The 52,274-nt window shown below is 37.3% G+C and overlaps 1 pseudogene; it reads right to left on the bottom strand.

The window, feature by feature from the left end:
- Positions 1-19,903: 19,903 nt before the first annotated feature.
- LOC101622177 lies at positions 19,904-20,386 on the bottom strand (annotated as a pseudogene).
- Between the last annotated feature and the right edge of the window lie 31,888 nt (positions 20,387-52,274).

Raw genomic sequence — 52,274 nt, 5'->3', positions numbered from 1 at the left:
GATTTGGTGATGGGAAACCTGTGGGGATTACAATTGAGATGAAAAAAAAAAGTGCAAAATGATGTAAAAATAAACTTTTTAATAAAAAAAAAAGTATCATCCTCACCAATCTTAAAAAAAAAAAATGAGATGGCATTTAAATACCTTTAAAAAAAAAAAAAAGCATCATCCTGGGCCCTCCTTGGTGGCGCAGTGGGTTAAAGCACAGCACTAAGAAGCTAAAGCCACTTCCGGATGAGTTTGCCTGCCCCGGAGGCGACCACATGGCGTGGCAAACCTCTCCTGACCCACCCGCTGCTCCCCTCACAGTGTACTTCGTCGATCTGCCCGTTCTTCTCCCCACTCTCTCTGGTGAAGCCTCTCGCCACCCCTGAGCCTCTGGCCTGTACCCCAGTTTTGTATGCACAAATAAATAAATCTTTAAAAAAAAAAAAGTATCATCCTTCATTTCCCCACATAGAAGTATTGTGACCCTAGCTTTTAATTCAGATATTCTACCTCTAACACATGCCATTACTGCTAAGATGATGTGACACATTGATTCAGGATTTCCTTTATATAGGAAAATACATGATTTAACAAGGCATCTTTCTCAGGAGCTCCATTCCAGACCAGTTTTGCTGCCTGTTTGTCAAGTCTAATTTGATTGCACTATGTTAAAACAAACTCAATTGACTACCTGTCTTCATCTCCTTCAGGGCCCTCAAAAGGATATTGATTGTTTCTCCTTTAAAAGACACTATTGGTATCAAGAAAGTAATTCTCATAAATGTATTTATGACAATAAATACCCATCTGTTGCATGCTAAGCATTTTGCATTACTAAATATAAACTTGACAATTTCCCATGTTATAAACTGGAAATTGAGTTTCATAGATATGAGGTTAAAACAAAGACAGAGTCTCTGGCAATGCCTACTTTTGAATTCAAATTTGTCTGACTGCATTCCACTATGCCCACAATGGCCTGCTAATGAAAATTTATAATTTAAAAAAAAAAATTGTCTTTTCTCCAGAAAAAAAAATATTTGCACATCATACATTTGACAAAAGGTTCATATCCTGGGATCTCCCTGGTGGTGGAACAGGATTAAAGCACAGCACTATGAAGCTCTCTGAAGCCACTGTAGCATGAGTTCCATCCCCGCCCTGGAGCTGACCCACATGGTGTGGCAGACCTCTCCTGACCCACCCACTGCTCCCCTCAGCAGTGTATTTCAGTCAATCTGCCTGTTCTGCTCCCCACTCTGTCTCTGGTGAATCCTCTCACCCCCCACACCTCTGGCCTGTACCCCAGTTCTTTAAGCATAAACACATCTTTTAAAAAGTAAGGCTCATATCCAAGATTTACAAAAAATGTATACAGCTCAACAGTGAAACAGAACAGCTAAGCAGATACTTCTCAAAAGAAGATACATAGATGGCCAACAAACAGCACATGAAAAATGCTATATTATCAGAGAAATGCAAATCAAAATTACATAATTGGGCCCTCTGTGGTGGTGCAACAGGTTAAAGGGCAATACCGTGATGAAGTTGTCCAAAGGTACTGCATGAGTTTGATCCCTGGCCAGGGAAGTGACCCACATGGTGTGGCAGAACTCTCCTCTCTTGCCCACTGTCCCCTTCAGCAGTGCGTCTCAGTCAATCTGCCTATTCTGCCCACTCTGTCTCTGGTGAATCCTCTCACCTCCCACACCTCTGTCCTGTACCCCAGTTCTTGTGTGCATAAATAAATAAATCTTTTTAAGAAGAAATAAATAATTTACCGTAAGAATGACCCATTTGAAAAAAATATTTTAAAAAGCAGAAACAGGCCCTCCCTGCTGGCGCAGCGGGTTAAAGCACAGCACTAAGAAGCTAAAGCCACTTCCACATGAGTTCAATTCCCGCCTGCCCAGGAGGTGACCACATGGCGCAGCAGACCTCTCCTGACCCACCCACTGCTCCCCTCAGCAGTGTACTTCGTTGATCTGCCTGTTCTGCTCCCCACTCTGTCTCTGGTGAATCCTCTCACCCTCTGCATCTGTGGCCTGTACCCCAGTTCTGTATGCACAAATAAATAAATCTTAAAAAAAAAAAAAAAGCAGAAGCAACTAGTATTGGTGAGAAAAAGGAACCCTCAAACATTGTTGGTGAGACTGATCTTGCCCCTAGTGTGGTGGTTCCTCGAAATATTAAAAACAGATGGACATGATCTAGCAACCCATTCCTAGGTATCTATCTGAAGAATACAAGGACATTTATTCAAAAGGACTCAGGGCCTCTTTTGTTCACTACAGCTAGTTACAAGAGCCAAATTATGGTAAATTAGCCAAGTGTCCAAAAGGTGGATGAATTAAAAAGATATGGAATATATATATACACAATGTAATACTACTCAGAAATAAAAAAGCTGAAATCTTGCCATTTGCAACAATGGGTGTAGGGGAGGGGATTATGCAAAGTGAAATAAACAAAAGGAAAATGACATAATGGACGGTTTTATGCAAATATGGGATATAGAGAAACAAAGGAACAGACAAAACTAAACAATAACCCTAAAAATCTGACTGTATAATTAAGGCTGCAAGAAGGGAGGGTGGTGAGAGGTAGTAGCAAAGGGAGGTGCAGGCTCAACGATCTATAGTGATGCCTGTAGGTGCTCTGGTGGTGGGAATGGTGTGGTGGGTGACTTACATCTAAGGAGCTGTGAATTTATTACCTGAAATCACATAAATATTATAAACCAATTATTACTGTAATAAAAATTTATTGCAGTTTTTAAACATAAGACATTTGAAGCCGAAAGGTCTAGAACAATTATCTCTGTAGCACCCCTACCAATCTCATCTCCCACCCACTCCATCACTCAGCTTTCCTCTGCCACCTTCCTCTAGAGGAAGTGGGTTTGCCATTACCCAAACCCACCCGGCACCTTCAGCCATTTCAGAGGCGATTCCCTCTCCTTAAACCCAACTTTCCTCCCCATTGAAGACAGTCCAACCCATTCTAAGCCACACAGTGACTCTGAAGGTTTTGCTTCCTCACCTAAGTAGAATTAGCCGTCTCTCTATTCCAGCTTCTGTGGTATTATCTTCCCATCATAGCACATACGTTATCATTTAAGATTGGTGTCTGTCTGCATGAACCCCTGTAACCGCTACAAGATGAACGCGGGTCTGGGGGCTACATATAAAAGCACACCTCGTAATCTAAGACACCAAGCGCTTAAAGCGCTTAGTAGGACTTCAACAAAGCAAGTTAAGGAATTCATTTCACTTTAAATTACGGTCTATATTGCACATCTCCAAGACTGTGGATGAAGCAATGTCGGTTAACACTTTGAAGTGGCGCTTAAGGAAAACCACAAAGGGCTTCACTCACCCAAAGCAAGTTTTCCCAAACACCTCGCGCTGGTCTCACTCACTCAGCCCGGTCAAGATATGCCCCGCCTCTCTCCCTGTCAATCAGGAGCTCCTTGCGCCTGCGCAGGCAGCGCCCTTCCCCAGAGCCCCGCCCCAGTCACCGCCCCGAAGCTGTGGCGGGCGGTTAGCGGGAACCGGGGCCTTTCCTTCTCTGGCCCGCCAGCTATGACGATCACTTATAGCTGCATTGCTAACGGCCGAGTGGTCCTAGCGGAGCTGGCCTTGACCGGCGGCTCCTATCAGGTACGCCTGGGTGGACACGGCAGCCTGCGCAGGTTCCGCTTTTCGAAAGTGGCGCCCATCGGACCTACCCCTCACCGAGCGACGTTGAGGGGCAGCCCCGAGCGGGTTGTATTGGCGTGAGGCCCCGCCCCGCGGAAAGCCACGCCCACGCGCGCGGCCGAGGCTGCGGCACGGCGAATACCCGGCTGGAGCCCCTCGCGCGCTGGATGGTGGAGCCGCCAAGTGCGCCGCCCGGCGGTTAGTGTTGTGCTGCACGCGACCCACTTCGGATTATGTGCAGCCGCGGTTAATTCCCGAAACCCCTAAAGATTTTCTCCCCCACCGCGGAGATATGTTGTGCAGTTCAGTGCGCATTTATTACACAAGTGTGAACTGGAAAATCGCGGGAAACAGGGGTGGGGGTTGCAGCAGTAACAGACAACGGTGCGTGGAGTTTGCCCCTTGATGAACTTCTTGTCTTTTATGTCCAAGTTGTCCTATAGAATCGGTGCAGATGCACATGAGGGGCAGATCGTAAAGAAAAACTAAGCCTGGTGGCATATTTGAGATAAGGAACGGGATCAGAACTAGAATAAATACCAAATTTTGTTATTTTTCTTTTCCCCAACTTTATTGATATATAATTTTAACGTTTAAATTTAAGTTGTACAACGTGGTGATTTGTTGATTTTTTTTCTTTCTTAGATGGCATTTAACAAGATAGAAACAGTACCCAGAAGAGCAGAAATGTAGGTGAAGGAGTTAGAGGGAAAACAGGGGAGGAAATTGGATGCCTTTGTCTGTCGGAAATAACCAGTCTATTTGTATATTCCGGAGCTTACTCTTAAAACATCTAAGTCATAAAAATATCCAATAAAGGCCCTCCCTGGTGGCGCAGTGGGTTGGAGCACAGCACTGAGAAGCTAAAGCCACTTCCGCATGAGTTCGATTCCCGCCTGCCCCGGAGGTGACCACATGGTGTGGCAGACCTCTCCTGGCCCGCCCGCTGCTCCCCTCAGCAGTGTACTTCGTCGATCTGCCTGTTCTGCTCCTCTCTCTGTCTCTGGTGAATCCTCTCACCCTCTGCATCTCTGGCCTGTACCCCAGTTCCACATGAATAAATAAATAAATCTTAAAAAAATATATCCAATAAGTATGACTCAGAGAGGCAGGACTAACAGTAAAGACAGTAGCAGTGGGCAAGATTGTACAGAAAAGCATAGAAAATTAGAAAAGGAGGCGAGGGTACTGGAAGGGAACCACAAGGCAGAACACTGTTTAAGGATACAATAGAGAGGTAGTTTCCTGAAAGCCAAATGAAGTCAATTACAAGCATGTCTCATGTCCCAAAGAAATTGAACAAGATCTAAAAGTGCTTATTAAAATCAACAGTTAAGTGATAGATGAGTTTACTATTAGTAATTTGGAGCAAGTGGTAGAGACAAAACCCAGATTACTTTAGGCCAAGTGAAAGGGAGCTGGAGTTAGACTGCTCATTCAAGAATTTAGAAAGGGCATAATGATGAGGTGAAAGAAGAAACACGATCCATTTCTTAATAGAGGAAAAGCTTTCATATGTTTGTAGACTACAGGGAAGAATAAGTTAAGAAATGAGAGGAGAGGGCTATTAACAAAAAAACCTAAATGAGCACAAAGGCTTGAAATCCAGTGTGGCAGTAGAGAAGTTGAAGATATTAAGAGAGGAGGGGGTTATATGCACTTCTTATTCTAGAGAAAACAGGGAACAGATTTGTAAAGAGAGAAATAGCAAAATCGGATTCATTTCCTGGAAAGTGTGGATGCAGTAAGCCTTGCATAAGGGTTTGGTTTTTTGTTTGGTTGGTTTTTTTGGAAAAAAAGAAGGGTTTGGATATAGAGATACAGAATTTAGTCTCCTCTGGGATTTTCCACTTTGCCAGTCCTTTAAGTGTATGTTCCTCAGGATTCTAACTTCAATCAAGTTTAAAACTTGTCACATTTATTCGTATCCATGAACCCCTTTATTTTTGATCAATACCCAATCTACTTCAAAAATAATCTCTATATGTACTTACATTGTCTTAATAGAATTTAAATCTTATGTCCCAAAATGAATTAATTACCTTTCATGAAGGTCCCTCCTGGTGTATTTTTAATCTTGCTGAGTAGCTCTACTGAGCCATTCAAGCTGAAACTGGGAGTCACCTTCAAATTTTTTCTTTTTCACTTTCACATGTGTTCATTTGTCACCAAGTTCTATCAGTCAGTTCTATCTACTGATTATATCTTGGACCCTTCCCCTGTTTCTAAACATGTCTTCATGTAAGCCCTCAATTCTTCTCACCAGAGTTTGAATATGCTCTAGGTTTTAGCCTCGTCCCTCTCAAAACCAGCACCCATACTGCTGCTTAAATGATTATTCCTAGAGTCAAACCTGATTATGCCCCCATTTAAAAACACTTGGTATATGTGACTACATTCTGAATAAAACCCACCTTCCTTTGTCTGGCATTCAAGGCTTTCCCTGATAGGTTTTTCCATGTTTATCTCCTCTTCCCTGCATCCCCTCATGCAATAGCCATCAGGAACTTCATGCTGCTCTCCAGTCTCACTAAAGTCCCCTCTTTGAATCTCCTGTTCCTCTTTCCTGACACCTGCTTTCCTCCACCTTTTAGCAGTATAACCTCTTCTGAGCTTTGAGACTTTCTTAGTTCTTCTCAGAACTGTTCTCTATGCCCAGGCTAATTTACATTCCCTTTACCAAACTACTTACCACACTGAATTGGGTTCTTCTTTATGTCTCTGTCTCTGTCATCAGACTCCTTCAGAACAGGGACTGTCTTCATCTCTGTACATAGTAGGTTCTCAATAAACATTTTTTTCATTTATTGACAGGGAAGAAAGAAAATTGAAGGAGTTCATAAGCTCAATGGCCTCTCTTTATGAAGTATGCAGGAAGGTAAGAAAGTGGAAGGGGGTAGAGCAGTTTGCCACTGGAGGAGAGAATTAAAGGTTTAGAAAGACCGCCATACGGAAAGCTACCCAGGAAAAGAAAAAGGATGACAAGGGACTTGAAGAAACAGGGCTGTCATGTCTTTCCTCAATGTTAAATGTTAATATCACAAATATTTCATTTCCATTAGAAAAACATTAGTATCTACCAACCCAACTGCAGAGACAAATTAATTTTGAAGTAGATTTAGCAGTAATCAAAACAAAGGAGTCCATAGATGTGAATAAATGTGCCAAGTTAAACGAGGACCTAAGTTAGAAACCTCAGGAATATAGTATTTCAGGAATTGGCAAAAAGAAAAGTCCCAGAAGGAGACTGAGTTCTATAGTTCTATATCCACAAAGCTTATTCATGAGATCAAATCAGCTGTTCTTTTGTTGGACAGGATTCTACAGATCCCCTACCCTTTATTCTTCGTTTGAAGAAACAGACCCAGATAACTCATTTTTTTCTTTTTCTGCCACTATCATCCTTTATATTCACTTTAACCCTTTCTCCCACACCCTTCCTCTTAGCTTCAGAAATCTCACTTAGCTTATAGATGACCACTAGATTTTATAAGTGTTTTATTTTGTTGAATTGTCTGCTGTATAAATGTTCAGTATCTGTCTGTCATTTTTTGACTTGCTTTACTACTATATTCTCTTAATTCCTTCTGTTCTTCTGTTATTGACAACATTTCATCTTTATAGCTGGACACTATTCCATAGTATAGATATACCACAGCTTGATACAGTCTTTTTTCAGTGGGCATTTAGGTCACTTACATGTCTTCACAATTATAAATAGTACTACAATAAACATTGTAAAGTATATAATTGTTTGAGTTGATGGTTTCACAATCTTTGAATAGGTGTCAAGGAATGGGATTGCTGGATCATATGGTATTTCGGTTTTAGTTTTTTGTTTTTTTTTTTTTTAAAGATTTATTTATTTGTGCATACAGAACTGGGGTACAGGCCAGAGATGCAGGGGCGGTGAGAGGATTCACCAGAGACAGAGTGGGGAGCAGAACAGGCAGATCCTTGAAGTACACTGCTGAGGGGAGCAGCGGGCGGGTCAGGAGAGGTATGCCGCGCCATGTGGTCACCTCCGGGGCAGGCGGGGATCGAACTCATGCTGAAGCGGCTTTAGCTTCTTAGTGCTGTGCTTTAACCCGCTGCGCCACCAGGGAGGGCCATCGGTTTTAGTTTTTAAAGGTATATCCAGAGAGTTTTCCATAATGGTTATACTCCCACCAACAGTGTAATAACACTTGCTGTTGTTTGTTTTTAATGTACCATCTTCAAGTGTGTGAGATAATATCTCATTGTGGTTTTAACCAGCACCTCTCTTATTAAAAGCAATGATGCACTTTTTTTTATGTGTGTGTTGGCCTTCTGGATAGTTATCTGATAAAATGTGCCCACTTAGGGTCTCCTTGGTGGCGCAGGAGGTTAAGTCTCAGCACTATGCAGCTACCAGCAGACATTAAATCATGAGTTTGACCCCCAGCCAGGGAGCTAACCCATATGGTGAGGCAGACCTCCCCTGTTTGCTCAGTGTTCCCCTCAGCAGTGTATTTCAGTCAGTCTGCCTGTTCTGCTCTCCACTCTGTCTGGTGAATCCTCTCACCACCACATCTCTGACCTATGCCCCAGCTTTTGTATGAATAAATAAAGTGAGTCTTAAAAAAAATCTCTCCAGAGCCCTCCCTGGTGGCCCACCGGGTTAAAGCACAGCACTAAGAAGCTAAAGCCACTTCAGCATGAATTCGATCCTCACCCGCCCCCGAGGTGACCTACATGGCACGGCAGACCTCTCCTGACCTGCCCGCTGCTCCCCTCAGCCCGCTGCTCCCCTCAGTCAGCCTGTTCTGCTCCCCACTCTGTCTTTGGTGAATCCTCTCACTGCCCCTGCACCTCTAGACTGTACCCCAGTTTTGTATGCATAAATAAATAAATCTTAAAAAAAAAATCTCCATTCATTAATTGGGTTGTTCGGTATTTTTATTGTTGAATTGTATTAGATATATATATACTTAATATAGATATATAACATACACACACACACATACATACCTGCCTTGGAATTTTTTTTAATAAATAATATAATAGTTTATTTTTACATCATTTTGTATATTTTTCCATCTCAATTATAATCCCTGTAGGCTTCCCATCACCAGATCACCTGTGTGCCATCACCACAGTCCAGTGCATCTCCCTCCCCGCACTATTTTGATCCATTCCCCACTCCACCCCCACAAAAAGTCTCTGGTATATAGCTGTTCATTATTATTATTATTTTCTTGCCTGGTCCATTATACTCCTGCTATGAGTGAAACCATCCAGTATTTTTACTTTTCTTTCTGGCTTATTTCACTAAGCATGATCTTTTCCAGCTCCATCCATGTTGCTGCAAAAGGCATATTTCCTTTTTTTGGTTGCGGAGTAATAGTCCATTGTGTATATGTACCACATCTTTTTAATCCAGTCATCCACATTTGGGCTGTTTCCATGTCTTTCCAATTGTAAATAAAGCAGCAGTAAACATGGGGGTGGAGGTATCTTTTTGAATCAGTGTTTTTGTGTCTTTTGGATAGATGCCTTGGAGTGGGATTGAGGGGTCATATGGAAGCTCCATGTTTATGCCTTGAATATTTATCTCTTACAGGTTATATAATGTGCAAATATTTTTCTCCTGTTCATTAAATTTATTTTTAACTTAAAATTTCTTTTGTTTGTTTAACTTCTTACACTGCTGTTTAGACAGTGATTTATTTCTCTGCTCAGATATAGTCCCCATAGGTTACCCATTACCATAGCACCCATGAGCCATGACCAGAGCCCCTTGTGCGCTTCCCTATCCTGTTTTTTTGTTTTTTAACGATTTATTCATTTATGCATACAGAGTTGGGGTACAGGCCAGAGGGGCAGTGAGAGAATTCACCAGAGAGAGAGTGGAGAGCAAAACAGGCAGATTGATGAAGTACACTACTGAGGGGAGCAGTGGGCAAGACAGGAAAGGTCTGCTGCACCATGTGGGTCACCTTCGAGGTCAGGGATCAAACTTGTACTGAAGTAGCTGCAACTAGCTTGCAGTGCTGTGTTCTAACCCGTTGCACCACCAGAGAGGATCCTCCCCCTGTTTTGATACATCTCTGCCCGCCTGTGCTGCTGTATGCCTCAAATCTATGGTCAGCTTGCAAGTTTTGTCTTTTTCCTGATCCTTTGTTCAGTTCCTCTATATTTGATATTTAAGTGAAACCAGCAATATTTATCTTTTCCTTCTGACTTCTTTTCTTTTTTTTAAGATTTATTTATTTGTGCATACAGAACTGGGGTACAGGCCAGAGACTCAGGGGTGGCGAAAGACTTCACCAGAGACGGAGTGGGGAGCAGAACAGGCAGATCGACAAAGTACACTGCTGAGGGGAGCAGCGGGTGGGTCAGGAGAGGTCTGCCACACCATGTGGTCACCTCCAGGGTAGGCGGGAATCGAACTCATGCGGAAGTGGTTTCAGCTTCTTAGTGCAGTGCTTTAACCCACTGTGCCACCAGGGAAGGCCTCCTTCTGACTTCTTATTTCACTTGAATCTACTTGTATTTTCTTTCGGTGTGTAAAAACTTTTTAGTATGAGTTATTCCCAATTGTTTATTTTGCTTTTATTTTCCTTATCATAGAAGTTGAGTCTCCAAAAATATCTTTACCTTTTATGACATGTCACCAAAGTTTTCATCTATATGTTTTATTGCTGCAGCTCTTATATCTAAGTCTTTAACCCATTTGGAATTAATTTTTGTGAATGGAATTAAATAGTGATACTTTCATCATTTTATTTGTCACCTTCCAGTTCCCCTGGCAACATTTGAGAAAACTTTCCTTTGCCCATTGTATGATTATGGTTGCTTTTATCAGAAATTAAATATTGATATATAGGTGGATTTATTTCTGGACTTTCAATTCCATTAGGTCCAGAGGCCCATGTGACTATTTTACTCCAATACCGTATTGTTTTAATTACTATTGTTTTTTAGGATATTTTAAAGTCAAGTAATGTGATTTCTCTGCCTTTTTTTTTTTTTTTTTGTCAGCTTTGCTTTTGCTATTCAAGATCTTTTATGGTTCCATAAAAGATCTTTTTTGTTGTTCAGTTTCTTTTTTGTTGTTCAGTTTCTTTGAAGAATATTGTATTTTGACAGGTATTACATTAAATTTATATATCACTTTATGTAGAATAGTCACTTTAATTACATTGAGCCTCCCCATGCATGAACTTAGAAAGTCTTTTCATAATAATCTCAATCTTATAATAATATCTTATAGTTCTTGTTAGAACTATCATTTTCTTAAAATTCATTGCAAGACATTTGATTCATTTTGAGGTAAATGCGAATGGGATGATTTTCTTCTTGCTCATTTAAAAAGTTATAGACCTTTGATGTCAGTTGTATAATGTATTTTTTTTGTATTTATTTATTGTTTCTAATAGATTTTGGTGAAATATTTAGGATTTTCTATGTATAATAATACCTGCAAATAGTGAGTTTCATTTCTTTTCAAAGATGTATAACTTTTATTATGTGTTATCTGATCGCTCTAGTTAAACCCTCTAATGCTAAATTAAACATAAATAGTTAATAGTGGACATCCTTGTATTGTTCCCATTCCTAAGAGGAAAAGCTTCCCATTTTTCACCATCAAGCATTATATTAGCTGTTAGTTTGTGATATATATGACTTTTACTATATTGAAGTAGGTTCCTTCTTCCCGTTGTCTTTTTCCAATTTGTTCAGAGTTTTTATCATTAGTTATGTTGAATCTTATCAAATGCTTTATCTGCATCTATTGATATTTTAATATGATTTTTATCTTTACTTTGTGTAGTTACTTATATATAATGTATTACATTGATTGATTTCAATATATTAACCACCCTTAGAATAAATCCCATTTGATCATGAAGTGTAATCCTTATGATATACTGTTCAATTTGATTTGCTAGTATTTATTGAAGATTTTTGCATCAGTTTTCAAGGATATTGGTCTCTAACTTGTTTTTCTCATGTTGTCTTTATCTGGTTTCAGTATTAGAAAAAGTCAGTATTGTGTCATGCATTAAGGAACATTCCCTCTTCTTGTATTTTTAGAAATTACTTGCTAAGGGTTCACTAAAGGTTTGATAGAATTATTTCTGTAAAGCTGTATAACTGTTCAGCTTTTGTTTGGGGGAATTTTTTTATTGCCTCTTCAACTTCCATGTTTGTGAATAGTTTATTCAACTCTTTGGTTTCTTCTTGGCTTAGTCTTGGTAAACTGTAGTGATCTGGAAATTTGTCCATTTCTTCAATATTATTTAATTTGTTGGCATATAGTTGTTTGTAGTAGTTTCTTATGATTCTTTGTATTTCTGTGCCATCTGTGGTATTTTCTTCTCTGTCATTTCTGATTCTGTTTATTAATGTTGTCTCTGTTCTTCTTTGTTAACCTAATTAAAGATTTACCTATTTTGTTTATCTTCTTAGAGAACCAACTCTTAGTTTCATTGATCTTGTGTATAATCTTTTTAATCTCTACTTCATTTATTTCCTCTCATTTTTATTATTTCCTTCTTTCTACTAACTTTGGGTCTTGCTTGTTTCTCTTTTCCTTATTGCTTTAGGCGTCGTATTAAATTGTTTATTCAGGATTTTTCTTGCTTCTGAATGTGGGTTTTTATTGCAGTTATCTTTTTTAAAAAAAGATTTAATTTTATCTATGTAAATGAGAACTAGGGTGTAGGCCAGAGTTAGAGAAATTACTGGAGACAGAGTGGGAGCAGAACAGGCAGATCCACTGAAATCTGCTGCTGAGAGAAGCAGCAGAAAAGACAGGAGAGGTCTGCCTCGCCATATAGGTTAACTCCATGGCTGTGGAGCCATGTGGATTAACTCCCTCGCAAGGGATCAAACTCATGCTTCAGTGACTGCTGATAGCTTCATAGCACTGACTTTAGCCCTTGCACCTCCAGAGAAGCCCCATATTTCACTTATCTTTTTCTCAAAATTACTTTTGCTGCATCCCATAGATTCTGTTAGTTTGTATACTCATTATCACAAGTCTTGAAGTATTTTTTTAATTTCTGTTTTAATTCCTTCTTTTATCCAATGACTATTAAGTAGCATATTGCTTAGTCTCCATGTCTCTATGGTTTTCTTTTTTGTATAGTTGAATTCTACTTTTGTGGCATCATTGTGAGAGTACTAGATATGATTTCATTCTTCAAAGTTACTGACAATTGACTTGTGTTCCAACATACATTGAAAATGTTCCATGTGCAATTAAAAACCGTGTATGTAGCAGTTTTTGGCTGGAGTGTTCTGTAGCTATCTGTTAGCCTATTTGGTCTAGACACCCATTTAAGATTGTTTCCTTATTCTCTGTCATGAGGATTATTCCTTAGTTGTAATTGTAGACAAGTAGATCTAGTATGCCTGTTATCATTGTATCTCTTTAGTTATGTTAGTAATTGTCTACATATCATTTGCTGATAAATATATGTGTTATTTCTTATTATGTCAAGTCTTTAGTAATAATCTATGCCCATTTCTCTCTTGCCTTTTTTTTAAAGATTTATTTATTTATGCATACAGAATTGGGGTACAGGCCAGAGGTGGGGAGGGGTTGAGAGGATTCACCAGAGACAGAGTGGGGAGCAGAACAGGCAGTGTACTAAAATACACTGCTGAGGGGAGCAACGGGTGAGTCAGGGAGGCCTGCCATGCCATGTGGGTCACCTCCCTGGTCTAGGATCAAACTCATGCTGCAGTGGCTGCAGAGAGCTTCAAAGAGCTGCGCTTTAACCCGATGTGCCACCACGCAGGGTCCCCTCTTGCCCTTTTTAATTGGAAGTCTTTTATCTGATGTAAGAGTAGCTGTCCCTGACTTTTTTATAAATTCTTTTTGCTTATACAGGTATCTTCCTGACTCTTAAGTCTATGTGTTTCTTTGTTGATAAGATGGGTGTTGGTTTTGACAAATTCCTTTAGTTCCTGCTTTTCTGTGAAGTTTCTAACCTTCCTTCTGTCTTAAATGTTGATCTTACAAGATAAAGGATCTAGGTTGTAAATCTTTATGAGTACTTTAAATATCTCTTGTTATCCCCCTCTTGCCTGTAAAAGGAGGAAAGTTCATGAATAGTCTAATTAATTCTCTCTTAATAGGTTTTTCTTTCTTCTCTTGCTATTTTTAATATTATGTCCTTGTCATTGGATTTCAACTGTTTCATTATAATGTTTTTTGAGTGTATTGGTCTGTTTTTTTGTTTGGAACTCCTTGGTCTCTCATTTTTCATTTGTTTTTTGTTTGTTCATTGTTTTTTAATTTCTTTATATAAGTGCCATCGGTTTACATTGTTGTTGGTATTTTGGAAGTATAGGATCTCCCCATACAAATGTAGTCACCATACTATACCCCACAAACACAAACCAAAGCACCTATGGTCCTCCACCATAGTCCATTGTGCTCTCTTCCTACCCTCTTCATGGCCCTTCCCTCCTGTTATAGTCAGCTTGCAAGAGCTGGTTCAAAAGTTTGTGTCTGTCTAACCCTTTGTTTGGTTTCTCTGCATAAATGACACCATCTGGCATTATCTTTCTCCTTCTGGCTCCCTTCACTTACCATAATCCTTTCCAGTTCCATCCATGTTGATACAGACGGCTTCAGTTTTTTGATGGTTGAGTAGTAGTCTGTTGTGTATATATACCGCATCTCCTTAATCTAGTCATCCATTTTGGGTCACTTAGGTTGTTTTCATAGCTTGGCTATTGTAAATAATTCTACAGTAAACATAGGAGTTCAAGTTTACTTGTGAATTGCTGTTCTTGTATTCTTTGGATAATCGAGTTGCTGGATCATATGGTAAATCCATTTTTAATTTTTTGAGAAATCTCCAACTGCTTTCTGTATCTGGTTCATTTCCTAGGTGGAAATGGTTCTGAGCAATTACTTCTTTAAGTAAATTTTCTATGCCTTTTTCTCATTTCAAATTTTGCTATAATTTTGTTTATGTACTTTAAAAAGAGATGCTTAGAGAACACTAAAAAAATATGTTCAATGATGGTAATAGAGTATCTGAAAGGTTATGTATTTGTTTTTTTTTTTTCCCATAGGAAACACTTTTCTTAGAATACCATCTGGATTTTTGAGGCAATACCAATAATTTCAAGTTTGATATATACCACTTTACCCCTCCAAAAAGTTTTTGTTCCAAGGGTCATTTTGTGAAAATAGAAAAGTTAATTAGGGATGTGACTATTCAATAATTCAGATTACTTTCACACTTCTAAGGTAAATTAGTGGGATTTCATATAATTAACTATGTTTAAGGCATTCTGGATAATTGTAATGTTTGCCAATTTTCACCCAAAGAATGAGCCTTATAAGAAATAGGTATAAGAAAGCATAGCAACTATGTCTTTATTGAAAAAGATCTGTGAATGGCTATAAATTTTAAAATAACTTAATCAAATAAAGGTAAAATACTAGGTAGAATATTCAGAGAATAAGAACTGCATACTTTCAATCCATTAAAGTTTTATGTATAATTTCAGTGACCAGAGGTTATTGAAAAGATATTTGACTAGATAGTACATCCTCAATCTTAAAGTCATATAGAAAATGTGACTGTAAAGACAGAATATCTAATGCTACCTATATGTGTATATTTGCATGTATATATATATAAAAAATGTGTACATTTATGTAATTTAAATATTTTCCTTTAAATTTATGTGAATATGTCATGATGACTTGCCTCTGACCATGCATTATGAGTAACCATCCATTAGTTCTCCATATAAACAGTTGCTCCTTAATAAACTGATCAAACCATTCATAAATTTAGATGAAAATAATGAAAAACACTACAATCTTCTATAAGGTAAATGCTGGCAATTTATTTTTAGGAAGCAACGGCAAGAGTGCTTAAACTAGTGCTTCTTAGAGCTGAGCCAAAGACCATAATTCAAATGGGAAGGTAAGGTATGTTCTCATAAAAGTATGCCTTTTAACAATTACCAGTTAAAAATTCAAGTGATAATGACTAGAAAAAATATTAGTTGCATATACTCTTTATGGAACGCTCAGAAAAAAAGAACTTCTATATGTAAAAATAGAAATCTATGAATGGAAATGATAAAACAACCAAGTTCAAAACAGTGGTTATTCTGCAAAGAAAAGGGAGAAGAATGAAATTACGAAAGGTACCCAGGAGACAGTAATTCTATCTGTTACATTGTAATTGGTCAGTAGGTCTACAAGAGATTCTGTTATTTTATTCTCCACATTTTTGGATATACCCAAAATATCTCATTAGAGAGGAAACTTCTACTTGAAATACACTTTATAAAATGAAGAATAGTTATGTGCCATTTTAAGTGGGGCATTGCATGGTATGGGCTAGCCCAGTTTGGGAAACATTTTGCTAGTAAAAGAAATAATGGGGATGCTTTCCTTGCTTTTTTAAAGAGTAGGTTTATTTTAACCTTTAATTAAAAATAAATGAATGCATCACTTGTAATAAGGGAGCTGAAAATTAAAACCACAATGAGATACCACCTCACCCCAGTGAGAATGACACATCTTAAAACAACTAGCAATAACAGATGTTGGTGAGGATGTGGAGAAAAAGGAACTCTCCTGCATTGCTGGTGGGAATGCAAACTAGTACAACCACTATGGAAAACTGTTTGGAGGTTCCTCACACTGCTAAACATTGAGCTTCCAAATGACCCAGCAATCCCACTCCTAGGTATCTACCCAAAAATCACAAAAACACTGATTCAAAAAGATACCTGCACCCCCATGTTTATTGCTGCTTTATTTACAATTGGAAAGGCATGGAAACAGCCCAAATGCCCAAAAGTGGATGACTGGATTAAAAAGATGTGGTACATATACACAATAGACTATTACTCAGCAGCCAAAAAAAATAAATACACGCCTTTGCAGCAACATGGATGGAGCTGGAAAAGATCGTGCTTAGTGAAATAAGTCAGAAAGAAAAGGAAAAATACCGGATGGTTTCACTCATAGCAGGAGTATAACAGACAAGGCAAGAAAATAATAATAATGATAATGAGCAGTTATATTCCAGGGACATTTTATGGGGGTGGAGTGAGGAATAAGATCAAAACCGGTGGGGGGAGGGAAATGCACTGGACTTTGGTGATGTCACATGAGTGATTTGGTGATGGGAAGCCCCAGGGGATTACAACTGAAATGGAAAAACGCACAAAATGATGGAAAAATAAACTATTGAAATGAAATAAATAAATGAATGAAAGCAGAGAATCACATCAAGTAAATGTATGATTTTATTATGTTATGTAAGGGAACCCCCATGACTAACTGCCACCTAGGCCCCAATATTAGCGCCCTGCCATCCCCGCCATGTTCTTGTCCTACTCACAGCTTCATCCATCTGCCCAGGCTCAATCACCATTTTAGCTTCTATGGTGGTCACTTAATCTGTTTTTTCATTGCCTCAGCACTTCAATTTGTACCCTCAGAAGAATAGCCCAATTCCATTCTTTTTTTACTTTGGTGTCTTTCGAATCACTTTATTGTTTATCTCCTCTATCTTTTCCTTTCCTTTCTATTTGTTGTTTACAAAACACATATAGAGTTTCCCATAGTCTGTTTTTGTTGATTGCATACTCAAAATATGAACCACCTTGTTCCAAGCAGCTGGAGTCTTGGTGCCCTCAGCAAGACACAGGTATTTTTCCATTAGATGGTACATAAATTCTGATTATATCTTCTTTTGACATGCTAAAAGGTATTGATATTCATTACCTGTGTCCTAGAGCCATTAATATATTAAGGATTACAAAATGGTGATATTCTAGTTTTGTTTTTAGTTATTAACTGGAATGATTTCGAAAAGAGAAACTTTCCTCACTTTCTGCACTTACTATTTGTTTATAGTGTAGATTCCAATTTTAATCTTTTTTCTCCCATCATTATCATGTCTGCCCTGTTGACCCTTTACTCCATCTTCCCTTTTAACCTCAGAGCCCCCAGATATTTATGTGTAATTGTTTTCTGAAAGATTTTTACCTCATCAAATTGTCTGCGATGTTAACTATCCAGCTTTTTTATCATTCCAACTAAATTTGCTGCACATAATTCTCTAAATTTCCTTTTTTAAAAAAAATGGTTTCATGTGATCCTTTTTCAAGGTAATTTGATATTCCAAATGACATTTTCTTGACCCAGTCATCTAACCATTTAGGCTGCTTCCATGTTCTAGCTATTGTAAATAATGCTGCCAATAACATTATGGGAAATATGAGGTTTTTGTGTCGAAGGCTTCATATTCTTGGCTATTATGCCCAAAATAGAATTGTAGGTTCTTAAGGTACTTGCATTTTTAGTTTTTAAGGGTAAATCCAGATTGCTTTCCATAGTGGTTCTGCCAGTTTTCATTCCAGCCAACATTTTACTCTGAATTCTCTCTAACACTTGTAGTTGGGCGTCTTTTTAATATGTGCCATTTTCACAGGTATGAGATGGTATCTCCTTGTGGTTTTAATCTGCATTTATCTTATTAAAAGCAATGATGAACATTTTTTTCATGTCTTTTGGATATGCTCTTTGGTGAATTTCTCTGTTCATATCTTTAGATTGCTGAATTGTACATTTTTACATATCTTGGTTATCCCTTAACAGTTATATATTGTGTAAATATTTTCTGCCACTCAGTAAGGTATCTCTTTGTCTTACGTTTTCTTTCTCTGTGTAGACTCTTTTTTTTTTAAGATTTATTTATTTATGCATACATAACTGGGGTACAGGCCAGAGGTGCAGGGGCAGTGAGAGGATTCACCAGAGACAGAGTGGGGAGCAGAACAGGCAGATCAGTGAAGTACACTACTGGGGGGGATCAGCAGATGGGTCAGGAGAGGTCTGCCGCGGCATGTGGGTCACCTCCAGTGTGGGGATTGAACTCATGCTGAAGTGGCTTTAGCTTCTTAGTGCTGTGCTTTAACCCAATGCACCACCAGGAGGGTCCTGTATAGAAAATCTTTTTAACTTGAAGTAATCACATTGTTTATTTTGTTTCTAATTCCTTTGCTATAGGGGTCAAGTCACCTTAAAATATCAGTATCATTGATATCATGGAATATATCACCAATGTTTTCATCTGTATATTTATTGTTGCAAGTCTTATATCTAAATGTTTAGTCCATTTAGAGTTTGTTTTTCTTTATGGGGTTAGTAATCCAACTATCCAATTCTTCTATGTGTAACTTAGCCAATTTTGCCTACATGATTTACTGAGACTAGCCTTGCCTCATGTCATGATCATAGCCACTGTATCAGACAGTAGGTGCTGGTAAGTGGATTTATTTCTGGACTTTCCATTCTGTTCCATTGACTCATGTATCTCTTTTGTGCCAATATCGCATTGTTTTTAGTACTGTTGTTTTAGAATAAAGTTTTAAGTCAGGTAACATCATGATACTTCCTTTTCTCTCAGCATTACTTTTGTAATTTAAGAACCTTTATGTGGCTGGTATATTTTTCAATATTTCAATATTTTTTATTCACTTTCTTTGGAGAATATTGCTGGTGTTTTGTGGAAATGGTATTAAATTTTTATATCATTTTATCTGGGTAGTCATTTCTGTTTTATTGACTCATTGTATCCATGATCATGAAACATATTTCCATAGCCTGATGTTGTTATCTAAGTCCTTCAGTAACATTGCATTCTTCTCACTATATAGGCCGTTTACCTCCTTTGTTAAGTTGATCTGAGGTATTTATTTCTTTTGGGAGCAGTATAAATGAAGTTACTTTCTTAGTTTCTTTTGCTTCTTATAAAAAGGCTATGGATTTTTTGTAATCTACGTCTATACTATATTCATTTATCATTTCTTATAACATTTTGATAGAGTTTTTAGGATTTTCTACATATATATCATCTGCAAATACTGACAGTTTACTTCTTTTCTAACTTGAAATCCTTCAGTTCCTGTTTTTGTCTGATAGCTCTGCCCGTAACCTGTAGTACTAAGTTAAGCAGATGTATAATGGGGGCATCCTTTTCTTGTTCCCTCACTTCATGGGAAAGTTTTCCATTTTTTACCACAGAATATTTGACTATTGGCTTGTGATATATGGACTTTATTATATTGAGGAAGTTTCCTTCTAGTTCCATCTTGTCTAGAGTTATACCATAAACAAAACTAGGGGTTTATCTATTTTGTTTATCTTCTTCATTGATTTCTTTGTATTATCTTTTTTTATCACTATTTCATTTATTTCTGCTCTTACTTTTAATAATATGTCTTAGAGTCTCATCCACAAAGGAGACAACAGAAAACTCATTTACAGTGATCTGCCGAAGGATCCCCTTATCAACCATAAAGAAGTCCCTGAATGAAATTTTTCAGCCTTTAAGATTGCATAACCCTAAGCAATGGTGTGACTAGGTCTGACACCAAGGGAATATTCATGATCCCAGTCTTCCTTGCTTCCTAGCTGAGTTGATCCATGCCAAATGACAGACGTAAGAATTTACAGAGTTGTGTTCCTTAAAATCTTCTGGCTTATCACTGAAAACAGTGATTTTTGTAAGGCACATAAAGGTGAAGTCAAGAGGGTAAAAGACAAGCACAACATATTTATTTTCCTTTGTAGTCAGACAAGCTGACATCTTTGAACAGACCATCTGGCATAACAGCTGTGGCTTTGAAGTTGGGGCAGGATGCCCAATTTGGGCACTTCCTAAACACATCTTGCTATTAGTAGCTCCAACACAGAGCCCACAAGAACAAGTCACTGAGAAGTCCGTTTTTAATTGTTTATGGGTGTAGTAGGCATCAATTTTCCAAAAGATCACATCCAGCCGACTCAAGGATTCAAACTTCCCACTGTCTGTGGATGTCAGAGTTGTGTGGTGGGGGATCCACAATGATCCCTTCTCTAAACCAGCTCTTCAGTCTAGTGTCTCTTATAATTTCATGTCCACCTCCACCCTGGGCTATTCTTAAACACTATGTGGATGCAGTGCTAAGCACAGATTGTAGTTGACATGTGACCACAGGCCAAGAATTGTTCTTTTCCAGCACTGAAGCTTACCCTGGGGCATTTGCTCCAGTTATTGAAAGGACTTGAGCTCTAGTTTGTTCAAGCATTTCTTTGTTTTGGTTTATCCCTGGAGTAAAGGGTGGCACATGTTTTGAGGCCCAGTCTGGACTTCAAGTAGTGGCTTCTTCTATAAAGTGATCCCAAGTGCTCAGACTTGTTTTCCTCCCTTCCCTCCTCCTACCCACCACTTCAGGCTTCAGCTGTCCTATATTGAGAGCCTCAAGCCCCAGCCTGCAGTCTTCACTCTATCCCCACCCCTGCAGCTCTCCTCCAGCCTAGTTGCCAGCTCACACACCCCCTTACTATTGAGTGCAGACCTGGGACTCAGGAGCCCCAGTGTGGCAGGTGACTGTTTCAATTGCTCTGTGGAGATCTCACAGAGCCACACCTCTACTTTTATGGGTTATACTGCTCTACCGCCACTTTAAACAAAGTTCACTTAAAATTTTTCCTACTCCTTTCACTGGATCTTTGCTCTTAGTGGTGCTGGTATCATTCATTTTTTCCTGCAGGGATTTTTGGTTTTGTTTTATTGTAATTAATTTTGAATATCTAGAGGAAATGAGCACAGCTTCTTCATTCTGCCATCTTGCCAGACCTCTTGAATTGTCATCTTTTTAGAATTTTGTTAACTCCATACTCGTTTTCAACTGCCTATTGCACATTTCTGATGAATATCTAATAAACATTTGAAATTTACTTCTAAAACTAAGCCTTGTCCTGCAGTCTTCCATATAACTGAACTGTCCAGTTCTCAGGACTAAAAGACTAAAACCTTTATGACCCTTGACTTTTGTCTCTTTTATATTTAAATCTAACCCATGAGCAAATCCTGTTCTCTGTGCCTTTCAAATACATCCAGAATCTGACCACCTCCACTGCTCTCATAGTAACCAACCACCATCATCTCTTGTCTCTGTTACTTGATATGAACTTATTCCTTTCTTTCAATTTGTAAGGACTGCTCTCTTAAAATAAGTTTAATAGCATTTTATAATTACATATGACATTGATATGGTTCCAAAGTCAATCAAAAACAAATTTCCTTTAAGAAATCTGATTTTCAATCCTTTTCTTTATAGACGACTCTTTTTCCTCCTATATAAGCCACTATTTTGTATACATTTCTCATTTGTTATTTTCTTTCTTGTTTTCCTTTTTTAAGAGACACATTTATTTGTACTTCTTTTATAATAAAATAGGATGTTTATCAGATACACTTTGCTCCACATTGCTTTTGTCAGATAATAGTAGGTTCTAGACATCATATATTCAAATTTTTGACATTTAAAAATTATATTAGTGTTAATAATTAATAACATAATAAACATAACTTTAAATATCTCCCTTGAGTGCCCTCCTGGTGGTGCCACTACCAGCACAAGCTCCCAGCCAGGGAGCTAACTAACATGGCGCAGCATACCACTCCTGTCTCGCCGACTGCTCCCCTCAGCAATGTATTTCAGTAGATCCACCAGTACTATTCCCCACTCTGTTTCTGGAGAATCCTATCACCCCCTGTACCTGTACCCCAGTTCTTGAGGCATAAATAAATAAATCATTAAAAAAAAATCTCTCCCTTTCACATCCAGTGTCAAGTTACTTTAAATCACATATGTAAACTTTAGGGAGATGATAAGATTTGCAACTCTTTTTCAGCAATTTAGGTGTAAAAATATTTTCCAGTAAAAGTTAAGCATATCTAGGCCCTCCCTGGTGGCGCAGCGGGTTAAAGCACTGCACTAAGAAGCTAAAGCCACTTCCGCATGAGTTCAATTCCCACCTGCCCTGGAGGTGACCACATGGCGTGGCAGACCTCTCCTGACCCGCCCACTGCTCCCCTCAGCAGTGTACTTCGTCGATCTGCCTGTTCTGCTCCCCACTCTGTCTCTGGTGAAGCCTCTCGCCACCCCTGAGCCTCTGGCCTGTACCCCAGTACAAATAAATAAATCTTTTAAAAAAAAAAAAAGTTAAGCATATCTAAACTGTTACAAAATAAAAAAAAAGTTAAGCGTATCATCAATACCATTATCAAAATTACTTATAGCATGTTATATTCATAATATCATATGAAAGATTTATACTTGACTTTTGTCTCTTTTATATTTAAATCTAAACCATGAGCAAATCCTGTTCTCTGTGCCTTTCAAATACATATCCAGAGCATATACTTTACCTCTGGAATTATCTTTTCTACCTGTTTCTGAGATTCCTCATTCCCATATATATCTACTTTATTTGAAAGTGCCAAATAACCATTTAGATATATGCTGTTCAAGCTGATTGAAGTCATTCCAAGCCACTATTTTTGTTGCCATATTCCTAAATTTTCTGGACTTTTGAGTAATAAAGATGCAGGCACTTTCCAGGAGTCTTCCTGCCTCCCTAATATGTGACACTGAGATTGCACAAATGGTCTAGAAGTTGGCGTGATCAGAATACGGTGCGCTTCAACATTAATTCTGCTCTCCGGAATGTTGATACTGGCAATTTGAAAGTTACAACTTTTAAATTCTCACCTTCATAATAGAAAGTTAACAAGCATCAAAATTTAATGTCTATCTACAAATGTAGGAATAGTGAAAAATCACATTTTCTATTTGATCAGAATCTTGATTTCATCCTGGAATGTGAGTAATTTATATTAAAGCCATTTTATAAGTGTATTCTTTATTATAATTTATTTTTATTGATATAATTTAAAATATATATTTAAATTTTATTTTTATTAACAGTTAAATTTTTTAAATATAAAAAATTTTCTATTATTCCCTTCATGTCCTCAAATACAGCAATAACATATAGCTGTTATGTTACTCATGAGAGTTTGAAAACAAAGTTAAATTCTCTTTGTGGGTACTTAATTTCTTCAATACTATAATATAAATGAATATATTCCTTTCAAAGCTTTGTCTACCATACTCTCTTTATTGATGGAATCACTTACCTATGTGCTACAGACAGTGCCCTCGACTCTGTAACACCATATGCATTTCTTAAAAATGTAAGTAATTTCTTAAGTACTTTAACGATTTTTCAGTTAATGAAAATATGTGCTCCCTGTATTATAACTTATTAATAATAGAGTCACTAAGGGCCTTCCTAGTGGCATAAGGGTTAAAATCTCAGCTCTATCAAGCTATTGCCAGGCACTGCAGCCTGAGTTCAACCTCAGGCCACCTGACCCACATGGTACAGCAGACCTCTCCTGTCTCACCCGCGGGCTCCCCTCAGCAGTGTATTTCAGTAGATCTCCGGTTCTGCTCCCCACTCTGTCTCTGGTGAATCCTCTCACCCCCTCACATCTCTAGCCTATTCCCCAGTTCTTGCATTTATAAATAAATAAATCTTTAAAAATAATAATAGAGTCACTAAGTAGTAGGCTATCTCTCTTGAAGACAGAGCCATTAATTATTCAGTGACTTCTTACTCTCAGTCCTTGTCTGTCTTCTGCATCCATACCTCCCCTGTCTCTAAAGTAAGGTCTGCAAAGACAAATGCACTTAGCTCTATTAAAATCTCTCGTTATATTTACTTTGTTCTTGAAAAGAAAGGAATTAAACTTTACTGATACTTAACATACATTTTTAACAGCATATGTATTTAATTTATAAAAACTCTATATAGAAAGGTAATTGATGGAAAATTTATGAGACCAATACTCTTGATAGAAAATATCAATTATAGTGAAAATAAACATTGATATCAATTATAATGAAAGGAAATTTTTTTTAATCAAGACACACTATCTTTCAGGGAAGTTTTACCTGGAAATTGTCAGCCAATATAAAATGTAGTAAAGGGCTCTCCCAGGTGGCGCAAAGGGTTAATGCACCACAATATGAAGCTCTCCAAAGCCACTGCAGCGTGAGTTCAATCCCCAGCCAGGGAGCTGACCCGCATGACATGTCAGACCTCTCCTGACCTGCCCGCTGCTCCCCTCAGCAGTGTACTTTGTCAATCTGCCTACTCTGCTCCCCACTCTGTCTCTGGTGAATCCTCTCACCGCCCCTGCACTTCTGGCCTGGATCCCAGTTCTATAAGCATAAATAAATAAGTCTTTTTTTAAAATGTGGTGAGTAGTTAAAAGTACTTATGTACATGAACTTACATAGAAACATGAAATTGTAAACTTACTAATGGGTAATTAAATTTATACTTATCACCTGTTGCTGACTATCATACTGCATTTGATCGCCTAGCAGAGTAAGAAGACAGAGTAAGAAGAGTGAAAGTCTCAGACAGACTAGGGCAAAACTTTCCTTTTGTAACATTTATGGCTCAGATTGTATATTTGGTTCCTCTTTTAAAAAACTTAATAGTAATCTTCGATTTTATCACAAAGATATAATTCAGGATAAATATTGCATAAAAATATTAATGGAAAAAATGGTTCTACTGTAGTTATTAATAGTTACTCTTTGGTCACATACATGAGTCATACATACATGTTCATTTTACTGATTTCTTTAAACAGCCCATGTGTGACCATATATAAAATCAAGGATTCTAAAGCCTAATGTTGTTAATGTACAGTTACGCCTAGGCAATTGCTAGAACCTAAATCTTAAACACTGTTAACATTTATTCTGCTCTGAATCTTTTTCTCTCTACCAACTTTATCCCCCTTTCCAGCTGACACAAAATTTCTAACCACATAGTAATTACTACTGCTTCTGAGAAAGATAGTTAAATACAGACAGGTGTCAGAATTATCTCAAGATTTTGAAATGTCCTATAGTAACTCGATAGAATTTAAAAGATAGTATCATTTAGTTGGGATTCCATTACCATGGAGTGGGCTTTGAGGTTAGGGTCGGGAGAGGAGAGTGAATAGAGCTTATTCAGAAGATAGCATAGGATTCCATCTTGTCTGCCAGAGGAAAACATCTATTCTTCCCTTCATGTCCTCAAATATAGCAAGAATCAAGGTAGTGCAAGCATTCTCACTAGGATTTGTACTGCAACCCTGGAGGAAATGGGCAAGCACAGTTTTCATGCTGCATCTTTAAATAGGAAGAAAACCCAGCCACCAAAAAGTTCACCATGTTACTGGTTTCTATTACTTCTGGTTTCTGCCATACTTTGTTTCATATAAACATTTGCTTTGTAATCCTTCATTTGAAATTATCTGTATGTGTTAAATTTTTCCACCCATTCCTCTAGGTTAGCGATACTGTTCTGAAAAATCCTCTGATGTCACAAGAATATTTTTCTCCTTCAAATGCAGTTTCTACAGATTTTCAACAAATATTGGGAAAGTATATGGTAGGTAACTTGTAACTGTACTCCTAAATACTGTCAATTTGTAGATGACAGATCAGTTAGGAAGTATGAGCTGCAAAGATGAATGAGAACTGAGACCTATCTAATGATCCAGAATGATATCCATGATGTGTTGATAAGTGAAAGAAACAAGACACAAAGATTGCATGATATCTTATTTACTATTCTTATATGCAACCATTTCAGGAGTTGATAAATACAAATCTCTCGTCATTTGCTTATTTTGAAAAGGGTTAAGAAGGAAAGGGGGAATGAATAAACCAAAAACATTTTAATGTGGGGGTGAGGGCATACAGGGCTAGAAACCCAACCTTTATGAATGACATTTGTTTTGTGAATTTGACTTGGAATACGTAGATTTTTTTTTTTTTAAGATTTATTTATTTATTCGTACAGAACTGGGTACAGGCCAGAGATGCGGAGGGTGAGAGGATTCACCTGTGACAGAGTGGGGAGCAGAACAGGCAGATCTACGAAGTATACTGCTGAGGGGAGCAGCCGGCGGGTCAGGAGAGGTCTGCCACGCCATGTGGTCACCGCCGGGGCAGGCGGGGATCAAACTCATGCGGAAGTGGTTAAGCTTCTTTGTGCTGTGCTTTACCCACTGTGCCACCAGGGAGGACCCGGAATATGTAGATATTTTTATAATAGGATTACGCAGATACTTTTATAATAGGAATAAGTAGAGATTTTTATAATAGTAAAACACTTAGGTACTTTTTAAAAAAGACTTACTATGCACACAAGAGCTGAGGTGTAGGCCAGAGGTGCTGGTGAGGAGAGGTTGTGAGAGGATTCACCAGAGACAGGCAGATTTTTGAAATACACTGCTGAGGGGAACAGTGGGCAAGACAGGAAAAATCTGCTGTGACATGTGGGTCACCGCCCTGGCTGAGGATCAAACTTAGGGATCTAACTCTTGCTGAAGTGGCTACTGATAGCTTGATAGTGCTGAGACTTAACCCCTTGAGCCACCAGGGAGGCCCCTAAGGAATTTGTTAGTTGTGTGATAATGGTGGTGTGCTTTTGTTTTTAAGAAAATGAAACTATATATTTTAGAGATATAACTGAAGTATTTACAGATTAAAATAATAGAATGTTTGGGATTAAAATAATTGAATTTGGGTTTTAGATTTCTAAGAGAACTGGGGTATAAGCCAGAAGTGTGGGTGGTGAGAGGATTTACCAGAGACAGAGTTGTGAACAAAAGAGGTGGATTAACTGAAACACACTGCTGAGGGCAGCAGCAGGTGAGACAGGAGAGGTCTGCTGCACCATGTGGGTTACCTCTTTGGCCATGGATTTTACTTGTGCTGCAGTGACTGTAAGATGGCTTCCTAGTGCAGCGATTTAACCTCTTGCACCACCAGGGAGGCTGAGGGTTTGTTTTAAAATAATACGTCTGGGGAAGAAGTAGTCATCCAGTGAATTCTCACTTAATGTCAATAAAAAACTGTGACCACAAGTGAAATGACATATGACTAAATAAGGTCTTCAGTAAGCTCTTCAAGAAACCTTTTCACGGTGAACCAGGATTGGCTTTTGTTATAAAATAATGAACAAAATTATGTTATTCAAGGACCGCACACTAGGTGATGACTATATAGGCATTTGTTAACTATTCATTCTGCTTTTGTGTATGATAGAACTATTCCATAATAAAGTGTTTTAAGTTTACCTATATTAGTTTTCTAATTATATGTAACAAATCACCACAAAGTCAGTGGTCTAAAAGCACCACGCAATTGTTATCTCACAGTTCCTTTGAATCAGGAATCCAGGCTCTGCTTAGCCATGTTCTCTGCTCAAGGTTTCACAATGCCTCAGTCATTGGCAGCCTGGCTGTTTTTCTATAGAGGTTCTGGGAAGGCATCTGCTTTCAGACTCATTCAGGAATTCTTTTCCTTATAGCTGTGTCAGGGATACAGCTTTTTATTGACTTTTGGCTGAAGGCCACTCTCAGGTCCTAGGGACTGATAGTGCTTTGCCTTATGGGTGGCCTCAATACAGTTCTTTGCTTCCCGAAGCCAGGGCAGAAATCTCTCTCACTCCAACTTGCTAAATGCGATGTAATGTGACATAGCCATAGAACTGGTACCCCAACACCTTAGCTGCTTTTAGAAGCAAGGCGCAATCAAGGGGAGGGGTTTTTTACAAAGACATGATTGATTGCAGATTACCATAAGGTATGTCACCACAGTTCCTGACAAGACAACTAAAGATAGATGCTTTTAAGTTATATTTTTATATACTTTCTTAGGAAGAATTCTCATATGCAACACAACCAAAATATACTAGCCTATCATCACCAAAAAGTTACCATGTGAAAATATGTGCATTTTAAGCAGGTAGCAGCACATCTGACATCAAAGAAATTTTGTTCACTATTTATAAATTAACCTGGCTAAATGTAGGGAAATTTTTGTTGAATCTCTTGTACTATAATTATCAGAATGCACAAAGCAAAAAATAAGCAGTCATTTTTAGAGGTTTTAAAATATATGAAATGTCACTGAATGAACTACAGATATATTATCTTAACAAAATTTAAATGTTTCTCTTAGATTAAAAACATTAACCATTCAAACGAGAAAAGGAAAAGAACAAAAAGATTAACCATTTACATCTTAATTACATCTGCAAAAACCTTACTTCCAAATATGTTTGACATTCATAAAGAATCAGGAGTTAGGACTTGAACATCTTTTTGAGGAATAGAACATAATTCTACTTACAACCCCCTTTTTCTACATTGACCTAGTGACCACCTCAGGGAACATCAGTTGTAAAATATATGGTCCTGTAATCAACAAAATAAGAGTTATGTTTAATGTGTATCTGACCACTTGCCAAAGAGCAGAAGTTTAGTGTCATTTTTTAAAAATTAATATTCTGGGCCCTCCCTCGTGGCGCAGCAGGTTAAAGCACAGCACTGAGAAACTGAAGCCACTTCCGCAAGAGTTGGATCCCCGCCTGCCCCGGAGGTGACCACATGGCGTGGCAGACCTCTCCTGGCCAGCCCGCTGCTCCCTTCAGCAGTGTACTTCGTCGATCTGCCTGTTCTGCTCCCCACTCTGTCTCTGGTGAATCCTGCCACTGCCCCTGCACCTCTGGCCTGTACCCCAGTTCTATATGCATAAATAAATATTTTAATTAATATTCATTAATGAAGATAACACGAAAGTAAATAAAGTAAAATATGAGTATCTATTACATTCTCAATCAAATGCCCCTAAAGTGAACAATGTATAACAGTTTGGTATATAACCTTCCAGAATTTATCATTTACATATGTGATGTGTATTATATATGTTTGCAATATATGTGTGACATAAATTCATACATACTTCACAAAACTGGAATCATTATTATAATGGTAAAGCAAATCTCTGGAGCATGAACCTAATCCTTGTTTTGCCTCCTGCTGTGTAAAATCAGACAATTATTAACTTCTCCATCTCATTTTTCTTATTTAGAAAATGAAAGATGCTATGAATACTATTTTATATGGTAGTTTGAGAACCCAGTAAGCTAATGCACGTGAAGTACTTACAGTGCTTCATACACACTATGCCTTCACTAAGTTATTTAATGTCATTATGCAACCGCAGCTTCACGTTTTAATATGACACTACATTTTACAGATCAATTTTGTTAGTATAGATATATAGCTATCAATTTTTAACCACTGCATATCATGATTTAACAATTTTCCTGTGATTTGACATTGAAATTATATGTAATTTTTCACTACCAAATGGTATGACAAGCAGCTTTGTCACGCACACTTAATGCACATATACAAACACACACACACACACATACCCTCTTGTAAAATTTTAAGATTAATTCCTAAAATTAAAATTTTAGGTCCTGAGTTATATGGATATTTTTATTTTAATCAACATTAATAGTTTTTTAAAATCTCCATTTCTCTGATTCTTTACTATATTAAATATCTTTTTATATGTATGGTCATTCATGCTTCTTTTGACAAATGTTTATTTAGGTACTTTACATTTTGTTTTAGTGGATGGTTTTTTCTTTTTTATATACCAGAACTCATTCTGTACTGGATACCAACATTTTGTGTTCTATATTTTGCAAAACTTTTCTCCAGGGTTTTCATTTGTCTTTTTATTATTAAAATCTTTCACACAGGTTTTGTTTTTATTTCTTTACTATTCAAAATTTTACATATGCTTTCTCTGGATATGATGTCAGAGTTTAAAAGATCTCCACTCTTACTATAAAAATATTCTAATTTCTCATGGGTGATTCAGTGATGGGAAATCCACGGGGATTACAATTGAGATGAAAAAAATGTACAAAATGATGTAAAAATAAACTATTATATTTATAAAAAATATTCTAATTTCTAAATGTTCAACATCACTTGTAATAAGGGAGATGCAAATTAAAACCACAATGAGATACCACCTCACCCCAGTGAGAATGGCACATCTTCAAACAACTAGCAATAACAAATGTTGGCGAGGATGTGGAGAAAAAGGAACTCTCCTGCACTGCTGGTGGGAATGCAAACTAGTACAACCACTATGGAAACTGTTTGGAGGTTCCTCAAACTGCTTAACATGGAGCTTCCCTATGACCCAGCAATCCCACTCCTTGGTATCTACCCAAAAGATACAAAAACACTGATTCAAAGAGATACCTGCACCCCCATGATTATTGCTGCTTTATTTACAATTGGAAAGACATGGAATCAACCCAGTAGTAGATGACTGGACTAAAAAGATGTGGTACACATACACAATGGATTATTACTCAGCGATCAAAAAAGATAAACTCATGTCTTTTGCAGCAACTTGGATGGAGCTGGAAAAGATCATGCTTAGTGAGATAAGCCAGAAAGAGAAAGGAAAATACTGGATGGTTTCACTCATAGCAGGAGTATAATGGACCATGCGAGAAAATAACAAAATGAACAACCATATACCAGAGACATTTTGCAGGGGTGGAGTGGGGAATGGGATCAAAAATGGGGGGGGGGTGAGGAGGGAAGTGCACGGGATTATGGTGCTGGCACACGGGTGACTTGGTGATGGGAAACCCACAGGGATTACAATTGAGATGGGGGGAAAAAATGTACAAAATGATACAAAAATAAACTGTTATAAAATTAAAAAAAAAAACTAGCAACAACAAATGTTGGCAAGAATGTGGAGAAAAAGGAACTCTCCTGCACTGCTGGTGGGAATGCAAACTAGTACAACCACTATGGAAACTGTTTGGAGGTTCCTCAAACTGCTTAACATGGAGCTTCCCTATGACCCAGCAATCCCACTCCTTGGTATCTACCCAAAAGATACAAAAACACTGATTCAAAGAGATACCTGCACCCCCATGATTATTGCTGCTTTATTTACAATTGGAAAGACATGGAATCAACCCAGTAGTAGATGACTGGACTAAAAAGATGTGGTACACATACACAATGGATTATTACTCAGCGATCAAAAAAGATAAACTCATGTCTTTTGCAGCATCGTGGATGGAGCTGGAAAAGATCATGCTTAGTGAAATAAGATAGAAAGAAAAAGAAAAATACCGGATGGTTTCATTCATAGCAGGATTATAAAGGACCAGAGGGGAGAAAATAATAATAATGAACAACTATATACCAGAGACATTTTATGGGAGTGGAGTGGGGAATTGGAGTGAAAACAGTGGGGCGGGCAGGGGGGTGGGGAGGGCAGGGCACATGGGTGATTTAGTAATGGGAAGTCCACAGGGATTACAACTGAGATAGAAAAGGGCACAAAATAATGTAAAAAATAAATTATTGTTAGAATAATTAAGATTCTAGAAAATTTGAATACCTGAACATGATTTAGCCCAAATTACTTTATTAGCAAATCCACTCACCAGCAACAGAATGAATGTTGGTTTCAATTGTACATTACATATTTAGTTATGGGCAATAATAATGACCATAAAGGAGACCTCAATAAATCACAACTTTAAAATATTGTTAAAATGGCATCTCTAACCACAGCTGAGTTGAACAAGAAATATATCAGGAAAATTCTTAAATATTTTAAATCAAACAACACATAATCTATGTAAACCATGGGGCATACAGGAAATCAGATAACAAATTAGAAAAAATAATAAAAAAAATTTTTTAAATAAACTATTATGTTAGAAAAAATTCTAATTTCTTAAGTCAGATTTTTGTGTTATATCTTTATGAAAATTATTGTACCTAATCTAATTGGAATTTACTTTTGGGTATGGCATGAGTAGGGTTCAGACATTATCTTAACCCAAATAGATATTTAATAATTTAATATTAGGTTATTTCCCCCACTTTTATCATGCATTTGTTTCAACTCTTTGAAATTCAATCTACTTGTCACTTCTTGCGTTTACATAAACCAGACTTTGGGATAGTGATGCACTGGTGTGGGGACATTAACTTTAAAATACCAATCTAGTGCAGGATGTTGACAGTGAGGGTAACTGCATTTGGAAAGCTGAAGGAGTACATGGGAATGCCATTTCCTACTCAGTTTTACTTTGAACCTATGACGTGACTCTCTTTAAAAAGTCTGCATACACGGCCCTCCCTGGCAGTGCATTAAAGCACAGCACAGAGAAACTAAAGCCATTGCAGCCCTAATTCGATCCCTGCCCCAGAGGTGATCCACATGGTGTAGCAGACCTCTCCTGACCCACCGCTACTCCCCTCAGCAGTGTACTTCGTCTATCTGCCTGTTCTGCTCCCCACTCTGTCCGTGGTGAATCCTCTCACCGCCCCTGCACCTCTGGCCTGTACCCCAGTTCTGTATGCATAAATAAATAAATCTTTTAAAAGTCTGTGTACATCATTTTTAAAAAACATTCCCACTGCTGATTGAATACATTGATATGCCCCCCTTGCTTCCTTTTTTCTTTTTCAAAATTAAGGTGGGACAAATTGAGGCTTAGTTGATTCTGTATGCTGAAACATAAGTGATATATGCCTTTAATACTTTTGCTCTAATTTTCACAATGTTACAATAGATTTTATTTACAGAAAATAAAATCTGTGTTATATTTCACTTATATATAGATGATATACAATAGAAATCAAGATGGCAACTCTGTATGCACACTGAAGAATCAAATAACTGATGTAAAAAATATTATGGCTGAAAATATTGATAAAATTTTGGAAAGTGAAGAAAGATTGAATAACTTCACTGATGGAACAAATGATCTCAAAACAATGGTAAGTGATTCACACTTAGTTGATATCCAAACAGTGCTATAAACTATAGGATTATTGCCCTTGAGACAAATTGCCGAAAGAAACCAAACCAAGCATGCTGTGAGATAATCCTATGTCACCAAACTATGACTTATAAAAAAATTCAAATGCAACTAAAATAGTAAAATAGTTGTGAAACGATTTAAATAAAGAAACCCATTATGGGGCCTCCCTGGTGGCACAGCAAGTTAAATCTCAGCACTATGAAGCCCTTCACAGCCACTGCAGCACAAGTTGATCCCCAGTGAGGGAGCTGACCCAGTTGGCACAGCAGACCTCTCCTGACCCGCCCGATGCTCCTCTCAGCAGTGTATTTCAGTCAGTCCATCTATTCTGCTCCTCACTATGTCTATGGTGAATCTTCTCATACCCCACCCCGCACCTCTGGCCTGTACCCCAGTTCCTCTATGCATAAGTAAATAAATATTAACAAAAAGAAAGAAAGAAACCCACTACATTAGAAATGTTTATTTGCGTAACAGATTTTTTTCATCTCTGGTAACACATAGGTTAATCAACAAATAAATTATATGGAGGGGGAAACAAGGAACTTATTTTAAAATGGATTTAGAAGATATCACTCGCAATATGTGCTCCTTATTTAATTCAAATTGTAAAAATGATAGTTTACAATTTCATGAGACAATTAGATATTTGAACTTTGGCAGGATATTAGGTAACATTAGGGAATATTTTTAATTTTTTTAAGGCTTATCTATTTATGCATGCAGAACTGGAGCTACAGGCCAGAGGTGCAGGGGTGGTGAGAGGACTCACCAGAGACAGAGTGGGGAGCAGAACAGGCTGACTGACAAAGTACACTGCTGAGGGGAGCAGCAGGCTGGCCAGGAGAGGTCTGCTATGCCATGTGGATCACCTCCAGGGCCAGGGATGGAACTCATGCTGAATTGGCTTTAGCTTCTTAGTGCTGTGCTTCAACCCGGGAGGGCCCGAATATTTTTAATTTTTAAGTATGATACTCATACTGTATTTAAGTAGTCATTAGCTGTTAGAAATATACACTAAAATATTTATTAATGAAATTACATAACATTTAGGGTTTGTTTTAAAATAGTTCATAAATGAGAGTAAGGTGAATTATAAAAATGGCTATAATTTGATAACTATTAAAACTGGATGTTAAGTTTATAAGGATTCATTTAACCATTTCCTCAACATAGGTTATATATTCAGAATTTGCTATCAGGATAATATGGAATTAAAAATAGTTTTAAGTCAAATTTAAAATATTTTTAAAGCAATCATTTGGTGAATACTTCCATGACAGCATATTTTGTTTTTGTGAGTGTGTGGTTTGTGTGTGTATGTGTGTGTGTGTGTATTTTAAGTTTTATCTTGACTCATCTATTCTGGAAGCATAGCCACCATTGTAAAAGCAAAGTATACTCATCATACTCTACACACCAAATTCTATCAATTTTATTCCTTAAATCATTTTTTACCTTAGCCTAATTTTTCACTTTTAAAAATAATTTTTTAAAGTATTGCTTACATATACTACTATTCATCCACTTTAAGTGTAGAACTTGATGAATTGTGGTAACTGTGTGTAATTGTGTAACAATCAAATATAATTCTTTCATCTTCAATGTCTCATGTCTGTTAAAGTTGCTTCTTCCGGAACCTCTGACCCTTTTTCCTGCCTGGTTAATCTGTTCATTGAGATAAGTAGATTTTGAAGTTCCCTACCACTATTGTGTTTGCTTGTTTTTTCCAGATTCATAGATAGTTGTCTTATATATTTCGATGCTCCTTCATTTGATGCATATATATTGTTGAGTATTATGTCTTTTCAGTGTAATCCCTTAACCATTATTATTGTCCATCCCTGTCCATCCTTGTTAACTTTTTTAGCTGAAGTCTATATTATCACATGCAAGTGTGACCATGTCTTTTTTTAATGGGTCCCATTTGTTTGTAGGGTTGTTTCCCAAACATTTACTTTGAACCTGTATTTATCATTGGAGTTCAGCTGAGTCTCTTGAAGACAACAGAAAGTTGGGTTTTGGTTTATGATTGAACCTGTCACTATGTGTCTTTGACTGATGAGTTTGGTCTATTTATAGTTAGGTTGATTATTCATATATGAGGATCTGCTACTGCAATCTTGTCTTTAGTTTTCTGATTTTACCTATTTTCTTTTTCTTGTTTTGTTTTTGGTGATTTTCCTTCTCTTCAAATTAGATGAGAGTTCTTTTCAAAATCTCTTATGGGGAAGGTCTATTGTTGGCAAACCCCTCAACTTGTTTGTCTGCGAAAATCCTTTTTTCTTCCTTATATCTGAAAGAGAATCTCCAGAATATTCTTAGATGGCAAATTTCATCTTTGAGTATTTTGAATACATCATTCTATTCTCTCTGTGGGTTTCCTCCAGTCTGATATAAGCTTGATATAACTTTATAGGGATATCATCTTTTTTTTTCCCCAGCCACTTTCAATATTCTGTCTTGAGCTCTTAGTAATTGCACCAAGAACAATGTGTCTTGGTGTAGATCTCATTACATTTAGATATTAGGTGTTCCATGGACTTTTATGTTCAGTTTCTTCACCCACATATGGGAAGACTTCCTTTATTCTTTGAATAATTTTCCTTACCCTTCTGAAATACCCATTATACTTACAGAACAGGCAGATCTACTGAAATACACTGCTGAAGGGAGCAGAGGGTGAGACAGGAGAGGTCTGCTGTGCCATATGGGTCACCTCCCTGGCCAGAAATCAAACTCATGCAGCATGAGACTTAACCCCAGTGCCAACAGGGAGGCTCTGTGCATTATTTTCAAGGTCATTGATTCCATCCTCCATTTGGTCTAGTCCATTTCCATAGCTTTGTGCAGAATTTTTAAAACCCTCTATTGTTCTTTTTGTAGTTTCAGTTTCTAATTTCTGTTCATTAATTTTACTTCTCAGGTTATTCATTTTTCTGAGTTTTGTTGTATCTTTTTAATCAGCTTTTCTGCATTTTTTTCTTCCATTTCTTGAATTTCTTTATTAGAGAAATTTTGAATCTGATTGCAAGACAAACTCTTCCAAGTCTGTGGTTTGATTCTGAAGAGTAGTTCTCTCCTTATGGTTATGTATTTTCTAGCAGTGTCAAAATGCCATGTGTTATATTTCTCCATCTGACAATTTTGCTGTTTAGTATTTCCCTGTTTTTTAAGTTCTGTAGCAGTACTTCAGTGATTGCTGTACTTCTACTTTTTGATCAGCTGGTACTGTGGTTCTTTGATTTTTTTAAAGATTTGTTTATTTATGCATACAGAACTGGGGTACAGGCCAGACGTGCAGGGAGTGAGAGGATTCACCAGAGACAGAGTGGGGAGCAGAACAGGCAGATGGACAAAATACACTGCTGAGGGGAGCAGCAGGTGAGACAGGAGAGGTCTGCCATGAGTCAGTCACCTCAATGGCTGGGGATCTAACTCGTGCTGAAGCAACTGTGGCTAGCTTCATCGTGCTGTGCTTTAACCTGTTGCGCCACCAGGGAAGGCCCTTCATTTGATTTTTTTTTTTTTTTACCTTCCCCAACACCTGTGGGTTCAGAGAATTGATCTTCAAGCTTCTGAATTAGGTGGTGGAGGTGCTTAGAGAGGTCCAGTTGCTGGTAGGAATGTGCTGGGAGGGAGGCTAGCTCATGTTTATGGCACTGCCAGTAACCATTCTCACTGGTGTCCCAGATGCAGTTTATGCAGTCTGCACCTCTCGGGTGAATACCATTTTTAAGGGGTGGAAAAGGGGTGCACCACACAGTACACTTTCCTAGTTCTTTTCACCAGGGACAGATCCTGCCAGGTGAACCCCCACTGCTCCAAACTTAACTTCCCCTCACTCAAGGTTGTGTGCCCCCATATTATTCATCTCTTCTCTCTCCTAGCTGCATCAGTGCTACATCACCACAGTTTATATGACAGCATGCTGCCTGGACCATCGCCTCCAGGCATACCTCACCAAACACCTCCTCTTTACTGAAGCATAAGTTTCCCCAGTGTTCTTTCTAGTATAGTCTAGGCTAGTCTCTGATGTCCAAGAAGTGCACCAGTATCACTCCGCATCACAGGATGCTCTGAGTATAATGCCATCCTGGGTTAACTTGCATATTATCCTACCAGAACTTAAGCAAGGAACCTCCACAAGTGCCATTTGGTCAGGTGCCTCCTGTCCATATGTTAAACATTAAAACAATTTCATTTCCCCCAGTTTTTAGATTAAAATAATGAAAATAGAGGTTCTAGTGTTATTTTCCTATTGTCCAATGGATTGTCTTATGCAAACCCCTTGCTTGATTGCTCGTACACTGGAACCCTCACTCAACAAAGTATGGATAGAAACAGAAGTATGGATCTTATAATATGTGCATCTTTTAATTTGCCAAATATTTCAATATATGCATTGATTTATATTTCTATCAGTAGTATATGAGAGTTCCTGTTGTTTCAAAGGAAATTCTAAAACAAGTATTTCAAATGGATGGTATGATCTCAGATGAAAAGTCTGTTTCAGCAAGAAATAAAGAATGAAGTTGTAAAGGTATAGTGTTAAGTGAGTATAGCATGCAGTACTGAAGTGAGAAGTCATGGGTTTCTGTATATGTTCTCAAAGTGGAACAAACTGGAAAGCTGACAAAGTGAATGTGGAATCAAAGAGTCAAGGAAGACTCCAAAGCTTTAAGCCTCGTTAACAGGAAGGATGGAGATAAAGTGTATTTCTACTGTTCTCCTTATGTGAGCCAATGCTTAGTCATAAGAACTACAATCCTAAACTCTGATGGCAAAGGCCAAATCATCACGCTCCTAAATCTAGAAAAGGCTGTATGTATGTAGCATTGATACAATTTATCAGATTTTCTAGAATCCATACATGGTTTTCTAAATTTCTTCCAAGTTCAGCTATATACTTAAAACATTTGTTTCTAACGAGCATTTGAGTACTTAGTGGGATTATTATAATTCACCATACCACCCAATCTATTAATTTATTATGTCTTTCTTATGGAAAAGGTGCTAACATCTAAATCCCAGGACATTAGAGCAGAAAAATTTTAAAGATTTTATTTCACTTTACTCCCTTACCTTTCAAATGAGTCCCACTTTTCATGATTACACTGTATTTTTACCATTACATTAGGGAAAAAATGACTTTCTCTTTAAAGCTACTGTACTGTCAGCCTCATAAAAGATGAAATTTGAAGTATTTTAAAATTTTTTCTAACATTTTTCACACAGATAGAACATAATCATTCTCACTAAACCTCTATTTTTGCCTAATAAAATTAGTTTTCTCCTTTTCCTTGGTCTTTTAAAGACTCCTGAATGTTTTTTAACGCTTTGTTGTTTTTTTTTTAAAGATTTTATTATTTATGCATACAGAACTGGGGTACAGGCCAGAGGTACAGAGACTGTTAGAGGATTCACCAGAAACAGGTGGAGAGCAGAACAGGCCAGCTGATGAAGTACACTGCTGAAGGGCCAGGAGAGGTCGCGCCACGTGGCCCTGGGGGGGATGGGAAGGGGAGGGGGGATAGAACTCGCACTGCGGGCTTGGCTGCGCAGTGCTCCAACCCGCTATGCCACCAGGGAGGGCCCAAGATTTGGTTTTTTAACAAAAAGTAAATCAATAAGCTTTCTCTCAGTCTGCCTAGAAGTAAGTATGTGTCACAAATATTAATTTAGCAGGTTAAATATATACATTTATCTGGACTTCCTCTCAAAACTCCAATAAAATGTTAGTTACATGACAAAACATTAAGTAGAGATTTTGATGTATAAAGCATGAAATTAAAAGGACAAGAGGTAAGAAATGTCAACAATTTGGGAAGCTAGATAGTGGAATATTATTAATTAGCCTCCTTAGAAGAGTAAATGCCCAAACACAAGTTTGAGCAGGAAAAGACATTAAAATACAAATTGAACTTTGGCAAGGATCAAACATTGAAGAGTATGGTATTTCTAAAAAATAGAATTGTAACAGGGGTCTAGACAGGAGAGACTGTATAGTCTCAAAAGGAGCATGTTGCTTGTAATAGAGCAAAATTCCTACAAGGAAAAGTTTCAGATTCAATGAACAAAAATAAGGACCATAACAAGGCATGTGAAATTATAGCACAAGAAAAGAGTTTAAAGACAATACAAGGATTGGGGGGTTGGGTTGGGGAGGGAAAAAGAGAGGCAGATTGTTCAGGAGAGCAAATACTTGGCAATTGTAATAGTTACCAGGTTTCTCAATAACAATATATGGGTACTAAAGAAATAGAGGAATACTTCCCAAAATTCTGAGGGGAAGTGATTTCCATACCAGGTTTCTATACCCAAAACTACCAGCACAACAGAAAATTAGTATAAAGGTACCTGTAGGCAAGTAAGTTCTCAGAAATATATTGCTGACTCACCTTTTCTAAGGAAATTTTTGATATTTTTTACCAATAGAATGAAATAAATCAAGAAAGGGGAAGACCTGAAATTAAAAACCAGAAGGCCCAACACAAGAGAGGGATACTGATGAGGAAACATCTCAAGATTAAAGCTATATAGCAAGCACTTGTACAAGCAAGCAAAGGGAGGTTATTTCTCAGCTCCTTTGGAGAGTTTGGGAATGAATTATTAGTTGCTAGATTAAAAGCTAACAAAAACATTTTGTTGAACTATCTACCTGTTCGTGCTAAAGAAACCAAAACAGTATACATTGAAGTGACTGAAATGAGGTGCATAAAACTCCATGGACTTTTAATCAAACAAAGACAGGATAGGAAAGACAGAAGAGTGTGTGTCTGGGAAAGGGAATATGGTAAGAGCAAAATCCTCTTTTCCATAGTAGGAAGCAGAAAAATCAAGAAATGAATATGTTTTCTACAAATGAAGGGGAAAACAAATGCCAGGAAAAAATAAAGAATATTCAACAAATATTTATCGTACATTCACTGTATTAGGTTATGGTTACTCAACTGTGGTACTTTCTGAGCTGGGTAATTATTTGTTATGAGTAAACAGGAGTAGGAAAGGGGGACTGTCTATGTGCTGTAAGATATTTAGCAGCAGCCCTGGTTTCTCCATTAATTGCCAGTGACATCCCCTCCAGTCATGATGATGAAAAATATCTCCAAATATTGCAAAATGTCACTGGGAGGGCAAAATTTCCCCAGTTCCAGGTATTAGGGATACAACAATAAACAATGGAAACAGGAAGAGCTGAAAATAATTACTACTGGAAAAAAGGATCAGTAAAATGTTGCTTTTGCTCATAAGCCTTGTAAAATTGACTTGTCCAACTATGTGTACATATTACATTAGCAAAAAGAAAACAGAATGTAGTCTTTTTACACCCTTAGTTAAGTATTTCTACATGAAGCAGTATGATCATGCATTTCTAGATTTGAGTTGCAGCTGTACCACTTAGCTAGCCTGCCTATTGGGCATGTAACTGAACCCTCTGAACCTCATTTTCTTCCACACTGTAAAACATGAATACTAACATAATTATGATATTACCTATTTTATGAAAATGTGTGGAAAGCATGGCATGTGGTAATGCACTTAAAGCACTCAATAGAGTCTCCCTGATGGCACAAAGGGTTAAGTCTCAGCATTATGAGCAATGGACAGCACTGCAACAGTTCAATCCCAGTGCCAGGAAGGTGACCCATATTGCACAGCAGACCTTTTCTGTCTCACCTGCTGCTTCCCTCAGCAGTGTAGTCTGCCTGTTCTGCCCACTCCCCATATGTAGTGAATCCTCTCACCCAGCCCTCACCACCTTCATCTCTGGCCTACACCCCAGCTCTTGTATGCATAAATAAATCTTGTTAAAAAAAAAAAAAAAGGCCCTCCTTGGTGGCGCAGTGGGTTAAAGCACAGCACTGAGAAGCTAAAGCCACTTCCGCATGAGTTCGATCCCCGCCTGCCCCAGAGGTGACCGCATTGCGTGGCAGACCTTTCCTGATCTGTCCGCTGCCCCCCTCAGCAGTGTACTTCGTCGATCTGCCTGTTCTGCTCCCCACTCTGTCTCTGGTGAAGCCTCTCGCCGCCCCTGAACCTCTGGCCTGTACCCCAAGTCTGTATGCACAAATAAATCTTTAAAAAAAAAATTAAAATAAAAAAGCACTCAATAAATACTATCTCAAAATATATACCTACTCCCAAACTTTCATATGCCAGATTCTAGGAATAACCAACAGTATATATCTTGGCTCCCATAATTTGTCATTTATCAGTCTTGAGAACATTTGAGTAGCATACCAGGACCCAAGTCATTTATTGCGCAAAAATTTCTATATAAACATAATATATAATTATGATCTTAATGGCTTAATTTATTCTTATTTGGCAATCCAGATTTTCCACATTTACTGTCAGCTAATCCTCACAATCTACACTGCAAAATATACTACTAATAGCTAAATTTATTCATTTATGCTACAAATATCAATTGATCAAGTGCTGTATGGCATGCATTGTTGAGAATGTAACAGTGAATGAAATAAGAATCCCTGACTTCATAGAGCTTACATTCTAGACAAACAGTAAGTAAAATTTACATAATATCAGATAAGAAATATTTTAGATAAAAAATTTTGTCTTGGATAGGGCTTCTCAGATGGAAATAGGGATAACAATTTCAAGTTGTAAGGAATAATAGTATCATTTAAGTAAAGAGATGACGAAGAGTTCAAAAATTGGTAACTTGTTCAAGGACACCCTTAAAGCAATAAAAGTACAATGAAATATAATAATAAAGCAGCTGGAATCTTGCTGTATCATTTTATAAAAACTGATCTATTAAGAATTTTTGGAATTGGTCAAAACCAAGCTAAATGTGTTATTTTAAATAGCTTTAATAAGCATTGAGTGTGCCTATTAATCCAGAAGTAAAAAGAAAACATTAAATTTGTGTTTATTTTTATTTCAGGCCAAAGAGTCTCCACAAACAAGAAAGATATTTAGAGTATGGTGGAAACACTTCAAAAAAATTATAATCATCATTATGGCAATTATTCTTTCAATCATCATCATTCTCATAAGTACAAATATAATACCAACCTGACTCCTCTTCTCTTCACCCCCAAAAGGTAGAATTGTTAAGTGTAATTTTTAAGTTCTACAACCAACAATTACAAAAGCATTCTCTAGTGGTAGAAGAATGGGAGGAAGCGGAGGTAGAATGCATTGCCTTGGCCCTTGACTCTTGCCTTTATATTCCTCCATTTCTGTAATCCCATCTGCACTACTTCCCCTTCGCCCTCTGTTATAGATTAAGAACTCAGATCCTGGAGTCAGAATGACAAGGTTTAACTTTCTGTTCCTACCTCATATCACCTAGCCAGCTTTGGAAAATTTATTTAATCTATACCAGTTTCTGTGTTGTACAGTGGGGTTGTTATGTTTGCCATAGTAAATTCTATTAAAGTGTTAACCATTAAAAGGTGACATGTATGGCACTGATTAAACCTGTCATTTTAGTCCTTAGTAATTACTTCACTTTCAAATTCCCTTAGAAATTTGAGAATCTAACATGAGAACATTCCAGAGATATACATTCACTTCTTTTTCTTTTTTTTAAAGATTTATTTACTTATTCGTACAGAACTGGGATACAGGCCAGAGATGCGGAGGGTGAGAGGATTCACCAGAGACAGAGCGGGGAGCAGAACAGGCAGACTGTTGAAGTACACCACTGAGAAGGGCAGCGGGCGGGTCAGGAGAGGTCTGACACACTATGTGTATCTCCTCTGGGGCAGGCAGGGATCGAACTCATGGGAGAGGTGGCTTAAGCTTCTTTGTGCTGTGCTTTAACGCTGAGCCACCAGGGAGGGTCACATTCACTTCTTTAAAATATTTTCATTTGAAATGAAGTCAAACTATTGTGTAATTCCTTAGGGAAAGCAATTAAGAAGACTGACCAGTCCTCTAACAAATCATAGTTTCCATCCTCCAAAACTGTTCTCTCCTAGCAGACATATTTTTTCCCACATTACACTTCATCTAGCCTCATATCACCAAGACTTTGAACCACGTTAAGCATCCAATTTCACTTTGCAGTTGGTAACAAGATTTGGTGAGTTCTATTGGCTATGTCAGAACTTGAAGTCTAGAGCTGGTATTAAAAATCATTTAGTGCTCCATGGAGAAGAAAAGATTGTTAACAGTGATCCAACTACTTGGTAACTCGTTTTGATTCTGATAATGGTGAAATGTCAGCATTTGAAATAGAAGTCAAACTTGTTAGCCCTACGGTACGATATCACCTCTCCATTCATAAGGTATTCTTTAAGGATTTTAATGTTAGAATATCTGAAATTTCTGTAATGTTTATGGGGGAGGGGAAGTAAGGAATGGTGATACATTGAATAGTACTCTGAAATGTAGTAAAAGTGCCTTGGGGCAGGGGTATCATTTATCTTACAATGACATGAAGAGGAAAAGACTTGTAAGTAAATACATATAAAGCACAGAGAACAGTGGCATATAAAGTGCTATGCAAATACTAGGTTGTATTATCTTTATTTTCTAAATGAGAAAATATCAAAGTTAAATTACATGTTCAAGATCCACAGCTAGAAAACTGATTCAATTACTATGATACAGAGGCATGAAATCCATGTTAAATCTGAGATATTTATCTGACTCCTTAAATTAATTGTGGGCCAAATAAGACACATCAGATTTTTTTCTGGGGGTAGGTACAGGAATTTTAATAGGAATGTTGTGAGAAAAAGAATTGTCATGTCTGTTCTTTCAATTATTTTTGAAGACTCATAAAATTTGCCTCCTAAAATTTCTATTAACTCTGTAGGCCCTTATATTTGATTACCAGTGGGTACTAAGATCTTACTAAAAGGTAACAAATTTAAAGATTACCTAGTCTAGGATCCTCCCTGGTGGCGCAGCGGGTTAAAGCACAGCACTAAGAAGCTTAAGCCACTTCTGCATGAGTTCGATACCCGCTTGCCCCGCTCGGCAGACCTCTCCTGACCCACCTGCTGCTCCCCTCAGCAGTGTACTTCGACAGTCTGCCTGTTCTGCTCCCTACTCTGTCTCTGGGGAATCCTCTCACCCTCCACATCTCTGGCCTGTACCCCAGTTCTGTATGAATAAATAAATAAATCTTTAAAAAAAAATGAACTAGTCTAGGGGCAGCTGAGTTCCATCCCTGGCCAGTGAACTGACCCACATGGCAGAGCAGACCTCTCCTATCTCAATGGCAGCTTACCTCAGCAGTGTATTTTAGTAAATCCACCTTTTCTGCTCCCCACTATCTCTAGTAAATCCTCTCACCCTCACACATCTGGCCTAAACCCCAGTTCTTCTACACAAAATAAATTAAATTAAAAAGCAAAAAATAAGAATTACCTAATCTAGTCCCCTTCCCCACTGCACACATAAGAAAGCCAGAACTTATAAACCTAAAACTGAATGTGCCTTTACAAAGCTCCTCTCCCCTTGGCAGCCATGTTAAAAGCACCGAATACCAACATTATACATATACATACATATATACATATATATTACATATATATATATCTCATACACACACACACATATAAAGTACAGACTATCACCCTGGTTCTAAGCAAGTCCCACATGCCTGTTTTCCTAGGCAGTCTTAAATAGTCTGAGCTTTTGAAGTGGTTGACATTTTTTATCAACTACTGAAAAGTAAAAAATAGCATCTGTTTAATAAGTATTTGTCTATTTGTGCTACATCTGTTAGAACATACTTGAGTAGAAAGAAACAAGTATTAAGGCAAAAGTATTGACAATCTTAGATTTTTCATTCATTTATGTGTTCAAGTGTTAATGAGCTTCTACTCTGTTTAGGTCTTTAAGTTACCATATTGGCAGAAATAACCAATGTTTGAGAACTGAATGGCTATATATAAAGTAGAAGATATGGTCCTTATCTTAAGGGATGTTTACATTCCAGTTGAGGCAAAACCAGTACAAATCATAAAATTCTTAAAACAGCACAGTTAAGGGGTGCATTGCAAGGCAAAGAATAAATTCAAAAAGATAATGAACACCAGTTGCAGTTCATGAGGAAGACTTCACAGGTTAAAAGTGATGTAATCAGTCACATGTATCTCAAAAGTTCTAGTCAATACAGTAAATAGTAAATTTTTGAGCATTTAGCAGGTTAAGTACTTTGGAAATTACTTAATCTTCACAGTAACCTGATAGGTAGGCACTGTTATATCCATTTTACAGGTAAGAAAGCTGATGTACAAATTATGTCACTTGCCCAAGTCCACTGGGTTCAAGAGGAAAGAATCAGTAAATGAAGATACTGCTTGCTGTGGGTGTGAAGGTGAACTAGGCCTTGAAGGAATACAATTATGCGTTCAAATTGCCTTTGAATTTCTTCATCTCCCACTCTACAGGGTGCTTTTTATTCCCATGTTGCCCTTACTAACAATCATCTATAAGATACACCTATTTTTCATGCAAATATCTTGAATTCTAAATCCCAAAATTCAACTATATATTCTTCCTTTCTTCATAAACTTTATTGGATCTTATTTGCTACTCCTTTCTCCCTCCGTAAAGGTGATCACTGCTACTCTATAATCTAGAACTCTTAACCTACCAGATTTCTCTCTTCTCCATTTCATCTTCCCAAGTTAACTCACTAAACTCACGGGACTTCTACATCAATCTCCTGAAGTTTCATAGCCAGAGAAGCACATAAGTTAGACAGAATCATTAATGAGTCCCCTGCAGGTTTCCAAGTCTTGGAAAAGGGCACTAGGGCACTCATCCCATTGTGAATAGCTATGTATTTATCTACTTCCTTTAAGCCTGGTCATTATCTTATTGTTTATATTCAGGTTAGCCAGCACATACAGGCATTAATATTTGACACTTTTCAGATGTATTTCCATAAATCTTAATCATGATAATGTGAAGCAGTATCAGAATCACCTAGGAATCGTAATACAGATGCCCAGACTCCACCCCTTAAGATTCTGCTTAAGGCTGGAATGGAGCCTCAGTGTGTTTGTGCATAACCATACAAATTATCTGAAAAACTACTAACCTCAGAGCCCTAAAATGTGACTAAGCCAAGACTGGCTAATGATCCAGCTAGAAAAACTGACTTAAAGAAGTTAAGCTTTATTGCCCAACATCATAAAGACAGCTGAACCACTCGTATGAAAAATTATCCCATCAAATGTATAAAACTAGTTTTTAAAATCTGCAGAAAAGCCCCGTATTTCAATAATCTTAAAACAATCACTGTAACTTGTTTTGAAAGTTCATATTGTAACATTATAGAACCTAAAACAAAATCCATTATTTAAGTCCATCCTCCTTTAGCACAAAAGGACAAACTACAGCTGGCTACAAACATTTGTGGGGAAAGACCTGTTCAGCTCCATACCGTGACTTGCCATAATGGCAGTTCTATATTGGCAGGCCAGCACTACTAGTGACCACTCTCCTTAAAAGTGCTCAAGGGACACAAACAGTAAATGGAATAGTGAACTAATGCTATTAAGCATAATCTGTATTTACATTGAGCACCTTGGTTAAACATTACTGCTATTTTACATATACAAATATACCAATCTGCAGTTTTCTGAAAAATTTATTCAAGTCTAAGTATTAAATGCCCACCAACACTTAGTGTTCTCACAGTTAATAGCAAATTTGGCAGTGGCTAAAGATTAAACATCCCCACATAGAACCTTCCTACACTCAATATACTTCCTCATGAACATACTAAAGAAAGACACTTCCCCCTTTTCTCCCACCAAATTCAGTTGCCCAATTATCCATAAGCTATCTAATTTTCAAAAGAATCCATCGTTTAAAATTTGATGGTAGTTGCCTTACCTTTTCAATTAAGACAATAAGACCTGTGTTGTTTCAAAATATTCATCCAAGGGAAAGCTTTAAAAAAAAAAAAAAAAAAGACAGTGCAAAAAATGTATGAGTGCTGTAAGAGTTTAATTATAAGACAAAAGACTACATTATAATTTGAACATAAGTAATCTTTCAGAAAATTTAGTGCAAATTAAAACCCCATTCAAATCCACTATAAACTTCATATGAAGACCCTAGAAGTAGGCTTCTAGAATTGGAAATACTTGGTTTCAACAGAATTTGCTTAGGGAGAATATGTACTGAAAATTTAAATGATACAGAGACATCATGTTAAGTTTAAAATCAAGTCAACCAGGTACTGGAAAAAAAGACATGCTGAGAGATCTTAATACATAAAACTAATTGCTTTAGCATGCTTTATATATCAATGATTGTAGAAGCAATTTACAACAAATTTCTGAGCATTTCAAAGTTCTTTATTGCCTTAGCCATAAAGAGCCATCTTTCAATTTTTAGTTTGAGATCCACTCACCCATCTGAGATTGGCAGGTATTTTATAAAAATATGGTTAAGCCCTGTGTAATACAAGGCCATCAATACAACCAAAAAAAAAAAAAGAGCAATTATATGATTCTTTCCCTCAAGTATCAATGTATATAGCTCTATGACATATTAAATGTCACATGTAGGTAGTGGCATTAACAGACTTGTTAAGATTCTTCTAATATTTTATGACTAATAAAATCTGGAAAAGTAAACTTGCTTTTGAATTCTAAAGTGCAAACAGAATATAGCCTATCCATTAAATTACAAAAATGTATGCCAACTAACCTAACATCAAGTGATTTCAGTAATAGAAATAAAATCCAGTAACCTCTATTGTACTTAGTGAAATTAGCACCTCTTAATCCCTATCTGTACTTTCTTCAAATTTTAAAGAACTCTGCCCATGACAACCAAGAAACTGAACTATCAGTTATCATGAATACCTTGCCCTCAGTACCTAAAGAATTCTTACAAAGCATTTTATCCTAAATAGTGTAATTTTTTGTAAGGTTTTTTTTTCATACGCTAGCGTATCCCTCAGTCTCCCCAAATGATACACCTCTTTCTAAATGTTACTGGGGTAAAGCTAACACTAGCTAGCAGTTACCTTATTGTTCTTGTGTTACTGGGTTGTTAGAAGTCCTAACATTTTTTTTTGTATTTCAAGCATCATTTCCCACAATCCAATAAATTAGTCCCTCTGATCCAGTCTTTGAGGCCACAAATACTAAAGCCACTTAAGAGGGTGGTGCTGGAATTATGTATTCTTGAGAATCTAAGAGGTGCTAAGGACAACAGAATACGTAATAGCCCAACAAAATATCACAGCAAAATAGGGTTAATCACTAATTTATAATAATGTGTGACTGGTAGTGACAAACCAAAGGGGTGGGGGAGGGGGACAGGAAATGTACGTATTTCCTACTTGCTACACTATGGCTCAATGTCATCTCACACTCATTAGAATGATTTTTCTTACCAACCAGAGTCCATGATTTAAATGCTTCAGTGCTTTATCAAACATGCACTTTTGTCTTTACACAAAACTATAATCAAAGAGCATGTTCTACTATCACAGCTTAAATAGGCCTTAAAACTTAAGTGCAACCACGATCATATGGGGTGAAAATACAAAGTTCCAGATAACATCCCAAACAATTCTGATGTAAAGTACTTGTAAACCTCTTTGAAATATCAAATTATAGGCAGCTGACATTAACTAACAGGCCAGACTCAATTTACACATCTTACTAGTCACTTTTTAATCCATGCAAATTTTTAGGCTAGACCCTTAAACATGGCCAGTAGCAAAGAAAGAATACAGTGCACTTTTAAACCTTGTCACAGTAGGTAGTAAAAAATTTTTTTTGTAATAGTTTGGGGTTGTATGTGTTTACTATTAAAATTGCTCCCAAAGAAATTTACTGAGTTGTGCCAAGCATATTGTGTAAAGACCCCCTAGTTAGTACTTTGGGCTAATCTGATCCCAAAGCAATTACTAAACATTCAGTACTGACAAAAATACTGTAGTGAACAGCTATTTCAGGCCTAGTTTTTAAACCTCCAATTACCTCCAGGCCCTAACCATTCAATACTTTCAAAGTACAAAATAATCCAGAAAACAATTAAGACCATGAAGTAGAGAATGCAAAGGCCTAATAGAATCCTGGAACTACCTTTCAAAATTACCTCAGAATGTCACCTAGACAGGTATTCTACACTTATCCTAACTTGTGCACAGCTAACAATTGCCATCCCACTGAGGAAAGAGTAAAATGTTAACAAAATGTGCAACCTTACTAATACCAATGAAGGTTATGAAACAAGAAACCCAGAACCCCAGAAAGGAACTCACCTGATGGCAGACATCTAGTAAATTAAAAGCATCAAAGCCTCAATTAGTACAGCAGATCTAGAAAGCCGGTATGAAAAGTAGACTGACAGCTCTAACAAGCTACAGAACTGATGGGAGAACTCAAAACTACCTAGTACTGTCCATTAGTATGCAGAGACTAAACCTATATTCCAGCCAACTACTCATGAATTTTTTTTGCACCATTTCTATATACTAGAGCCTTTAAACCTGTTTTTTGTTCCTCCAAATCTTCCATCACCAACCACCACTATGCACAAATGTAAAAAAACAGGCTGCTTTAAGTGATCTGTACTTCTAGTCATTTTTTTTTAAATACAACCCAATACTTTAAAAAATGGGAGGGGTGAAAGGGGCAACCAAATTTTGCAATCTGCAGTTAAACAAATGATAAGTAGACAAATCTGTCAGCAGTGATATTATACTGAAGGAACAACCCCCAATGAAATTAACAGTTGGAACTCAGCAACCTTTAGAAATATAGGAAAGACTAAGGACAGATTGAAAGTGACAAGCAGCCAAACCCCAAAATCTCCTTTACACTGCTAGCAACCTTAACTCCCCATGCTGGAGAAACTGGATTATCTGGAGTTGAGGGTAGCCTTTGGACTGAAAACAGGCACACAGTGAGCAAAATAAAAGCACTTTAGTAGTCTATTGTTCAAATCCTTTCCCCACACTGGGATCCCAGACCAAAAACAGCCAAGGGTGTTTTTAATTTAAATCTTTCAGATAGAATGGAAAAGACTTCTCTGGTCAACCCAACCACTATAAGAAGGGGGGGGAAAAAGTGTTCCTCAATGACAAAGCGCTAGATCTCCCAGTATCAAACCCCAGCACCATACAAACTCAATAATCCATTAGCTTTTAAGATGCTCAACCCATAAAAATGAGCCTAAGATCATCAAACACTATGGAAGACTAAGGGCAAAACCACCAGGAGGCAAAGCATCTTGGAGGAAACAAACTTCTAGCTACTAAACACTTCAGGAATGAGAAATTCCTGAGTAAAAGGTAATGATTTTATAAGTTTGGAGGGTGAAGATCTTAAAAACCAAAAAAGATTGAAATTTAAAATAATAGAAATTATAAAACTAAGTCTTAAAAATCACCCACAAAGCTTACCTAGAATGGAAAATTGGAAATCATGTTCATGACATACCTAAGTCAATTCCAGAGAGAGGATTGGGGTGGTGAAGGGGTTATTATTAGTTCATTAACACATTCAGAATTGAAAGTCAAGTCCACAAATGACAAGACTGCTGAGTGCCCAACAGTGGATGAAATGAACCAATAATGTAACTTGAAAACTGATAAAAGTAAAAAACCCTGAGTAAAAGACTTTACATGATCAGGATCCAAAATAATCATATTCTAAACCTACAATTCTTTACCTAGACAAATTAGTAACGAGTTAGATAGAACAAATGTTTAAAAGATGGTTTCAAAAGCAGGAAGACAGGCATATAAGAAGCCCTAAGATCCAAAAGGAGAAAAAAGGATGTAAATTGAAATACAGAATAATCCCATCTTATTCAGTATTAAAGGGTAATGAATTCAGATTGGAATATCTAAAACCTAGGAAAAACATAAAGATGGTAATTAAATGAATTTGTATAAAGGAAAACACTTTCAATTCTGTGTAAGTTTAGAAGTAAATTTAATGCCTGGGTTGAAATAAAGTCTGAAATGGATTTTAGAATAGCACTTTAAATGTAAGCTTGTACTATCTCCTCAACTCTATTTGCAAGTGTTAACATTCATCGTCAGAAATAAGAATAAATTACCTCCCGCCCCAAAATTAAACCATTAAATTACTGGGAGCAATGAATTAAATAAACCTTTTACTTTCTCCTAGTTTACTGATCAAAGTCACCAAGTTATGGGGCAAAGTGGAACAATCATTTTAATAACAGAATGAATCTGGTAGCTTTGCCATTAGCCAAAGCAAACAGACCTCATTTTAAGACCTAGTTTTTAATTTTAACCTTTAAAAAAAAAAAGTACCTGCATTTACATAAACACAGAACTGCTTAATCCCCAACACAAATTCACTTCACTGATGTAGATGAGAATTCAGCACACTTTTCTATAAAAGACCAATAATTTAAATTTGATAGTCCTAGTTCTACTCTATAATCTGTTGTGAAAAGCTTTACACAAATTAGCCTAGCTATGTTGCAATACAGTTACAAAACAGGCTGCAGGGCCCCAATTTAGGTACCTCATAAAAAGTAAACTTACTATATAACATTTTAATAAAATGCTTGCTTGATTGGTCATTCTTAACATCAGACATGATTCAGCTACACAGAATTATAAAAACCATTCTACTACAATTATGCAATTTCTCTCCTAACTATTCTTAGCAATTTGGCTCGATTTAGCTGATCAGTCTTTAATTACCACTCTGGGTAGGACATTAATGTCTACTTAACTATAAAAGACGTTCCCCAAGTTGCTGAACAGCAATTTCCTGAATGCCAGTTAACAGGTACCACCAAGTCTTCCAACTTAAGTTCATGAAGTAAATATTCACAAATAAATCACAGGGAAAAAAGATCTCTTTCCACCTAATTCTAGAGTTATCAACTAGATTCCCAGCTATACCTTCTTAATATGACTCAGAACTCAGGCATATTTCATATCAGTCTGAGATATGTTTAAGGCCCTAACCCAAAAGACAAAAAAGAAGTTCACTTTTAGATAAGCACACACT

Source organism: Condylura cristata, unplaced genomic scaffold (assembly GCF_000260355.1).
Source record: "Condylura cristata isolate star-nosed mole 26May11 unplaced genomic scaffold, ConCri1.0 scaffold00012, whole genome shotgun sequence".
In the NCBI taxonomy this organism is placed as follows: Eukaryota; Metazoa; Chordata; class Mammalia; order Eulipotyphla; family Talpidae; genus Condylura; species Condylura cristata.
Note: the sequence above shows the minus strand (reverse complement) of the source record. Positions and strands in the feature narration are given on the sequence as shown.